The sequence below is a fragment of the Nelumbo lutea genome, chromosome 2 (genome assembly GCF_056320005.1).
Source record: "Nelumbo lutea isolate HS-2025 chromosome 2, American lotus-T2T, whole genome shotgun sequence".
Lineage (NCBI taxonomy): Eukaryota > Viridiplantae > Streptophyta > Magnoliopsida > Proteales > Nelumbonaceae > Nelumbo > Nelumbo lutea.
The window spans coordinates 101,549,495-101,613,864 of record NC_142685.1 but is presented as its reverse complement, the minus strand read 5'-3'; the positions used below and the strand labels follow the sequence as shown (position 1 = coordinate 101,613,864).

The 64,370-nt window shown below is 37.9% G+C and overlaps 2 protein-coding genes across 3 annotated transcripts; one reads left to right on the top strand and one right to left on the bottom strand.

Moving 5' to 3' along the window:
* Positions 1–13,513: 13,513 nt before the first annotated feature.
* LOC148872359 (protein TRAUCO-like) lies at positions 13,514–35,214 on the top strand. 2 transcript variants are annotated; one of them, XM_088971824.1, is made up of 3 exons: positions 13,554–15,142; positions 34,507–34,537; positions 34,687–35,214. In XM_088971824.1, exons 1-2 carry the CDS (start codon positions 14,092–14,094, stop codon positions 34,521–34,523), a joined length of 1,068 nt encoding a protein of 355 aa, XP_088827950.1. In that variant the 5' UTR covers positions 13,554–14,091; the 3' UTR covers positions 34,524–34,537; positions 34,687–35,214. The 2 variants fall into 2 exon arrangements, with proteins under 2 accessions (XP_088827949.1, XP_088827950.1); XM_088971823.1 differs by lacking the exon at positions 34,507–34,537 and having other exon boundaries at positions 13,514–15,142.
* Positions 35,215–51,972: 16,758 nt separating this feature from the next.
* Positions 51,973–53,157, bottom strand: LOC148872358 (heat stress transcription factor B-3-like). The gene is made up of 2 exons (XM_088971883.1): positions 52,697–53,157; positions 51,973–52,597 (listed from the first exon to the last, which is right to left on the bottom strand). Exons 1-2 carry the CDS (start codon positions 52,949–52,951, stop codon positions 52,145–52,147), a joined length of 708 nt encoding a protein of 235 aa, XP_088828009.1. The 5' UTR covers positions 52,952–53,157; the 3' UTR covers positions 51,973–52,144.
* Positions 53,158–64,370: the final 11,213 nt, after the last annotated feature.

Below are 64,370 nucleotides of genomic sequence, written 5' to 3'. Positions count from 1 at the left end.
GAAATCAACTAAAATAACAAAAATCATTTCATTTGCATGAAAAGAAAAAAAAATTAAATTCTTGATTAATAAATCTTTCAAATAAATAAGAAAATATTAGTTTGAGAATTAACAAAAAATTAAATAATTGAATGAGAATCTATTTCAAAGTTAACTGACGGAACTCTAATAATAGGAGTATTTATATCACTAACCCCTTTGTACAGGGGAAGTTTGTAATTTACCCAAAAAAACGTGAACCAATGAACTGACGATAAACCAAAACATCCTACTTCCATTATTTTGGTATGGATCGTGAAGCAAAAACATGAATCAATGATAAAAATGGCATGCCATAGTTAACATCTTGAATGTTTTTAAAGTGTATATGAACCAATGAAAAGAAATTACATTGTGTTAGTCTTTACAGTGATTGGTTGGAAAATCTTGATTAAACACTTTACAAGAATTCTGATTTTTTTTTTTTTTTGTTAAACATAGAGGGTAGAAAAGAAATTCCAAATGATATTTTACCCATTAACTTGTATATTCAAATATTCAATAATAAAAAATGAATATAATGCCTAATATGCCCTTAACAATATTAGAACCTAAAACGAATACTAAATTAATGGGCCTTAGCCCAATAACAGCAACTAATAACAAATAAATAAAAACACAACAAATCCTTAACACTCCCCATGAAGTTGGTGAATACATTGGTTAGTTTAAAATCATATGAAACATAAAGTAGGCAATATGCCTTGTGATAGCACCCCCCCCCCCTTTTATAAAGTGCCTTTCTACCTCTATATGCTTTGTCCCATCATGTTAAACTAGATTATGGGCAATGTTGTATGCGACTTGATTAATGCAATACAACATCATAAACTCCTATGCAACAACCACAAGCTCACCCAAGAGAGACCAAATCCAAAGTAGTGGAGACATTATAAGCCATGGACTTGCATTGTACATCTTTACTCGATCTATCCATTACAAAATGCTTCTTACTCTCTTTTTTCCTCTTTTGATGAAGACCAAAGGGAGCTACACAAGACAAGGAGTAGCACATCCCCAAAGTTCACATGAACAAATGAAAGCTAAAGGAAAATAAAGCTTACATAGATCAATAAAAACTACACCATTGAAAGACAATTGAGCTTCATGAACCAATTGGCAGCTTGATTTACTTCAGGAGAATGCTTCTTACTCTTCGATGAAACCGTGTTACCTCTCTAGCAAAGATGTAAAAACCTATTGTAAATCTCCTATCATCTAAACATCCCACCTAATCTATATTTATATAAGCCTCCAATTTCATATGTCAATGATTTATAAACAATATATCTTTACCTAAATGTATTTTTAGGTTGGCAAGAATCCTACCAATTGTTGGCCAATGTTGAGCATGTGGTGCATGCATGTACTAACTACATAGGATATATATGGACATTTCATATGCAAGTATAATAGGTGTTCCACTAACCTCTTATACCTTCCGACATCGTTCACTACCTCACCATCTAAAGTATTAAGCAAAAAGGGAAGTCACAAACCATAAAGAAACACGAAAACTCAAGGAACTTGCATACATGCACATGCATGGGACTTACACATGCATACAGGTGTTGGACAACATAATAAACAACCAATTTTGGAAACATAAATAACTAAAAGACAAATGATCTAAGCGATTATACCATAGCATGTGCTGATACACAGACTTTAACACATTATTCTTATTACTAGCATTATGACTCTAATAACTCGAAAGCACATCCAAAAGGTATACTCCATTCACCTCATGGCCATTTTCAATTGTCCTCCTTAACCTCAAATTCTGAAACACAATGACCAAGAAGAAAGGTTATTGAACAATTCAAACTCTTTGTCAATCTACTAATAGATAAGAGATTAGTATATAATCTAGGAACATGCAAAACAAAATGTAATAGACCCCTTCCTTGCTATGGGAACATGGGAACCATTTATAGTAAAAACTTTGTTTCTACTAGAGCACAACTAATAAAAAGAAAATAAAGTAAAAACATTGGCCATATGCTCAAAGGCTCCTAAGTCTATAACCTAGGGGGGTCCCTCCTTACTTGAAGTAGAAAATTAGTTGGCAATGGCATATGAACCACTAATATGAGCAAAAGAAGTGGTATGTCTAGTCCCAAAATTGCCTATACTCATGTTGTCCTCTTTGAGATGAACTAGAATTATCAATGTCTTGCTAATTCATATACTGTTCATACTCCAATTTAGCCTTAATTGCTATTGCTATAATAAACTCAAAGGTTGCTAAAGAAGGGGAATCTAAGGAGTCACCTATCACTACCATATTGGCATTTCCCTTCTTGTTCATAAGCCAAGTTGATATAAGGTGAGGGCAAAGCTTTTCAACAAGTGTCTCTGATATGTTTGGGCTTATTATAATGATCACAAACCAAATCCTTTTTATCCTTATTACCGCCCTTATCTCCACTAGGTCTACATCTAATAGTGCTAAAATGGTCGACCAGTCAATGCTAGGATGTTGCATCATAATATTTACTATTTTCTTATCCAAACACAAAGGCATATGTCTAAGAGAAATTTACATTTTCAAGGGAAAGAATATGTTGTTGTGCAATATCATACTTAGGATTAAGTCCTACCAAGAACACAAACACTTTATTCTTCTTTATCAACTATTAATAGGTAGCAACATCCTTAGCACCCTCCCATACCATAACCTTCAAATGACCTATCTCATAACACAAAGTTTTTTGAGTAAAAAAAAACATTGTAAGAGGTAGGAGTGATCATAAAAAATCAGAAAAACTAAAAAACCAAATCGAACTGGTTAAACCAAATCAAAAGTTCTAGTTAACTAAACTAGTTGGTTTGGTTTTAATTCGATATTTTTTAAAAACTTAAGGACCGGTTCGATTTTTAGTTAACCTAGAAAAAATTGATGGTTAACCAAACTAATGTGTTATATGATATTGTTAGTATATAACAATAGATATTATTAATCATATATAAGATTATTTTGTTTTAAATATTCTCTCCCTTGATTCCCACCCTTTTTCAAAAAAGGCATAACATTGATGATTGTATATTCTATACACTGTCATACCTAACCTAAGTTGACATATTTATTATCTATTGAATAGATAGTCATGCCTAAACAATTAAAATCATAAAAAGGAAGACATCTGCTAGTCCCTTGGACCAAAATATACTAGTCCTCACCAATAAAAAACCTATACATAGTCCAATCCCCTTTAATTGAAATAAGAGTTTAGACTAACGGTAGTCTTAGACTCCAAATAATATTTCAATTTAATTTAACATGTCGTTAAGTTCCAAAATCAGCAATAAGGGATCGTAAACCCTCTCCCAACTTGTAACCTATGAGCTTCAACAACCATAAACAACGGTGATAACTCAAACCGGCAATAAGGCCATCATCGAAAACCAAGAAAGCATCCACCATTATTTTCTCTAGCATAATCAAGTAATCAACTATATCTCCTGCTCTCTTTTTCTTATTCTTACATAGTAAACCCTCCCTCAAATTTTCTCTACCATAATCAGCTTCTATTCTTCTACTAGATATCGGAGTTGTATAAAAGAAGTTAAGTTATTAAAAGAAGAAACTAAATCTACATTTCTTTCTCTCCAAATTTTCTTTGGATGACAAGATTGTTGCTTTGGGTAGAGAAAAATAAAGTTTATTCAACAATCCAATGTGAGTTTATTAGGTTCATGCCATAGAAAGAATATTAAAAAAAGTCATAAAGAAATCCACATCAATCACATGGAAGTTTTCATTTGTTGTAGGTGTATGGTAGAGTTAAAATTTCTAAGGTGGGCTTTAGTGAGGTTTCCCTATTTTTTTATTCTAATTTTTTTACTAAGTTTTTCCCTTCTTATATCTTTCTACATTTTTTTTTTCCTTTTGTTTGAAGTCTGCATTTTTATTTTTAATATATTCCCTTTTCGCTGATAATGTAAGAAATGATTAGTAGAATGACCAATCTAGCTTACCTATAAATTATTGACTACAATGGTTTTAGGCTTCAATAGACTAGTTACATTCAAACCTAGATCATCTTGACACGCTATTGTTAATTACCAAGTAATCTTACTTACTAAATTTGAAAGAGAGCTCTAAAAACACTAATCCCCTCTTAAGATGGATTTTCTAACCCTTTGTACAAATCTTGTATTTTATTGAAGATTATCCCTATTTAGTATTAACTTTCTTCCATCAAAAACTATTCTTTTTTACTTTGTTTTCTATTTAGTAGAAGGATGTCCTTTGTGCTTGTGTGGCCTTCTCAAGTTTAAATAAGGACAAGATCATTTTCTATCTATATTATACTAGGAAAACCATAAATAAACTTAATTTGGATTTGGAACCTTAATTTTTCTTTTTTTATTTATTATGTGTGAATTTGAATTTAAAATAAAAACCTTGGATTTGGAATTAACAACCTTGCAATTTATTTATTTTCTGATAGACATTTGATTTTGAAGGTTCTTTTGATTTAGGATTTCGTACTCAATGCATTTCCTTCTGACTTGTTGTTAGATATATGATATTAGAAATTTATTTGAAGCCTCATCGTGCAAATTTATGTGTTGGGAATTAATTAATTTCCAAATTTCCTTCTCTATATCCAATTTTAGGTTTAAATTATTTTAGAGGTAAATGTGAAAGCCTAGCCCACTTCCTTGCAAGACCTTCTTGAACATCCTTGCAATCCCCACTCTTAGCTTTCAACAAGATGAAATGATCATTGAATCCTCATTTTTACAACATTTCTATATTAAAGTCTAATATGTCTTTTATTTGACCTCTTTCATTTTCTATGATCAAAACATCTATCGTGTTTTGAAAAACTTGTTTTCAAGCCAAATGGTTTTGATTTGTTTTCAAAACTAACAATAAGGAAAATAATTCACATTGAAGAATGCTCCATTTATTGGAGATCAATTTCATCCTTGCTCTCCCCATCAAGATCCAAGTCCACTAGTTGAATTTGGCTTTCTGCATGGTTCCTACTATAAGTTGGGCATTAGTTTTGCTGCCCTCATTGTTTTTCCAATCCCAAGCTTGAAACTCTACAAAACTGTTTTATATAGGTTTTTCTCACTATAACTTTTTATTACTATCATGGCTATTCTAGGGCTTAAGATACAATTTTTTTCACAGACATGTCTACAATCTATTCCGAGTGCTTCTTTGTCTATCTCTCTATTGAAAAATCTATTAGTTTTTTTTTACACTTTGGGTTTTAATTGAACTTGTTGCTTATAATCATGAATCTCGGGTTGAGTCTTATGATTAGTTGATTGGATCTTTTAATTTTCGTAAGACCAAACAAAATTCTATTATACTTTGGGATTCCATTCATTTTCTTAGACATGCAAAACATAAGATCATTAAAAGTCAAAAACTAGAGCCTATTTAGTACCATTTACTTATATTGTCACTCCAAAAGAATACATCCCATGGAATCGCAAGTTCCCACAATATTAGTTTAAAAAGGCAAACACATGTGGGTGTTTCTCAAGTGTAAAAAGGGGCATTTATCTAATTTCTCCAAAATAAAGAAAATGTTGGGTATACAAAGCCCTATATCTCTTTTTTTCCTCTCAGAGATTCCAACATTTTTTACTTTTGCCATCTCTAGAGGAAAACTATCACCCTCCAATGACTCTTCAAAAGTAAACATCATTTTACTTGCCATTTATCTATTTTTCACTACAAGAAAACCATGTTTATTCTGGAAACGGACAAAAAAACCGTGGCTAAGCACTATATATAACAATGGAATTCTTTGCTTGTGGTTGTAAATTGATTTCCTTGCAACGGGTTCAATATGTCCATAATCCATGGTTTAAACTACCTTGTGCAATAGTATCTTAACTAAATCGAGGCTGCTATTTCATACTTGGGGGCCGATACACGCTCCCCAAAATTTTGGCATGTGTTTTCATCCATTATCTCTTTTAACCCAATGATCTATTGCTAATCCTTGCTCTCTCTCTTATCGATGTTCCTTCCCCACTATTGTTTTCTATCTTCCTTTCCCTCTCTCTCTCTCTACTGGAAAAAAGGCTTAATCATGCTTTGCTATCCCAAATCCATTTCCCATTATCTTATTGTTCCTCTAATAACTTGATCATTTAAAATTTGAAGAATCACCACCACATATTGTACCTCCCAATCAAGAAAATAAACCTTTTGAATCTTAGATACAACACCACATATTGCCTTGTCTTTGCTATGATTCCACAACTAGCACATTTTTATTCTCAACAAGCTCAAATAGCAATGGAAACAATTGCTTAAAAGGGCTCTCTATGTACCAACTATCATACCAAAAGCATAGCCTATTCTCAACCCCTACTTTAAATGATACCCCTTATCAAAAAACTATTCTAGACTTTTATAGTACCCTTCCTAACAAAGGTTCCATAATTTGGAAAAGGGACAATAGACAACCAATCTCATTTCTCCCTCCCTCTCTCTCTCTCTCTCTCTCTCTCTCTCTCTCTCTCTTTTTCTCTCTCATTAAAACAACCAATGTACAAAAATCTCCCAAATCTATTTTGTGAGTTTAGCTTCACCTACTTTTCATCACAATTGAGACTATTTAAGAAGGGAGTATAACTATCGTATTAAGATATATCATTTTCATTCTTAGTTAATCATTTTGTTTACATGTAATTTCATTGGAATCTTATTATGATATTTGGGTGTAGAACCATAGCTGAGAAATGAATACTCATTCAAGTTAACTATTCTTCTTAGTATTCTTTGCTTGTATTCATTTATGTGAATTTTATGTCTTGCTTCCCTTAATATTATTTACTCTTCTTAGTAACAACAGTGCTCTAGCAAGGGTAGCAACTAAATCATTAATTTGTGATAAACATGATAAATTGTATCCTCTAATGGATTATCATCAAGAATCTAATATCTCTTCGGAAATAGAATTCAATCTTGACTAATTATGTAGTTGTAGACTCATGAAGGCTTGGATGCTACAAGCTTTAAGGTAAAATTTCATTATGGCGCCAAAATCTTTTTATTAAGCAAAGATGCACATATGAGCAGGGGTGCCACTTGGTCATGTTAAGTTGGGTTTATGACCAACCCAATCCCAATGCTAAGACTTAGGCCTTGGCTTTGAGCCTAGCCCAACCTAAGGTCAAAGCCTAACTTGGATAGTCCAATCTCAATGCTTACTCTAAAAGTACAAGCCTAATTGGGTATGCTATATTTAATACTTATTTTTTTATTGAGTTTTTATTTTATTTATCAAAAAGAAAATTTCTACTATGGAAAATCTAAAAATCCGTGAAAATACCTACCTAGAAAATCACAACTTAAAATTCCTTAGTTTACCCTCTCATTAAGTAAAGATTCCATTTCGATAAATCTCATCAACTTGAAACACCTACAATCCAGATCCCCTTGATTCAAACACATCTAAGCCAATCAAACCATACGATTAAGCCCTAGACATGCTCATAAACCAATCAGACATTACCACTAAATCTCAAATACCCTAAAATACCCACCAATAAAATTTCAGCTCAAAATACCCTTGTTTGCCCCTCAATTGCGCAAAGATTCAATTTCAAGGCTTTAGATCGATCAAATCATGCCCTTTTTCTATATCTACCTGATCTAGGTTCAATTATCCCAATCTAACATCACCAATCAACTCAAAATGCTTAAAAACCCTACGTTGTCAAATTTCAACAAAAAATACCCTTGTTTACCCATCCATATAAAAAGATTTTTTTTTTCAATCTCACTAGCCTACACATACAAAACCCCTCTTTGCAGCTAGACACATCTCAACCCTCTAATCTTTGACCCAAAAATCCTAGCCATCCACCAAAGAACCTTGATTAAACGCCATAGACCCGGTTTGACCTGAATATCTCAAAATCACAAAAATGCATCATTGGAAGCCCCAAAATTATGAAAACGCCATTATGCCCTATTATAAATACAAAGATATGTTTATGATTTAGAGGAATCAACTATTTGTCATCTTCCAACTCTCGACGAGAACAAAGGCAATGGCAACCCTCCTTCGAGCTCCTTTATCTCCCTTTCTTCCTCTATTTCTCTCTTTCCTCTATCTCATTCTCTCCTTGTTCACTATCGTTGTTTGCCTTGAACAAAAATGGCAACCCCTCTCCTCTCAGCAATGCCTCTCTCCTCACCTTTCCTTCATTCTCCCTTCCTTTCCCATTCCCTTTATTCTTTTTTCTTATCAGTTGCCTCTCTATATCCATTGTTCGTTGTCACTCTTCTCAACTGAAAATAAGCACTTACACAGTAGCAAAGCTTCCATTTCCACTCAGTCTTCATTCATTAGAAGTCACCCCTACCTTGTCAACTTTACCAATCAGATCTAGCAAGCCGCTAGAACCTCTACCAGAGGATTTTAGCACGTAGAATAGACAATTCTTATGCCTAGAAGTTTTTTGGATGATTTGTTTATTTCACCTTCGCTCACCACTGTTGCTAGGTCACACATCGAGCAAATCAGACCTGGCTAGATCTTCCATTTGCAATAATCACTCCCAATATCAAGCCACATTCCAATCAGATTTGTGTTCTCAATCTCTACTGCCTTAGATGAAACTACACTTCAAGTTACCACTACCGATCAAGGAGGAAGGTTAGACACCAAATTTCTCAGTATCCCTTGTTGTAATGAAACTAGTTCAAGCCAAATTTTCAACCAAGTAGGCCCTTAACCATTCCTCTATCTTTTCATTTTCTTTCTCTCTTTTTTTATTTAATTTAATTTTTTTATTTATTACTTATTTTTTTCTTTCTATACATTACCATGTGATAGTTGGGACTTGAAAGAGGGTAGAGGAGCTAGTGATGAGGTTCTACCAACCCAGCTCCCGTAAGCCTCAGATACAAATCTAATATTGCCACCATCTTTTATCTCCCATTTGGCATCTAAATATATCATATTTTAGAAGTAATCAAAGGTTTCTTTTTTCTTTGAAATAATCAATTAGTTAATTCTTGTTTTATGTTTCTTTTGATAATGCCACTATTAATGCTCGTGAAGACGTAAACAACATACTCTGTTTGATCTAATTCGAGTAAAAAGAATATTGATAAGCATTGAATTTTGATTCATTTCTTGTTAAATGTCTACATGCTTAGGACTATATGTAACATGATTATGTGTTCTTAGTTCTTGTACTATTTGCTTAGTCTAGTTGTTTAGTTTTGTGATTTGGATTGCATGACCATTTGATTTGGTCTCTTGGAACGAGAATAAAAATGTTGAATCTATTCTGGTAGTTGGGCAACAATGATCTATAGTTGGGGTTGAGTCGTAAAGGAATCAAGGTTATCCCTTTATTTTTTAGATTAAAAAATGAGGAAGATAATCAACCTGGGAAGACAAATTAATCCAACCTTTAAAAAATGAAAAAACAAAAAACAAGAGTAAATTAACTTGGGCAAAGGGGTGAAAGAGAGAGTTTAGTTCATTATATTTAGTTGTAATTAGGTAATAGGGGAAAGAACATGTTTCCAAAAGGGGAAAGGGGAACAGTAATAAAAAAATGAAGTGAAAAAGATAGTAAATATAAAAATCATAAAATCAATAAAAAATTAATAGAAATATGGTTCTATAAGAAAACAAAAAAATGATAATTGATGAAAACTAAGAAAATAAAAACATAATAAAAAGGTAAATAAAATATAAAAAAATCTCTCAAATTTTGAAATGAAAAAAAATAAAACAATAAAAATAAATAAAAGGATGATAATAATAAATAATGAAAATAAAATTTGGTCAAATTTACTTTTGTATTGGTTTGATTTACTTTCCACATTATTATGTTGGTTGATTAATTGTGTAACTTTTTATTGTACTAGTTTGGGATGCCATATGGGCCCCACTAATTGGACTCAAGAAAGGGGTGCTTAACCCCTACCCTATCCCATTCAAGTCTTATCCAAATTGGTTACCCAATGCCTCGGGCTTTGGAGTCACTATTTGATAAAAATGATTTTGATGCAATTCTCGGAGGTCCCATCACCTCCATTATCTTATTTCGAACATATTACCCTTGAGTGAGATGGCTAATACAAACTTTCTCCTATGTAGGCAAGAATTGACATGCATAGTTAGCTAAGAAACAAACACGATAATCCTCAATCATATTGTGTGGCATTATGTGAATTTGGAGCCATACTCTTTGGCCCCATTCACTTTTTTGTAAGTTACTTGAGTAAATGCACTATGTTCTTTTATTTCACAGGTAAATAAAATAATGGCCATTTTAGCCATAAAAATTTCATTATCAAAAGGGGCATTTTTGTCTCATCCAAGTGTTGGCAACTTCCCCCAGGTGGGAAACTTATTTACCCACCTCGGAGATGGGTATCCCAAGAAAATAAACTTTCCTTGGTCCCTACATAAGTCTAAGAAAAGAACATGGGTTTCTTGGTCAATGGGATTCACAATCCCATTGACCAATTTTCTTCCTCTTAAAATCCAAAAATCGATTTCCCCCTTTGTGTCCAAACTTTATCGAATACTCCAGTAGATAAATTTGACCAATCCTCCAAAAGTATCCAATTGGACCAATAGAACCACAGACCTCCTTCCAATGCGATATCTTTGTTTGGTCATTTTTCGAAAACAAATTCAATGTTAATGTTGTCAATGAATTAAAGTGAGACAAATGAGTTAAAGCTCCATAACTCCTTTACATAGGATTCAAGGACTTTTTCAATGACTTGTTGCTAAACGAAATATTTTCCCTTTGAATATGAGGTCTTTGCATGTATCGTGTATTCATAAGAAATCGCTTCTTTGCCCTTGAGCAGTGACTTTTTGCTAAGTCCATCTTTGCATACAAGGTGTTACAGAAGGAATCACTTCTTTGCATTTCAAGTATTGGCTTTTTAGAGACTTCCCCATTCATGTGTAGGAAAATAAATGTGTCAAAAGTGAAGACCTAGGAATATTTGTAAAAAGAAAAAAAAACAAAAAAAAAGGGAAGGGTGGTTGACTGTGATTGCAAGAGGCAAAGTGGTGGACCTCACATAGCTTGCCTTATGGCTATATGGTTATGGGAGCATCATGGTTAAGGTGGACTGGTGCAATGAAAGCGATTTGGAGCAAGATAAGGAACATGTACAAAAATGCTAGAGAGAGAGATCAATCCCTTAGTAGACATTGAGGTCGAATGAGGAATGTGGAACATAGGTTGGTTGGATTATTAATTTGTGCATTGATGATAAATTGAGCAAACAAAGTGTTGGGTGGTTAATAAATCATATGTCAAAAAAATGAGTGTGATAGAAATGCATATGATTAGATAGATAGATGAATGGAAAAATTAGAAAGGATTGAGTTATAGCAAAGTCATTTGGAGGAACTTGGGAATAGCTCCGGTCCATGATAAAATGAGAAAAAACAAACTATAAAATGGTTTGGTCATGTATGTAAAAAACCTTTGGCATTTCCCATAGAAAGAAGTAGAATTGTGAAGTGGGCTAGGCCATTCATTGGTTGGCAGAGCCCAACGTGACTCAACTATGTTAAGCTTCCTTTTCGAGGGATTTTGGGCCAAGTAGGCTTGCCTCGTCAAGGCCTATATGCCAACATGGCATAGCCCGCCATGGTATAGATGGTCCACAAAATAAATCAACTCTAGAAAATGTTATTTATTACAAGTTGAAGGGGTCAAAAGTAGGTGGGATTGAGATGTTCTCAATACATGGTGGGATTTGGTTGTAAGGTTAGTGTGAGGAGCGCTCTACAAGGAGCAAATCCTTCCAATTCAGAAGGTGGTGTAATAAACAAAAAAAAACTAAAAAAGACAAAGATTGTTAAAGGGCATATGGAGTTATTTGTATGTAGCCATCTATATCTATATATCATATGGAGTTATTTCTACTCTATGGTTTATTCTCAAAGCCACTTATCTCTTTTATGGTTTCTTCTCAACTCAAAGGCACCTATCCTTTTTTCTAGGTTTTTTTTTGAAATTTCTAATTTTAAATTGGACAAAATAACTCAAATGACCAATCACCTTTAAGAGATTTAGCACTCCTCAATAAAACACCACACATACTCTCTCTCTATCTCTCTCTCTCCTCTTTCCCATTAACTCTTTTAATAATCTCCCCTCATTAATTATGCCATTAACTATTTTCTTCAATAACTCATGGCACTAATTTTCTCTCGTCTCCATTAAACTTTAATTATCAGTAAAGATTAACTATATTGAAATTGAAATATTCAAGGATATATTATTGCACTAAATAATCTACCTCCATTTAAAATTATAATCCATTTATATTCCATTTGAAAACAATAAAAATTATTTAGTAAGTTACTTAAATAAAATAAAAATAAAAATAATTATTAATTATTGTTATTGATAAAAATATTTTTATTAATATAAAAAAGAGATTAATTAATAAAAGAAATAAGATAAATTAAAAATGAATATCAATTTAAAGTTAATATAAAACTATTACAAAATTATCTAACAATTATTAGTTTTATAATTAATTTTTATTAATTTAAAACCAACTTAATGATGCTGCGCAATCTGGGCACTCCTAGTTGGCTGCTGACTGGCTCCTACTTGGCAACGGACAACACTTGAGAAGAAGACGGTGAAGAATTCCCGGGGGACTTGCCCGATGGGAATACTCTGATGCTTAAGTTAGAACACTGGGAAAAATAGTAAAGAGTGTAAAGAGGCTAAGAGTGTAGGTCGCGCTAGATCACTAAATGCTCCAGATCAGCTCGAAAGCAAGCTTGAGTAAGGTAAGATGATTCAAGATCCAAAATCAAATCCCTCCCCTTCGACTAAGGGGCTCTTATATAGGCGTCCTTGTCAAATCGGGCATAACCGCCACTGGGCTTCTGTCGCAGCCGTTATTTTCCAGGGCTGCGCAGGTAATCGTTGCAGGGTACTACCCAATCAGATGAGTGACACATCTCAAGATGACAGGCACACTACCATTTGTCGAGAGACGTGGGTGTAGTTTGTGGAATTATTAGGGACTGCACCGTCAGCCAGAAGACATGACGCAGTTTGACGGGTACTGTCTTGTCAGATAGAAGCTTCCAGAAAGTATTGCGTCGCTTAGTTGTGAGTTACCTTGTAGCGAGCTACTTTATAGCGAGTTTCCAGGGATATTTCGAGGTGACCCCTTTCAAGGTTGCCTTTAGGGCAGTTTTTCTGCCTAAGTATTAGATCTAACTAGTTACCCTAACTCACGAGTTGGGATAGATTTAGAGTATTCCCTTTCAGTAGATCGGGGGTCATCAAACTCGCATTGTAACAAGCTCCCCCTATAGCCAGTTATGACGTAGTAAGCTATCTCGCGGACTAGTTACTTAGCCGACATCGCATATCTCACGTTCCAACGCTCTACCAACATGATCCGACACCGCATATCTCATTCGTAGCGGGTCTCATTTCTATGGTGGATCCCACTTTGATGTGCGATGTTAGATTAGGTTGATAAGGGGTTAGAACGTTTTTTGTTGGTAGGACATCCCAACTTTTATTGACCACAGCACATTGAATTTCTCTCCTGGTTCTAGACTAATCTCCAGCCCACTGTACGCATTGAATTCTCTCTCTCTGCGATGTTAGATGAGATTGATAAGGGGTTAGAACGTTTTTTGTTGGCAGGAGATCCCAACTCTTATCGACCACAGCACATTGAATTTCTCTCCTGGTTCTAGACTAATCTCCAGCCCACTGTACGCATTGAATTCTCTCTCTCTGCGATGTTAGATGAGATTGATAAGGGGTTAGAACGTTTTTTGTTGGCAGGAGATCCCAACTCTTATCGACCACAGCACATTGAATTTCTCTCCTGGTTCTAGACTAATCTCCAGCCCACTGTACGCATTGAGTTCTCTCTCTCTCTTTTTGGTATCGTCTCTGTCATTTCTCCTATGCTCTGGGGCTACGAGTAAAAGAGGCAGGAGCCATAACCTAAAAGAAAAGTTGGATAACAAACCCTAACAAAACCCTCGCCAATCTTTCAGTGTTTCTCCATTTCTCTCCATTATGGAAAGCTTAAGAGCCACTTACAGAGACGAAGATGACGAAGACGATGATTGGAGCAACAACGGCCTCATCAATCAAGACCAAATGACCCCCGCCACCGCTGACCCCACTGTCTCTGCCACCACTATACCTCCTGAAAACAACCAGGAAAACCACATAAAAGAAGACCAAGATAACTCAGACGAGCTCTCTGAAGACGAAATCTCCGATGATGACAACGACGAAGAAGAACCCCAGCCACCACAACCCCAAGAAGAAGAAGAACGAGAATCACTAAAACCCACTACAGCTTCCGACGAAGATGAGGATCCTCCAACGAAGAAACAAAAGTCTCTCTCTTCCTTAAATTTTCAATCTTCTGAAACAATGCCGCCGGAACAGGTGGCGCCGGAAGCAACGCCAGAAGCTCAGCCAACGGCAGCTGCAACAACGGCAGCGGTGAAGAAGCCAAAGAAGAAAAACAACAACGTTTGGACGAAATCAACATCTCGAAAGTGGAAAAAGAAGAGCAAATCCAATGCCAATGTTACTGCCGAAGACACTGTTCTAATAGCACCGATTCCCCGGTTCCCCGACAAGACCGATGACACTCCTGAGATGAAAATTTGTCTTTCCAAGGTCTACAAGGCAGAGAAAGTTGAGCTGAGCGACGATAGGTTGTCAGCAGGGAGTTCAAAAGGATACCGGATGGTTAGGACAACTAGAGGGGTTGTGGAGGGAGCTTGGTATTTCGAAATTAAGGTGGCAAAGCTTGGTGAAACAGGGCACACCAGGCTTGGATGGTCGACAGAGAAGGGGGATTTGCAGGCACCTGTGGGTTATGATGGGAATAGTTTTGGTTATAGGGATATTGATGGAAGTAAGATACATAAGGCCTTGAGGGAGAAGTATGGAGAAGAAGGGTATGCTGAAGGTGATGTTATTGGATGCTACATTAATCTGCCAGAGGGTAGTCTTTATGCACCAAAACCTCCACAATTGGTTTGGTATAAGGGGCAAAGGTATCAGTATTCTCTTGATGGGAAGGAAGATCCCCCCAAAGTAGTACCAGGTGTGTATAAGATAATATATGCCTTCTTCTATAATGTTATTGCTCTTAGGTTTCTTTTAAATTGTTATCTACTATTTTTGTTCTATGATGTGGCCTGTTATGTACTTTAGAAAATTCCATTTCAGTGATGAGCTTAGTGGATCATTTATGTTCTTCTAAGTATAGACTTAGAATTCTCTTGTTTGGAGAGAATAAATGTTTCGGTCCATTTGTATGTGTCAAAGTATTCTTGGACAGCAATAAATGATTGTTCTCATCAAAGTAGTACCGGGTGTGTATAAGATAATATATGCCTTCTTCTATAATGTTATTGCTCTTAGGTTTCTTTTAAACTGTTATCTACTATTTTTGTTCTATGACGTGGCCTGTTATGTCCTTTAGAAAATTCTATTTCAGTGATGAGCTTAGTGGATCATTTATGTTCATCTAAGTATAGACTTAGAATTCTGTTGTGTGGAGAGATAAATGTTTTGGTCCATTTGTGTGCGTCAAAGTATTCTTGGACAGCAATAAATGATTGTTCTCGTCAATCCAGGTTTTAAATTTCAGTTTTCGGGTGGGTTTCAATCTCCTCCAATATGAAAATTTTCTTGAAATTTCACTGGCATTTCAGGATTCTAGATGACTGGATGAAACACAATAAGACATTCTATTGCATCAGGAAAAATTTGTCTGTATACTCTTTCTTTTGCTTCATATTTTTTATTTTCTTTCTTCTAAGTCTGGTCAGTTCCTATATTGTCTCCTTTACTGTCTCTCTTTAGACCCTGTTTGGTTCGTGGGAATAGAGGTCTGGAATCGGAATCGGAATGGGAATGGGCTATTCCAATTCCAACTGTTTGGTTGGATGGAATTGGAATCCCATTCCCATTTCTGCTGGAATGGCATTCCCCCATTTGAGTGAATGGCCATTCCCTGCCCCTCCCTTGGGAATAAAATCCCATTCCTACTGATTTCATTTTCCATTCCCATTCCTGTCTGAACCAAACGGACTATCGGTATGGGCCATTCCAATTCTGACTACGAACCAAACGGACCCTTAAATATTTCCCATTACATTTAGAATTCTAAAACCTTATATATGTTTCATTTTGGTGGTATACAAAACTGAAAGGTCCAAACCAAGATGTCAAAATTTCAATGAAATTTAAAACCTTGTATTGCCATTTTTCCTTCTTTGCTCCTATTTTCATATTTTGGATGACCTCATGATAGGAAAAATTGTTGCCTTTTAAACCATGTCAGAAGCATAGTTATCAAGGCATTTAGGTGATTCTAGGCGACATTAGTGCGCCTAATCACCTAGGCAATAAGAATTTTATAATATACAGAACTAACATTTGGTTAGTTTCCTAATTTTATGTACTATTCAGCATGTATACTAATTTAAAAAAAATAGCACTCTTTTTTATTAAGGACATTAAATTTCCTCTAAAAATGTGACAAATGATCACATCTAAAAGATAAAAATCTTTTACATATATTAATTTCATTATTTTCGAAAATAATACTACTATATTAAGTACTTAATGGAGCAGTTTCATATCAACTAGCAGCTAGAGAAGGTTATTAACTTGGTTATTAACTTTATATGATGAATATTCAAGATGTAAACTAAAACAGAAAAACAGGGACGGAATTTCTGTTTTTTTTTTTTAATTATAGAGAGAGAGTAGGAAAAAAGAACCTCTTTATACTTCTATTCTTTCTTTCCTCTTTCTTTCCGTAACGGAAAAACTTGCTTCACCAAGGTCGTGTAAGTTGACTGACCACTAGTTGGTGAAGTGAAAGGATATGATGAAGAGGCTATTAGGACAGTTTCTAGTTCAAAAGAAAACCCTGAAGAATGTAGTATTAGTTCTTCCTTCACAAAGTCTTTGTGAATAAAAAATATGAAAGAATAAACTATAGTAATATAGAAAAATCCTTACAAAATTGGACTATCCCCAAGATTGCACCCTCGGAAATCTAGAAGAGAGGTATGTTTAGTCTAAAAACATATCTTAATGTTAGAACTGTTGAAAGGACTATCGTGTTAGGAAACGAATCAGAAAGCTTTCCTCTTATAGATAGAAGAGTAATAGAAACCTATAAAAAGAAAGTTGATTGTCATTTTATACACTTTGGCTTAATACAGGTAGCTATAAAACCATTAACCAGATTAGGAGTTCAAATGGTTGCTCTAGCTTGTTTGACAGATTCTAGACATAATAAATTTAGTGATTCCTTATTAGGTGTCATAGAAGGAAGCTTTCATCAAGGACCCATCTATTTTAATGCCTTCTCTAATTTTTCGATGTCACTAACGGACCCAGGGATATATGAAGCCTTAACCCTTAGGTTGCAGACCCAAGGTTTCGATATGAAACCAGGGTCAAAAAACGTAGCATTAGTCTATAGGGTGTACTTTAAGACTATGAATGCTATTTGTCCTAATACAAGGATAACCGAAACAAGAGGAGTGACTACCTTGTTCTAGACCAACGCTAGGAATAATGTTACCATTCCTAAACAAATCACCTGGAAAGATGTAAAGTTGTTGGATAGTTGGTCAATAGCTAAAGCTGAACCTCCCAGACCCATGGAGTTCACTGAATTAGCTTCAATATTCAGTAAACAAGATGGATCTGTAGGGCTAAAGTTTAGAAGAGCCTCGATTTCTTCGAGGCCCTCGTATTTTGAACCTATGGAGGTGAGATCTTCTTATTCGAGAAGGTCTATTGATCATTTAGAACCAACATGTATTCCTCCGAGCATCATTTATGCCACGTAAGAAACACCAACAGTAGACACCCCACCTTTGGATTATCATACAACTCCAAAAGGGAATCAGTTAGTAAAATCTTATGAGCCTACAGAGGCAGATTTCGAAATTATTTTCTTGGAACTAGAAGAATAAATCCAGATGGACAAAGACCTTATTAGGTTAGATTTTAACTCACAACCAATAAAGAAAAGATGGTTCTTTGAAAATTTCTCTAAAAATGAGAGATCACAATAAAGAATTATGGTACGATGACATGATATACTCAAAAGAAAATGTTCTGTAAAACCCCCTATAGAAGAGTTATATCTCTGTGTTATGGAAAAACTTTCTAGAGCATGTTACGAATCTGAAACAGTTATTCCAAGATATTGTTCTCAAATTATAGAGCAAAATAATTATACAAATATATGTCTTAACGTGTTAGTCAAACAAACTAATAGAATAGAAACCCTCTTAAGTTTCTTAGAGGTTTCTAAACCTAGAACAATAAGCAAAAGGGAAAAGCCCATGGCAGTAATGTCAAGTTTCCCAGAAGACATGAAGATATAGAAAACTCTTCTAGATTTATGAAATGTTAGTTATAAGGAGCTACCTACGAGATTAATTTCCTCCTCAAAATGGGAGAAGGAGAAACATCTAAACCTTCTAAAAGTGAAAAGGCAGAAGAGGCCTCAGGTTCAAAATCCCGAGGAAAGCTCTGATACCAAAAGTGAACTGTAAAAGTGAACAAAAAAGAAATCCTTGAATAGAATGCACTAGGGGTTTCAATGCCTATGGAAGATTAACCATGTGCTTTTTCCTTCTTCATATGGAAGATTAACCATGTGCCTTTTCCTGTGCCAGAATGCGCTAGGGGTTTCAATGCATATCTCCTTTTCTATTTTTGTCTGGAAATTTTCAATTTCCAGCTAGGTCTTTGGCTCATTTGGCAACTTAATGAGTTGCTTTTCTTTTATCTCTGTTTGTAGTTCGGAGATAAATTTGACTTTACCCTTTAGACTTTCTTTTAGGGTGTTTCTTGTGGATAATTTTGGTTTTTGACAAAATTTATAAGTGACTGATATTTCACCTATAGTGGTGGTAATCCCCGTCGAGTCTATTTGATAGGGTAAGATTGATAGTAGGAAGGGTGTACCCAAGATTACTTCTTGCTTTAAATCCTTTACCATAAGGAAAGTAGATTTCAAGCAAGTTCCTTGGTTGCAAATATGGGCAATGGGGATTTTGTATTTTATCCCTAATTTCCTTCCGTTAGCAGTGTTTATCTACTGAGAGGTTTTCCCAAAGTATTTAGAAGGTACAATTCCTTCTCTGATACAATTTATATAAACTCCTTAGTCAATTAAGGCGATAACTGAGAAATTGAAATCTTTTATTCTGATGGTGATTTTTGAATACCATTTTTGGTACTTGACTTACTCAATAGAGTATATGAACTCTTCGTCATCTCCAATAAATTTGGTGGTTTTTAATTCTGGGGATTATTCAGACCGCCCCGTCTAGAAACTTTTAGCTTCCAACTGGTTAACCCTGGCTTTTAGGGTTTTGATTTCTTTTTTGAGCTCATTAACCTCTTGTCTAAGGTCATTAAGAGAAGGGGGCTTAGAGGTTCCTGCTTGAGCTCTTCTCATAATCTCACTATATGAGATTGTATTTTTCACTTTGAATGGCCTTTTAGATTTTTCTTTATTTTCTTTTTCTTTGTTTTGGAGGGCCATAAGCAGATGCTTTTTCTTTGATTCCTCCTAAGGAATTTCATCCAGAATCTCTAAGAGGTGTTCTTCATCCAGGGTTAATACATTGATTTCCCCTGATTCTTCTTCATCTGTACTTGTCTCATTTTTACAAGTACATATTCCATTGGCACAACATTCTCCTGAAGAGGTTGAAGATTCTCTTTCAGATATATCTTCTTCTAGATTCTCCTAATTCATTAATCTTTTTTGTATTTTTAAAACACTTATTAGCGTAATGTTCCTTTTTACCACACTTGAAACAAGTGGGACTTTTGATTTCTTTTCTTTTAGAGAAGTTTGGTTTCTTGTTTTTCTTTTCTTCTTTCCTTTTATAAAATTTTGATTTTTTCTTTTTGTATACCGGTTTAGAACGGGATGGCTCAGGGGCCATTCCAAACTGGTAACAAAAATCTCCTAACTCTCTTTTAGAGTTAGTTCTCTCTTTCTTAATTTGCCTTTTTAGGCATAACTCATTACATAAATCTAGTCTAACTTGCTTAATTACTTGGACCATATATCCATAGGTATAATGAGGATATAACATTCTACCGCCTCCTATGTTCGGAAGATGATTTCTAACCCTTTTTAGCAAATACTGGAGGAAGGCCAGAGATAAAGTGTTCCTTCCAGTAATTTTGTCTGGAGTCGGTGAGTCTATGAACTTTAGACAAGAAAACGTCTTTATACCATCTAAAATCAGATAGTGTTTTACATCTAAGGTTTATTAATTGTTCACTTAATCTTTTGGCCATATTATTTGACTCTCCTATAAAATGACTAAGGATATTCAAAATTAGAGTCATGACTGCATCCTATATGGGTTGGCCTGGACTTAGACCACTTCTCTGTCTTCGTCTCTCTTGACTGCATTCAAAATAAAATCTTTTTCTGCTTCAGTCAAGTAGTGAGTCCATCATCCCTTTAATTGTCCTGTGAAGGATTCGGTAATAATTGTGGCAATTACCTTTTCTTCATTCCTAGCCAATTTGCTAGCACTAGCATACATTGTCATGTGATGTATCATTTCATGAATCTGGTATTCAGATTTTCCATTCAAATTCCACTCATAAAAAGTATTCCAGTTATAGCCAACCTGAGGATTAGTTGATTCTTCAAATAATAGGTCTACGAGGGTCTGCCTAGGATACCAAGGCTTTTTACTTTGATAAGAGAGCTTATTTAGCTCTAATGAGTTTTCTAATTCTTTTATTGATTCTTTTTCTTCATCAGATCCTTCACTCAGTTGTTTTATTGAGTATGAATTTGAGGCCTTTTCTGCCTTCTCACTTTTAGAAGGTTTAGATGTTTCTCCTTTCTCCCATTTTGAGGAGGAAATTAGTCTCGTAGGTAGCTCCTTATAACTTACCTTTGATAAACCTAGAGGAGTTTTCTGTATTTTCATGTCTTCTGTGAAACTTGACATTACTGCCATGGGCTTTTCCTTTTTGCTTATTGTTCTAGGTTTAGAAACATCTAAGGAACTTAAGAGGTTTTCTATTCTATTAGTTTGTTTTCCTAACACGTTAAGACATATATTTGTATAATTACTTTTCTCTATAATTTGAGAGCAATGTTCTGTAATAACTGTTTTAGATTCTTTTATTATTGTTGAATTTTTTATTGGGCTTGCAATTAGCTCATCTTTCCCTATCTTTATTGCTTCTAAAGGTGGATGGACTGATTCCACTATCTTTCCAACAGAGACCGTTTTCCATGCTCTAGAAAGTTTTTCCGTAACACAGAGATCCAATTCTTCTATAGGGGTTTTATGTTTTTAAATTGCTTTTGTTTTGAGAACCAATCCCAAAACGGAATATTTTCTTTTGATTCTATCATGTCATCGTACCATAATTCTCTGTTGCGATCTCTCTTGTTTTTAGAGAAATTTTCAAAGAACCATATTTTCTTTATGGGTTGTGAGTTAAAATCTAACCTAATAAGGTCTTTGTCTATCTGGAATTCTTCTTTTAGTTCCAAGATATTAATTTCGAAATCTGCCTCTGTAGGCTCATAAGATTTCACTGCCTGATTCCCTTTTGGAGCTGTATGATAATCCGAAGGTGGGGTGTCTACTGTTGGTGTTTCATACGTGGCATAGATGATGCTGGGAGGAGGACGTGCTGGTTCTGACAGATCAATAGACCTTCTCGAATAAGAAGATCTCACCTCCATAGGTTCAGAATACGAGGGCTTCGAAGAAATCGAGGCTCTTCTAAAACTTAGATCTATAGATCCATCTTGTTCACTGAATATTGAAGCTAATTCAATGGACTTCATGGGTTTGGGAGGTTTAGCTTTAGCTATTGACCAGCTATCTGGCAACTTCACATCTTTCGAGGTGATTTGCCTAGGAATGGTAACATTATTCCTAGCGTTGGTCTAGAACAAGGTAGTCATTCCTCTTGTTTCGGTTATCCTTGTATTAGGAGAAATAGTATTCATAGTCTTAAAGTACACTCTGTAGACTAACGCTACGCTTTCTGACCCTGGTTTCATATCGAAACCTTGGGTCTGCAGCCTAAGGGTTAAGGCTTCATATATCCCTGGGTCCGTTAGTGACACCAAAAAATTAGGGAAGGCATTAAAATAGATGGGTCCTTGATGAAGGCTTCCTTCTATGACTCCTAATAAGGAATCACTAAATTTATTATGTCTAGAATCTGTCAAACAAGCTAGAGCAGCTATTTGAAGTCCTAATCTGGTTAATGGTTTTATAGCTACCTGTATTAAGCCAAAGTGTAAAAAATCACAATCAACTTTCTTTTTATCGGTTTCTATTACTCTTCTATCTATAAGAGGAAAGCTTTCTGATCCGTTTCCTAACGCAATAGCCCTTTCAAGAGTTCTAACATTAAGATTTGTTTTTAGACTAAACATTCTTCTCTTATAGATTTCCGAGGGTGCAATCTTGAGGATAGTCCAATTTTATTAGGATTTTTCTATATTACTATAGTTTATTTCTTCCCTATTTTTTATTGACAAAGACTTTGTGAAGGAAGAACTAGTACTACATTCTTCAGGGTTTTCTTGTGAACTAGAAACTGTCCTAAATAGCCTCTTCATAGTATCCTTTCACTTCACCAACTAGTGGTCGGTGAAAATAAGAACCTCTTTATACTTCTTTTCTTTCTTTCCTCTTTCTTTCTTTCTTTTTCTTTCTTTCTTTTTCTTTCTTTTTCTTTCTGTGTTTCTTTCTTTTCCTCTCCTCAAAACCCTTTTATTTAATTAGAGAGAGAGAATATAAAAAAAAGAACCTCTTTATACTTCTATTCTTTCTTTCTTTTCCTCTCCTCGAAACCCTTTGATATTTTAAATTTCAATAGTAAAACATTAAAGCAAAGTATAAATGATATATATGGTATATAATAAAATGTATTATCACACATATTAATAAGATACAACAATATGAATGATGTTATATAAGGCATCTGACTTCTTATTTTTGTCACCTAGCAAGGCGCTTAGTTGCCTAAAAGGGGTGCCTAGTTGCTATAAGTCAAGGCATTTGGGCAGGGCGCCTAGTCGCCTAGGTGACACCTTGACAACTATGGTCAGAAGACACCTTTCTGGAGAAGTTCATTGACAGATGTTGTCATGATAGTGGATGCAACAAACCTTATAAGACACTGATACGGGAAACACCTCATCTTACTAAAGTTGTGTTACGCTAGTCAGTTTGTTATTATCTTGGTTCAAAATTTCAGTATCTATGATTCACCATGCAGAGGTGGGGAAATTTTAGGGATATTTTGCTAAGATATTTGAAGGATCTAAAGAATCAGGGAAGTTTTCTAAAAACATGGAATTAGTTAATAAATGTTCAAGGAATTGTTAGAATAAGTGTAGTTGCACATTTAAGGCTCAAAAAACCATAGCAAGCAATTGTATAAATCAAATAAGAGATGATTAAGAGACTTAAATAGGTATCTTTCTCTTTGTCTCCCTTTTAGTCTTCTAGCTAATCTTGTCTTCATTACATATATCATTTACTTGCCATTTTGAATTATAGTAGCTTTGTAAGTTAATCCTATCAAAATAGTAAGCCAACCATCCAAGCATGGGTTGATTTGGGTTGTAGAAGGAACAGTGTTGAAGGGTTTGTTTTAAGCTTGATAGTTTCAGTTTTTAGGATTCGTTTCTTGAAGGCTCATGTGAAAGGACAAAAATTTGGGAGACAACCAAAGGGCAGAAGAATCAGAGATTTGTTAATATTATAAAGCTTTTATTTTATTTTATTTTATTTTCCCTTTTTTTAAGAGGAGGGCTTTGTGGGCTGGTCCTTGTAAGAAATTTGGGGGGAAGGAATTATAAGAACAAGGTTTGAAGGATAATACTCTATTTGGTAGTTGAGCAGTTGAACAAAGATTAGGATGACTCTTTTTCTGTTACCCCTTTTAATGACAGTGCTGGAGGGGAGTTTGGCTTTTTGAAGTACGTTATAGAGTGGGGATGATAGTGGTTAGGAACTAGATACCATGAAAAGTAAAATTATTTGTTAATTAATCAAACCATAAAAATATATAATAAGTCTTCCCAAGGGGAGGCACAGGATGCAGCCTCGATTACAAATCAGATTACAATCGAATAGGGTCCAAGTTGGAACAGGGTTTTCTGATTTTGCTGGAGTGGAGGAAGAAGAAAGGAGGGGATGTGAACTCAAGACATTTGAGAAAAATGTGGTTTTTAGAGCTGTAGGTCTTTTTCATTCAAAACAGGATGTCCAGTTGGCAAGAAAAAAGATGCAACTGTTGCGCCATTTATTGAAAAATTAATCTCTTGTCCTTCATAGGTCATTTTGGTTACATGAGAAGATCAGGATATTTGAGTATAATCTTTGGAAAGTAAAGTTTGTCATGGTGATCAGATGGAGGAAGATAGGCTCTTCATTTGTGCCAACAGATGGAGGAAGAAGTTCGGAGTTGAAGCTAAGTCTTTTTCTCTGGGGGAGATGAGAACCAGCAGGGGCTCAGTCCTGAAGATTAATGAATTTTCAAAGGTGACAATCCTGTTAAGAGGTAAAGCAACCTTGTAGTTTAAAGGCTTCCTAGTGGGAGTCTTACACTCGCAAAGACAGGCAAACTGGAAGGTTTCAACCGAAGAAGATAGCACTATTTACTGGGCAGAATTATTGGAAAATTGAAAAGGTGCTTTTGTGACACTTGGTAAATTTTTTGGGCCTGGATAAAAGAGGTTGATCTGCTTTCTGGAATGAAAAAACGGAAGGGGTTGGAAGATGGCAGCAGAAGCTTTGCAACAGTACTTGGCTTTAACAGTGGAGCTGTAACTTATCAGTTAAAACACAAAGGCAAAAGAAGAATCTTTGGAGAAGAAGCGGAAAATGAAGGAAATAGAGGAAAGGTCTTCAGAGCCCATAGCTGCAAAAGGAAAAATCTCGGTGGAGGAAGAAGGTTGTCTGGGGGTACCAAATAGAATCAATCTGGTCCTCCTCTGTGGAACCAAATCTGTCTTTGGAGGAGGACAAAGGATTGTGGGAGAGGAAATATGTAACCACAACAGAAAAATTGAATCCTGATCGGAAAGAATCTTAGAAAAAGCCTAGGAGGTTCTGAAAATAAACTCATCGGCAGTGATAAAGGCCTTTTGATGATAGTAGGACTTTACTGGATGTAGAGGGAGAGGAATTGGAAAGCTCAACGTTGAGATTGGTGAAGGTTTGGTGATGATTCAACGCTGGTGTCCCCTAGCAAACGAACTGTTGCCAAGTGAAGGAGCTTTCACTGTCAGGCTGTGTGGGCTGCCTTTTCACCATTGGAAGGAAACAATGTTCCACAAAGTTGCTTTGACTATGGGAGGGATTTTGGAGGTGTATGACTTAAGAAACCTGAGACTCTACAGGTGCTTATAGATGGGCTGTGGTACAAAATTTCAGAAGCATCAGGAGCCGAAGTGAAACTCTTGTTTAGAAGGGGTAAGGAGGACGGCGATGATGATGTGGATGGTTGGATGTGTTGTGTGGCAAAGGGAAGGCTAGAGAGTGGAGCCATGTGGTGAAGGGGCAGCAAAGGATTTTGAAAATTGGCTTCCTAAGAAGGAAACCCAAATTTTTCTTCAGGAAAAGGAAGTCGGAAGACTCCTTTTGTCGAGAAGCTGAGAATCTCAAAATTTCAGAATCAAATGGCTGTAAAGTCGTATGCAGAGGTGCTGTTACCTGTTGGACAATACAGCCGTGTCCAACAAGTTAGGTGGAAAGGTGGCAAATTTAATAGTGGCGGGTGATGGGGATCAACTTAAGGCATATCAAAAGAGAACCAAAGCTGCTCCTATGCTCATTTGGCATCATTATGAAGACGTGGGGCCCACATGGGAGCTGTGTTAGCAGTGGATCAACTTGGGAAGACCCTAGAGTCTTGAATCCATCTTAAGATGCTCTTTGTGTGGATGAGTTAGCTGCTGGACAGGACTTATTTGGTATTCTTACATTTCTGGACAGCAAGGTGCTTTTGTAATTTTCCATGTTTAGGGGGGTTATGTTTGGGAACAGGTCTGTCTAGTAATTTCCCTTTGTTTGGATTTATGTTTGTAATTGTTTGGGGCAGGTTTAGTCTAGTTTAGCTCCTTTTTGTAAGTGGCTTGTTGGGAAAGCTAACTTGGGGGGCAAGTTTCTTCCTTTGATCTTTTTATTAAGCTTGTATGGTTCATTTTGAAGACAGTTTTTGCTAATGAACAAAGAAAGTTCTCTACAGATTTATGTTTGTAATTGTTTGGGGCAGGTTTAGTCTAGTTTAGCTCCTTTTTGTAAGTGGCTTGTTGGGAAAGCTAACTTGGGGGGCAAGTTTCTTCCTTTGATCTTTTTATTAAGCTTGTATGGTTCATTTTGAAGACAGTTTTTGCTAATGAACAAAGAAAGTTCTCTACAGATTTTGGTGTGATTGCCAAGTTGGGGGTGTGATTGTCCTCACCCTTAGGTGTGATTGCCTAGGGTTTTCATCTCATTTCCATCTCTTCTCTGTTAGTTCTTTGTTTGTGCTACACATCTAGACCTAAGTTGGTTGCAGGTATAGTGCTGAATCACAAAGATCCTGCATTAGTGGGTGCTGTAGGTCGTTCAACAGTGCGAGTCAGGTCAGGTTGAACCTAGTCTTTGCATTAATTTTATGGACCATGGGGTTGGTTCATTACGGTTTAGTGAAATCCTCCCCCAGCAGCGGTGCAAAATAGGTTTGCTCCCGTCATGGAAGCTACTCCAGAGGGTGAGTCCAGGGTTTCAGAAATCCAACAAGCTGACTTGGAGAACTTTATCTAAAGGAAACTCCACCATTCCTAACAGACCAAACCTGAAATACAACTGAGAACTTAGGGAGGACTCTAACAAAGACAGTGACTGGGAGAATTTGTAGTTTGAAGGTGATGAAGAAGTCAACCAACCTTCCAGTATTGGAAGTCTTGATTTGACCAAGCAAACAAAAGATTGAGCAATGATGAGCATGAGCTGGGTACGGAGATTTTGTTTGATGATCATTCTATGTCAGGTACTATGCCGCTAAAGGACTGCAAATCTGGTGAGGTCTCTATGGACTGTGAAGTGTTCATGAATGTGATCAAGGGTGATAAAACTGACGACCATATTAGTAGCCAAAGGATGAATGATAACATTGGGGTCTTCAGATGCAACCTAATGCATAGCAAAGAAGTGCAAAGGCAATGCCAACCTGAAGCAGAGCAGGGTTCAACTCCGAGAGATCCGAAAAAGCTAGTGCTTGATGAGGGTTTAGCTTACGATAGAGTTGAACAGGGAGTTTCCCACTAATCTCTTTGTACTTTCTCTGATTTTTGTTCCTCTACTACAATAATTGCTGATTCTATTGCCATTTGTGTGCCTTCCCCTGTTCTTGCAGATCCGGCTGTTCACAATCCTATGAATCCTGAAAACTAGATTGCCACTACACCTGGGGGTGAAAGGGATATTGGAGATTTGGGGGTTAGTGGACATGATAGTAAGGCTAACTTGTTGGTAGAAGCTGAGAGGGAGGCAAATGATAGAGGAAGTAAAGCGAGTGTCAAGTCCTTCTCTGGAATTGAATTGAAAAATCAGGAAATCAGAGAGACACAATCAGAACCCAAGGGGAACTCAAAAAGAAAGAAGAAGAAATCCACTCTAGAAAAGCCTTTAAGCCTGAAGTGTATTCAAGGAAGGAAAAGGGCAAAGGAAAAGGAAGAAAGAAGAAGAGCGAGGTGGAAAATCTGTTTAGCAATATAGTTTATGATGGGGAGGAGAGCAAGAGGAAAGAAAGAAGAGTGGGAGGTTCCTAATAGGGTTGGGCAGTTTGGGTTTAAAGATTGGTTTCAGCATGAAGATCTTAAGTTGGAATGTGAGAGGATTAGGGAGTGCAAAGAAAAGAAGATTAATAAGGTAAACCCTTAGGAAGGAGAGGCCGGATGCGGTTTTACTACAAGAGGCAAAACTTCAAGGAATTGATAGGAGGTGGATCAGGAGTATTTGGAGTGTTAAGGGCCTGAGTTGGGCTTTTTCCCCAGCTTGGGGAGCTTCAGGAGGCATCATGACTATTTGAAAGAACGAGGAGATTGAGAGCGTGGAGTTAATTGGACAATTCTTTGTTTCAATCAAAATCAGAAGAGAAATTGATGGCAAGGAATGGACATTGACGAATGTTTATGGTCCAAATTCCTATAGAGGCAGATTTCAATTTTGCGAATAGCTGGCTGTAGTTAGGGGAGTGTGGGAAGGATCTTGGTGTTTAGGTGGAGATTTTATTGTGTTACGTTTGATGACACAAGTAAATAATCCAAACCAGAGAATCACCACAAGTGTGAGAAAGTTTAATGAGTTTGTGGATACATTTGAGCTGAAAGAATTCCTTTATTACAAGCTGATTTCACTTGAATGAATTTTCAAGAAGTCACTGTGTGTTCCAAACTGGACAGGTTTTTCTCGGTGGATTGGGACTTGGGAGGAATTGTGGGAGAATCTAGTTTCTAGAGCTTTACCTAGAGCCACTTAAATCACTGTTCAATTTGCCTAGCATGAGAATCCAATTTTGGAAGTCCCTCACCTTTTAGATTTGAAAATATGTAGTTGAAGGACTCTACCTTTGTAGAGATGATAGAGCTTGGTGGCAAGAGGTGGGTTGTAGGGGCTTGAAGGGAGGTGTTGGTTTCTCAAGAAGGTTAAAGAGATTGGGCTTTTAGTGGGCCGATTGGGATAGCCTCCTCAACAAAGGCCGAAGTCATGGCAGCTTTAACCGGCACCAGGATTTGCAAAAGACCTGGGTTTATTAAATCTTACCATTAAAGGAGATTCAGCCAATACCATTAATTGGCTTACTAATCCTAACAGTGGGCCTTGGGCCTTAGCTCACTACCTGACTGAAGTGAGAGACATCCTCTCCTCCTTGAATGCTCACGTAGTTTGGATTCTGAGGGAGCTAAACTCTGAAGCTGACAGTCTAGCTAAATCTGGCGCTTACAGGGATTACTTATTTAGTGATAGTTTTCTGCCTATGTAACTTTCTGAGTGTCTAATTGTTGTGTACATCTCCTCATGTACCTCTTTTTTTGAATAAAGTTAACCTTTTTTCGAAAAAAAAACAGATTAAAGGAGAAAATAAAAGTTTGGAATAATGCCAATTTGGTAAAGTGGAGGAGTCAAAGAGAGAGTTTACTCAAGGATTGTAAAGTTGGACAAGAAAGAAGAGCTAAGAGAAATTAGTAGAGATGATAGAGTTGAAGGTCGGAGGCTCAAGTGTGAGTTGGAAGATGTGTTAAGGAAGGAACAGATCTCACTGAGACAAAAGTCCAGGTGCATTTGGATTATGGAGGGGGATGGAAACACAAAATTCTTTTACTCGTTGGAAAGCGGAAGAATCTAATTACAAGGGTTGAGGTGAACGGTCAAGGGGTAACCAGGGAGAATAAATCATTAAATTGTTTGTGGATTATTGTAAAGGCATTTTTATGAATTCAGGAGTGAGAAGCATGACTCTTCCAAACCTTGATTGGGATAGAGTACCAGAAACTGTTGCAGCGGATTTAGAAAGAGTGTTTATCCTTAAGGAGATTAGAGAGGAGGTTTTCTCAATGGAAAAATCGAAAGCTCTAGGGTCAGGTGGCTTCTTTATGGCCTTATTTTAAGAATGGTGGCAAAATCAGCTCCTCATGCTGCTTTTATAAGGTGGTTTTGGCCCCCATTGGCTGATGGTTTCATTAAGCTGAATTTTGATGGTAGTAGTGAAGGAAATCCCGGTTCTTCAAGCATTGGAGGGGTTTTCAGGAATGATGAAAGAAGAATTCTTGCCTTTTATTCTGGTCCAACTGGTGTTTGTGACTCGTATAGGGGCCCAGGAGTTGAATGTTCGAAATTTATTATTGAAGGTGACTCAAAGTTAGTGATAAGCTGATTGCAAAAGGAAGATGTGGGCTGGTGGAAGTATGTTAATGAAAAAGGATATTCAAGTGGGTGACACTTGGAATGGAAGTTAGATTTCAATGGGTTAAAAGAGATGCCAACTCTTTTGTTGATGCATTGGCTAAACAAGGGGTGGGAAGAGATCATTTATTTTGGTCTTTGTTGTAATTTGATTTTTTTCTTTGGGAGAGCCAAGAGAGTTTATCTCTCCCTTTTCTGATTGTGCCATATCTTCTCTCTTCTTTTAATTTTAATGAAGTTATTCAATTATTTATTGATAGAAAAACATCATAGATGAATTGATTAAACATACCAGAGGTTCTTGTTGTTTGCTGATGACATAGTATTAATTGATCAAACTAATGATGGATTAAATGCAAAATAAGGTTCATGTACAAATACCTTGGAAACAAGAGGTTTCAAAATAAGTAGGACTAAAACAGAATATATGCAATGTAAATTTAACAATAATAGGAGCAATGTGCAAATCAAGGTACGCCTAGGATTGGAGACGAGGTTACTTGATGTGACATCTTCCATTGCCTTAGTTGAACAATTCATTACATGGGAGAATTTAGGAGGATGTCAACCATAGAATTAGATCAGGATGGGCAAAATGGAGGCGCGCATCTAGATTTTTATGTGATAGACAAATGCCATAAAAGGAAAATTCTATGTGGGGAGTCATTTGAGTCTGCTAATCATTTGTTGATAATTCATTGCCCTTTCACTTCTCTAGTCTGGAGTCATTTCCTTAAACTTTTTTGTAGGCAATGGGTCTGTCCTCGATTAGTGTCAGATTTACTATCTTGGAGAGCAGGGGACTTATCTATTAAGGCCGCATTTGTTTAAGGTGTAAATGCGAATCAGGGTAAACTTTACACCCGGTCCAATTTTGCATGCATTTGTTTGAGGTGTTAATATACCTCGTAAATCGATGTAAAATTTCATTCTTATCAATATTTCCATCGAAAATTAGTGGAAAGTTTACTTCGATAAAATCAATGTAAACTTTCCCTTCTCTGTCCAACGGTCTCCTCTTTGCAAGAACAAGCTTTTCTCCTCTTTGTCCTACAACATCCCCTGTCCAACAGCAAGAAGAAGAAGCTTTGTTCGCCTCTGTCCTGCAACGTTTTCTTCGTCCAACAACCAAAAGAACAAGCTTCGCTCCTCTGGCCTGCAATGTCTCCTCTGTCCAAGATCTCCTCTTTGCTGTCTTGCAGTGCTCCTCTCTGTTCCGTGATGATTGTTGGCAAGGTAGCAATTATCTGCGGGTATGGAGATGTCGACAAGAGTTGTGCTGCTTCCGTTAAGCAAGCCGGTGCCTGTGTAATCGTTACTGAGATGGACTCCATTTGCGCTCTTCAGGATCTCACGGAAGGCATCCCATTGCTGACCCTCGAGGACGTCGTAGCTGAGGCCGAACTAGACATTCTGTTAGCTTGGTTGATGATCAGCCTCGAACTATTTAGGTGCTATTTAGGTGCCAAACCAAGGATTCATGACCTGCATGAACCTCTCGCACCCTTCAGGCACCACCCTTACTACCCCTTCGATGTAGACCAGTTGTAGATTTCCCATTTTCTAGACCGACCACTGCTGCACTCCTATCTCCTCTAGCCATGCTTCCCGATTTCATCTGCCTTCCACTGCCCATGCCGTGGTGGGTTCTGGTGTTGAAGCTTGAGAACTGGAGAAGCCTTCCACTGCCCACCCTTGTCTATGATGCTCTGAAAGGGCGCGAACTGGAGAAGCCTTCTATTTTCGTTTTCCGCCATTATTGCTTGCTTCTTGTTATGGTGTACGCAATCAAGCTCGAGCCTTAAGGTGCTTCAATGTCTCTCATCTACATTGATTCTACACATCTACCACCCTTTTTCATTTCTTTCTAAGAAAGTAAGGCCAAAATATTAATATTTAATTCGCCGAATTATTATGAGCATCGAAGAGAGAGTTTCAGAGCAGAATGAGCTGAAATTTTACACCGTAACAACCAAATGATATGAGAGAAAAATTCCAAAATACCTCGGTTCTATTTTCCATCTATCATTGAACTGGGGTCACATTTTTCATTGGTGTAAAACTGAGTTTACACCAAAACAAACACAGCCTAAAGGAAAAATTTTGTGGAATCTTTTGCCTTTCACAGTAATCTGGCAGGTGTGAAGGGAGAGGAATAATAGGGTGTTTGAAGGAAAGATTTCCTCTTTGGAGGTTCTGGTTACCAAGATTGGATGGTCCTTAATTTGCCATTTATTGGGGATTCAAGTTGACTCTTTTAGGGAAGATTGTTTTTTTTTTTAATCATTTTTGATGTTTTTTGGGGATATATTGTATATGCTACAGTGTTTCATTTATAGAATTTTGTAAATTTTGAGGGTGCTCGATGCCTCACCCTCCCTATAGTAATATAATACAATACTTTATGCTGCCTTTCAAAAAGAAGAAAAAAAGAAAATCTATAAAACAGTTGGTGACTGGGGGGGTAGTAGAAATTGGAATCTTGGTGAATGCTTCATTCAATTGGGTTCCTAGTTCTGCAAATGTGTTGGCAGATTCTCTAGCAAGAGCAGGGTAAGGAAAGAATTTTTCGTCTGGGGCTTCTCAGGTCCAGGCTGTAATCTGTAACTTCATTGTTGTAGGGTGTTTCTCTCATTTGTCTCTGTTTTGTGCTCTGCTGGTTTGTTTTTGAGTAGGTGGAGTTTCTTTTAGGCTGTGTTTGGTTTGAAGGAAAAAGTAGGGAAACCTATACAAGGTTTGTACTGGTTTCCCTACCTTTCCCTACTTTTTCCTTCAAACCAAACATAGCATTAGGGATTTTTGGACTGTAATCCCCCTCAGAAATCTGAATTGCAGCCCCCTCCTAGTCTACTAGTAGCCCCCCTATAAACCGCATCCTGCCTGTGGATTTGGCATCAATCCACGGTCAGGATTCAGTCCCACCCCTAGAGTGGAGCTCTATATTTCTAGGGGTGGACTAACCTATAAAAACCCTTCTTTTAATACATATTCAGTTATTTCTCTAAAAAAAATCTATAAAACAGTTGTAGGGTCAGTAACATTGTATGGATCGGAGTGTTGGGCAGTCAATAAACATGTTCATAAAATGAGTGTGTTAGAAATGCAAATACTGAGATGGATGAGCCTAGGAGTAGCCCAGTAGGTGATAAAATGAGAGAAAGTAGACTCTGATGGTTTAATTACGGGCATAGAATTTCATCTACAGACTACAGCACCCGTAGGAAGAAGATGCCTGTTACAAGATGAATGGGCTAGAAAAGCTAGTGGCAGACCGAAAAGGACATGGGTTGGAGTAGTAAGAAATTAATTAAGCAGTCATAATTCAACAATGGATATGGCACTGAACAGACGAGAATGGTGAAATGGGAATCATGTAGCCAATCCCATGTACTTGGGACAATGCTTAGCTGACGATGATGACTGCCATACAAACTAAATATAACCTGATTGTACTCATTGGATGGTTTTGAATGAATCAATGGCTTTGTAGTTGTGTATTTCTGACTTCATTTTATCTTAGTACAATTCGTTTGCAGTTACTGGTCATGAAAGAAAACACTTCCCAAAGAAGACAATTCAAATATAGGATTAAGACATCTAAGCAATCCTAAAGGAGCAAACATCAGGCTTACTCCTCATTTATACACCTTCAATAGCATTCCATCTTACCACAGTCCCATTTATATTAAAAGGCTAACTAGTCTATTTGCATTCTCCACCTCCTCCTGTCCCTCAACATCCTTTTGTCCCTCTTTCTTCAGCATTGTCATTGCCAACGACTTGAATCAATATTTTTTTTTCTTCTCCATAGCAGATATTATTTTTCCTCAACCACTTCATCTTCTTCAGTCTTCTGATCTCTCATCTTAACTGCCTTTTACTCTACTGTAGAATTATCTGGATGTTGCTCCCAGGAGAACCCAAGCTTTATTTACATTAACTTCTCAATAGCCTCTTCTGTCTCTCTCTATTGTGTGGTCCTTTCAGTGATATCATCAAATCTTTCCATTGTCATGGCTTGGGATAATACATTGGCCTAGAATTTTGATTTCACTTCTCTGTTTAACCGAAGGGATGGAGTAACTGATGTATTGAGGACCCACACATGACACTTGGATGCCACATTGTGCATGGACTTCGCATTTTGCTTTTTTTTTTTTTCTCACTGTTCATTGCAATATTCTATGGTTGAGGACTTCTTACATATTAAAAGTGCTGCTTGTTTACCAGTGGGTGGCGCAGGTGAACTACCTTGTACATGCTGCTTTAGTGTAGCCTTGTTTAGGAAAATGCTATTGTTAATGGTTGAAGTTGGTTTAGGACAGTTCACATTCATCCCATTTTATGTTGTGTGGGCAATTTGGTTAGGATGACTAAAAAACTGTAGATAATACCATTATTATATTATTGTGGTCGAATCTGCAGTTGTATGAAATGAACTTCTCAATATATGCAGAGGAAGGCTGTTACTGATCTATATTGCTGAGGTACTGACTGAGAAAGTTGCTTCCTTTACACTTCCACCAAGGGAAAGTCTTTGCAGAATGTCTCCCATTAGTGGGGAATGCGTTTAGCTTATATCCTACTTTCAGTGGCTTATCTTGGATGTGTTTTACACTACTTTTATGCCGTGCAGGAAGTGAGATATCTTTCTTTAAGAATGGAGTATGCCAAGGCGTTGCTTTCAAGGATCTGCAGGGGGGGCTCTACTATCCTGCAGCTTCCATGTATACACTCCCCAACCAACCCAATTGTGTGGTAAAGTTCAATTTCGGCCCTGACTTCGAATTCTTTCCTCAGGACTTTGAAGGCCGTCCAATACCTAAACCCATGATTGAAGTTCCTTATCATGGGTTTGACAGTAAAGTGGAAAACGGTGGGTTCAGTGAGAGAAAAAATTAACAAAACCAATGTATCTTGGCCTTGTCACATGCAAATAATGCAGGTGGTGTTGAATCCATGCAATTAATCTCTTGTATCATGGTTGATTAATGATTAATGAACGAATGAGACTGTTGTAAAATGATGAAATTTTCTTCGGAAATTGGAAGCATGAGCTCATTGCATCTGAAGCATAGGATTTGCTTGCACAGGCTAACAATGTAATGATATACTTTGAAGATTTTGCAGGAATAAAATTTCTGTTGTGGTCTATTCGACATCATATCGTTTTTAGATGCTTGGATGCAGGTGTAAATGCGCTGCTTTAAACCCTTTTTTAATATTTTACTAGGGCCAAGGGTCCACCATTGAGTGGAGATGAAGCCCTTAGGCTCCATTTGGGAAGAGAGTAAATACGATCATGTTCAATGCAAATCCATGATCTGCATTTGTATATACACTCTTCCCGAGCTGGCCTAAACCTTTTCATTTTGAGGTCATGTGGTGTTTGGAACCTAGCCTTTCTGAAGTTGTTAAAAATGCTTGGAACTTTAATGTGAATGGGTCCACGGCGGCAGGGCCTTGAAAAGAAAAGCTGAAATTTTGAGGAATTTAGAGGATATCCAATATAAATTGAGTGAAAATCGCAATAGTCTCACCCTCATTTAACTTGAGGCTGCCCTCCTTAGACAACATTCTAACTGGGGACGAGGTTAATTGGGCTAAAAAATCAAGAGTAGATTGACTAAAACTTGAGATGAAAACAATCATGTCTTTCACACAATTCTATTCGGAGAAACACGAATAAAGTTTGTAAAATAAAGGATGACGAGGGTGAATAAGGATATCAAAGATCATTTTAGTAGAAAGTTTGAAGAAAGGTTTAAATCGGAAAGTGTTAGTGGCGTTGAGAGTTTCATTACTGAAATTCATCGCTGTGTGACTGATGAAATTAATCATAAAATGACTTGATAAATTACTAACGAAGAAATCTATGGAACTCTCTTTATAATAAAGGACATGAAAGCCCTTGGCCTGGATGGCCTCAATGCCCTACTTTTCAAAAAAAATTGGAATGTGATATTGTGATTGAGGATTCGGTTGGCAATGTCATCAAAGCCTTTTTTTTTTTTTTCACTTTGGGAAGATGAATAGTGCTTGATAGAACTTTCATTACCTTCATCCCCAAAACTAAAAATCTTAATACAATACAGTGAATAATTTTAGACCAATTAGTTTCTATAATGTGATCTACATGATCATTTCCAAAATTCCGATCAATAGAATCGAACTATTTCTTGATGAGATTATATCCTCATACCTAAGTACTTTTGTTCCGAATAAACAAATCACTGATAATATTCTTAATACTCACAAGATGATGCACTCTATGAAAAGGAAAAGAGGTAATTCGTGGATAATGGCTTGTAAAATTGACGTAAAAAAGCCTACAATTGATTGGATTGGGATTTCATTTAGAAAGTAGTTCTTAATGAAAATTGGTTTCCATAGGCAGTGGGTTCTTAGTCTAGAGTTATTGAAGCTATTAGTTAGAGGCACTAGACAAGGGGATTTCCTATCTCTAGATATATTTGTTCTATGTGCGGAGGCTTTATCTCGTAGCCTTGAGAAAGAAGCAAATTGTGGATAAAAACTAATTGGGTGTAAGATCTCGAGGGAAGGCCCCTCAATCCCTATTCTGCAATTTGCCGATGATTGAATGAATTATCTTTGCAAAAACTTCATAAATGCATGCTTAAAAACTAAGGAAATTATGGACAATTATGCCTTAGCCTCATGTCAATCTCAAAATTTTGCTAAATCAGCTATTAGCTTTTCAAAAAACATCCCAATTAGGTTGCGAAAAATCATGTCTAGGATTTTGAAAATTCTCCTAGACATTAGAAGTAAGAAATACCTGGAAGCTCCAATTATTGATGGAAGGGTCTCCAAAGTCCTATTTAAATCATTAAACGATAGAGTTATTAAAAAACTTGCAGAGTGGAGGAAAAATTCTCCTTCTCTGGTTGGAATTTGACTCTTGCCAACTTGGCATCAAGTGTGATCCCTCAATATGTTATGATGAGATCTTTCAGAATTCCTAATAATGTTATAGAAAATATTGAGAACGTTCAGAGAGATTTTATATGGTCCGATTCTAATGGGAGGAAACTATTCACCTTATAAACTGAAATAGAGTTTGTAGTTTTAAGGCTTGGGTTGGATTAGGTTTAAAAAATCTCAAATGGATTAATAAAGCTTTTTAGCTAAGCTTGGATGGAAAATTCTCACAAATAAGAATAATTTATGGGTTAAAGTGGTTATGAGCAAATATCTAATAGGAAAAATCTTTGGGAAGCCTCCCCAAAAAAGGGCATTTCATGGGCCTAGAGAGGCATTTCATTGGCCCAAGACTTTATTAAGAGAGTTGGTTGTAATGCAAATTTATTGGAACCGGTGCAAAATTAAGATAGTATAAGTGATTTGAGTGCAAATTTTGATTTATTTTTGTTTAAATTTTTACCTTATTTTGTTTCATTGCAGTACAAATGAAGTAATATAAATAGGGATGCAAACGAATCAAATTGGATTTGAATTAAGGTATATCTGAATCCAATCCGATTTGAAGATCTGATCGGATTTCACAAATGCTGATTTGAATCCGTTAAGGATGTTAGATATCTGAATAAGATCCAATTTGATTCAAAATTTGAAAGTTTTAATAAATTATTAAAAGAAAAAACATAATTTATATAAAAAACAAAAATATAAGTATTTTTTGAACTATTTTCATCATATATTGATGAAGGATGATTTGACCCAACCTATGAAACGGTGACACGTAGACACTGACTCAACGTAAGCGACAACTCAGAATTGTGGCCCAGTACAACCAAGTAACGGGCCCATAAAACATCTCGCTACATAGTAGCGTGCAAAAGGAGGAGCTCACCACAATGCGAGCTCCGGGTTCCCCGGGCTACCTCTAAAGGGATATTCCGAGGCAACTTTAGCTTGCGAGCTAAGAAAACCAGCTCGCCTGAGCTCCCAAGCAGACAAGTCATTCCGAGGACCAATTCTACTAAGGGTACTTTTGAAGTATTTCGAGCTTGCTGCAAAGTAGCTCGTGAATGGGCCATACGAGCATTCCTCATGAAGCTTCTATCTGACAGGCCGTACCGATCAGACTGCCCCACGTCCCTTACTAACGATGCAGTCCCTGTCCTTTCGACAGTCTGCACCACGTCTCTCAGCGTGCCTGTTACTTTGGAGACGTGTCACTCACCTGGGCGAGGAGTACGCCACAACAGCCACCTGCGCAGCTCTGGCAGGTAATGGCTGTGGCAGGGGCCCAGTGGCGGTTATGCTCGATCTCACAAGAGCGCCCCTATAAAAGCCCTCAGGTAGAAGAGAAACTTCTTCTGGAGACCTCTAATCTCTCGAGTATAGTGATAAAGCGCGACCTACACTCTTAGCTTTTGTTTTCCCTTTGCTTCCTGTACACAATACTAACTTAAGCATCGGAGTATTCCCACCGGGTAAAATCCCCGGGAATCCTTCCTTTCATCTTCTTAGGTGCTGTCCGTTGTCAATAAGGAGCCAGTTAGCAGCCAGCTAGGAGTACCCGGATCGTGCAACATCATTTGGTGCCGTTTGTGGGAAACGCTTCAAAAGGCCTTTCTCTCTAAACTTTCTCAGTTCTTATCTTCCTCCAAACAATCCAACGATCATGGCTTCCTCTAGCAATGTTGGACGAAGCACGAAAATGGACAACTCCAGGGAACAACCCCATCTTCCTACTGTCTGTATCGGACAGTTCACCGTCCCCCTCTCTGCGGATAGAATCCCTGGCTTGAATGTGCCTTTCACAGTGGCACCTGTCGTCGTCCCACTCCTTGCTACAGCCGGAGCGACATTCAACGAACCTTCGGTTGTGCCCCCAGCGGCCAGCTCAAACCAACTAGAGGACTTGATGCAGTGCATGCGGGCCATGCAGGCCCAAATGCAACAGTTCCAACAACTTTAGCTCTATCAACAACACATACTGCACCAGTTCTCCCAGTATTAGTATCAGCAGCAGTTCCCCCAGCTGCCTCAGCCCGAACCTCAATAGTCGCAGTTCCTGCCTCGGAACCCAGCCTCGCAGCAAGCTAAGTCTCACCGCCAAGATGAGTGCCCCTCAGGCCAAGGAGAGGCCCCCCAAAATCTCCCAAAAAATCAGGCCTCCCCCTGCAACAGACGGGAGAGACCGGCTACCTCGATATCACCACGAGCGGATAGGTCGGGAGGACCCCAGCTCGGTAGGTCTACATCACCACAACAATCGAAGTCCGGAACCCCGATCCTTGAAAACCGGTACGAGATCCTGGAAGCGGACTCCAAGCAGGACCCCTCTGTCAATAACCATCACCAGCAGACTGGGCTACTCCCTGCGCAAATCATTCTGGACAACGCAGAGGTGAGCAGCACGAACGCCGAGCCCACCAAGAAGCAGAGATGCCCTACCAAGCCCTCCGATCTATCACCCGTGATTTGCCCGATCTCATGGGCAAAGAAGAGGTAAGCTCAACCGAAGTCAAAGCTCCCCTCCTCTCGGTTCCGTCCCCTCTGTCTTCCAAACTCCTGGCAGTCCCAATGCCCAATGGCTTCAAGCTCCCCCCTCTTGACAAGTATGATGGGTTGCTCGACCCGAATGACCACGTAGATGCTTTTCAGTCACAGATGCACCTGGCGTGGGCTAGTGAGTTGTGCATGTGCATGGCCTTCTCCACCACTTTTAGAGGAGTAGCCTGCACGTGGTACCGGAACTCGACACCCAGGTCGATAAGAAGTTGGGCACAGTTTGCACAAGCCTTCACGTCCCACTTCGTCACCAGCAAACGGTGCCCGTGAACTGAAGAAAGCCTCCTCAACATAGCGCAAAGAGAGGGAGAGCCCATCCGGGGCTATATCAAGTGGTTCAACGATGCTTGTATGCAGATACCATGCCTAGACCCCACCGTACGCCTTGCTACAGCCAAGAAGGGCGTGACGCACAAGGAGTTCAAGTGGCACATGGTCGTCAACCAACCCGCGACCATAACCGAATTTCTGAAGCTTGCGGACAAGTTCATAGCAACCGAAGAGGAGATCAACCAGAAGGGCGAGGGCGCACCCAAAAAAAGAAAGAGAGAAGGAGAGTCTTCTAGTCAAGGGGACAGCCGAAGAAAAAAGGAAACAATTCGGGGGGCAAAGCTGGGTCAATTGTTTTGGGCTCCTGTAGCGGACCGAGCTGATTACACCCCACTGAACGCGAAGCGAGCCAAGATCCTGATGGCGATCAAGGACGCCCCATACGTGAAGTGGCCACCACATCTGAGGGGGAATCCTAATGAAATAAATAAGAACATGTATTGCAGTTTCCACAAAGATCACAGTCACAGTACCGAGAGTTGTAAAAACCTTCGCGACGAGATAGAAGAGCTCATCCGACGCGGATATTTGAGAAACTTTGTACAAAACAATAATAACAATAGTAATAAAATAGGTCGACAAGGGAAGCACGATAAGGATGCTCCCGAGTCCAGCAGCAGGCTGGCTGAACAACTGCAGAGGCAGCCTCCGGAGGAGAGGCCAGTTCGGGGAACCATCCACATGATAGTGGGAGGTTCGATTGTTGCAGGTTGCACTTCAGCGGTAGCTCGGATGTTGGTTCGTGAGGCCACTCGGGAGGAGCAGAACCCCCCAAAGCGGCCGAGAACAGAAGAACCGATTTTCTTCATAGAAGATGATGCGCGAGGAGTCCAATACCCCCACGATGACGCGCTCGTGATAAAGCTAAGAATCAATGACTTCGAGGTCAGGCACGTACTCGTTGACTCAGGCAGCTCAGCTGACATCCTCTTCAAAGCTGCGTTTGACCAGCTTCAGTTGTAGCGAGGCAACCTAAAGCCTACAGACACTCCTTTGGTGGGCTTTAGCGAAGAAGAAGTCCGGCCCCTTGGGAAAGTAACAGTACCTGTGGAAGTCGACACATGGCCTTGTGTGGTCAGATTCAAACACGACTTCCTGGTGGTCGCGACCCCCTCCCCCTACAATGCCATAATAGGTCGACCGATCACCCATGTCCTACGGGCGGTGGTCTCCACCTACCATCTGGCCATGAAGTTCCCTACAGATTTTGTTGTGGGGGTAGTGCGGGGTGACCGGCTCGAGTCCTGCAAGTGCTATGTCGCCGCCCTGAAGGGAAAGACCAAGGTAGCCGATGACCTCGAACTGGAGCGACCTACGGAGCAAGGCGAAGAATGAGCCGCACCCACAGAAGAAAATGTCGCAGTCCCTACCTCAGCGGCAGACCCAACTCGGACGCTTCAAATCGTTGCTTCCGTCCAGGAACCTCTACGGTCATAATTGATAAGTTTCTTACTTCAAAGTTTAGATATTTTTGCATGATCTGCGGCAGAGATGCCCGGTATAGACCTCAAACTCATAACTCACAAGTATGAGTTAGACAAAAGAAATGCAACCAAGCCCGGAGCGATGGAAAGCGGTTGACGAGGAGGTCGAAAAGCTCCTCGCAGCTGACTTCATAAGAGAAGTCCGCTAACCGAGTTGGGTAGCCAATCCCGTTCTGGTAAAGAAGGCCAATGGCAAGTGGCGCATGTGCGTCGACTACACCGACCTGAACCGGGCTTGCCCAAAAGACTACTTCCCACTCCCCAAAATTGACCGATTGGTGGATGCAACCTCAGGGCACGAGTTGCTAAGTTTCTTGGACGCCTATTTGGGCTATAACTAGATCAAGATGGACCTGGCGGACGAAGAAAAGACTGGCTTCATCACGGAGTTCGGCCTATACTGTTACAAGGTTATGCCCTTTGGGTTGAAAAACACAGGGGCAACCTTTCAAAGGCTTGTAAATAAGTTGTTTGCATTGTTAATTAGCAGAAAAGTAGAATGCTATGTAGACGACATGGTCGTCAAAATTCAATTCTCACATGAATTAATACAAGATTTGCATTCTGTTTTTGAAATTTTGCGTAAGTTTAATATGAGACTAAACCTAAACAAGTGTGTGTTTAGTGTGACCTCGGGCAAGTTCCTAGGATACATCGTTAATCGGCGCGAAATCAAGGCCAACCCGGATAAAGTTAAGGCCATTTTAGATATGAGGCCACCCCGGAAGCTGAAGGAGGTTCAGAGGTTGAATGGCCGCATAGCCGCCCTGAGCCTCTTCATGTCTAAATCGGCGGATCGCTGTTTGCCGTTCTTTAAGGCAATCAAGAGCAAAGGGTTCGAGTGGACCCAAGACCGTCAGCTCGTGTTTGACGAGCTCAAGAAATACCTTGCTAGTGTGCCAATCTTAACCCGGCCCGAGGAGGGTGATATTTTAGAACTGTACCTCTCGGTGAGTGATGAAGTGGTCAGTTCGGTACTAATAAAGGAAGTAGATTGGGTCCAACGACCCATCTATTATGTTAGTAAAGTATTGAAGGTAGTAGAAACGAGATACCTGGAGATGGAAAAGCTAGCATATGCACTGATAATCGCAGCTCAGAAACTCCGCCCATACTGCCAAGCTCATACTGTTATCGTCCTCACTGACAGGCCCCTGAGGCAAGTATTGCTTAAGCCCGAGGTCTCTAGTTAGTTGACAAAGTGGGCCGTTGAGCTCAGCGAGTACGACCTCCAATACAAGGTGTGAACCGCCATTAAGGCCCAAGCCTTAGCAGATTTCATTGCCGAGTGCACGTTCAGCTTCGAAGCCCCTAGGCCGGTCGAGGGCGAGGTCCCCAGTTCGGGTGAGCTCGAAGCTCCCAGGCCAGTTCAGTCTGAGCCCAATGAGGTAGCAGCTAGTGTGGCATCTCTCCTAGTTAGGCCAAGCGCGAGCTGGGATGAAGAGCCCTGGATCCTTGTAGATGGCTCCTTGAACCAACGGGTAGTGGGGTCGGAATAGTCCTGCATGGCCCAAGTGACACGAAACTGGAGTATGCACTACGCTTCGAGTTCGCAGTGTCTAACAATGAAATAGAGTACGAGGCGTTGATAGCTGGACTGGTCATAGCCAGAGAAGTAAAAGCAAAGCACATTGTTATCTACAACGACTCCCAGCTCGTGGTTAACCAGATCACCGACGAGTATGAAGCTCACGAGCCAACCATGATTGCCTACTTGACCAAAGTTAGAGAGGCCCTGCTCGACTTCCAGTCACACTTCATCAGACAGATCCCTAGTTTGGAGAATGCTGAGGCTGACGCCCTGTCCAAGTTAGACAGCACTAGCGACATCACCATGAGAACCATGTACATAGAGGACCTGTCTCGGCTTAGCATTATCAGGGGGGTAGAGGAGGTCTCTCTCGTTGTTAAAGCAGAGCCGAGTTGGATTGACCTGCTCGCGAGCTTCTTGCTACACGGGACCCTCCCTGCAGATCGCAATGCAGCCAGAAGGGTGCAGCGCTAGGCAGCCAAATCCATCATGATAGACGAGTGGCTGTACAGAAGATCGTACATGCTCCCTTATCTGGGTTGCTTGTGGCCTACCGAAGCTGAAATCGTACTCCGCAACACTCATGAGAGGTTGTGCTGCGGGCACTTGGGGGGCAGAGCTCTTGCCTAGAAAGCACTTCGATAAGGGTATTATTGGCCAACAATGAAGGCGGATGCCATTGAACTCGTTAGAAAATGTGATAGATGCTAGAGACATGCCAACATTCATCACTAACCCGTTGTCGACCTCAAGTATCTCACCAGTCCGTGGCCATTTGCACAGTGGGGCATCGATCTACTCGGGCCATTCCCGCCAGCAACGGGTGGAAGGAAATTCTTAGTGGTAGCGGTGGACTATTTTACCAAGTGGGTAGAAGCCGAACCCCTCGTAACGATAACAACCCGAAATGTCCAAAACTTCTTTTGGAAAAACATTGTATGCCACTTCGGATTACCTCGGGTATTTGTTAGACAGTTTTGTATGCCCTTAGCTTCAATCAAAATTGATGTACTTTATGAGTTTATTGTAAATGAATTAAAGTACATATTTGTTTCATGTTCCCTTCATATGTTTCTGTGTATTACCCTTAAACTGGACACTTATTGAGACTTGTGTTAGTTTTGAATGTTCACAGCTAGTGGGTCGGTCTGGGGAGACCTATCCTGACAAGGCTGACATTGTGGTGCCACCAAGTCGGTTGGGGTGGCTTGTCTCAGCTACCGGGGTGAGACCCTAGGCACATACAGTGTGGGATTAATTGAATCTTTGAACTGGACCAGATTTCTAGTATTGCCTTGGACCTTGGAGATTGATGGGCAAAACTGGAAAGTTACATCCGACCCCTAGACTCGATTATGATACTGCACTAGATGTCGGATCGGGCTGTCTTTGATGTACCAATCAGTGAGATCCTTAGCGGGGGTCAAAACCTGGGTATGTTTCATCTGAGTGGGTGATCATAGTGACAGGATCAGCCCCTTTGTCGGACAAAGGTAATGATCGGGGATGCACTCTCACTGTTGGAAACCAAGACTGCTGGCAGCCGATTTCAACCATTGAAATTTGTTTTGCAAAATATATTTTATATGAGATATAAAAGTATATATATTATGGTTTCTAAAATGTTTGCAAAAAGGGTTTTAATTCCCGGGATCCATATAAGTGGAGAGTGCAACACTGTTCCTTGCAGCCGAGGGAGAGGTCCTCTCTTGTCGGGCAGTGTATGATCATTATGGGCTGAGAGGTTAAGTGTAAGACCATTGAGGATAATACCTGATGGGCTAATCTTGCATCTGCCCACAGTCCCTGGGTGTTACAAGGTGGCTTGGCCTAGGGACTACTTAGGGTAAGTGTTGGGCTCATAGAGCCCATTTGATGGGTTTCAGGGGGTGCACTGTCTTTAACAGTGTATTCGACCAGGCCTTGTAACAAAGACTGGGCCGAACCAATGTGGCTGATGTGTAGATCAATGCTTGGGTCCCACGCCATAAAAGGAAGCCCAACTGGGCAGCAGTTAGGAAGGTTGAGTGAGTACATAAGCTTTATGGGCCTAAATCCCACTTTGAACTGGGCTATTTATTTAGTTAATTAAAGGGGCGAATTCTGAGATGGATTAGCAGATAGGATAGGGTCTTAATCCTATCCACTCAGAGAGTCCAGATCTGAATGTGATTCAGATCTAGAAACCTCCTAATGGGATTAGGATAAAGCTAATCTAATCTGCAGATAAGATAAGGGTTTATCCTTATCATTAGAATAGAAGGCTGATCCAAATATGATTTGGATAAGCACCTCCTAATGGGATTAGGAGCTGATCTTTTCAAGTTAACAAAAGGAAGGAGGGGGCGGCAGCCTTGAGATAGAGCAAGAAACACATCAGATCCTCTTTACTGCTGAAATCAAGAAGAGAGAATTCTGCACCCTGCGAATACTCTCTTGCCGCCCTGTTTGCCAGTTCGATCTCCAGCTGTGGGAGAAGTCAAGATTGGATCTTGACATCAATTTTTTGAGAAAGGATTGAAAAGGGAGCTGTGCTCACGTTCCATCCTGCTGTTTCTTGCGAAGGACAGAGTTCTTGGGGAAGAACACTGCTGATTCTGCTCCATCCTGCACTGCACCATCTTCAGTGGGAGCAGTCTTTGGATCCTTCCTTGGGCGTGAACACCTTCGTTGGGAGATATTGCTTCTCCGTATCAGGTATCATTCTCTCCCATTCCTTTTGGTTCAGATCTGGTTCAGTTTAAGGTTCAAGATTTATCTTTGAAAATATGATTTTCTAAATAGGGAATGTGATTCCCAGTTGAAGGGAGAGAAAAAATTTTGAAATTCGTCCCTTATTCCGCAATCTTTGGGTGTCCATCTGATGGATCTCTCAAACCTTCAGTATTGATTTTCGACAATGGCAAACAGTTCGAAGACATCAAATTCCAAGATTGGTGCCAAGACATGGGAATCCGACAGAACTTTACTTCAGTCGCACACCCTCAGGCAAACAGTCAGGCAGAAGTAATGATTAGAGCCATCCTCCCCGGATTAAAGGCACGGTTGGACCGAGCTAAAGGATTGTGGGCAGATGAACTACCCAATGTTCTATGGGCATACCGGACCATGGAGAAGACCGCTATGGGAGAAACACCATTCAATCTCACCTACGGCACCGAAGCAGTGATCCCCGCAGAGATCGAAGTACCTACGTTGCACTTAGAAACATATAGTGATCAAACAAACGAAGATGAGCTACGTACCAACCTCGATCTATTTGACGAAGTAAGGGACCTCGCATACATTAGGACCGCAGCCTACCAGCAGAGAATAGCTCGGTACTATAACGCCAGGGTTAAGAAGCGAAACCTCCACATTGGCGACCTGACCCTTTGTAAAGTTATGGTGCCTGAGCCCGGCGTTGGCAAGCTCGGGTCCAACTGGGAAGGTCCTTACCGAGTGAAACGAGTGGTCGGGGAAGGAGCTCGAGACCCTCGAAGGGAAACAAGTACCTCGAGCATGGAATATTGTCAACTGAAGGCAATATTATCTATAAAAATCGAGTAGGTCACGAGCCACTCCCAAAGCCTAAGGGCCAGAATACCAAGCTAACATGACCTTGGCACAACAGGATCCTGTCGTCTCTATGGCATGGGTAGACTCCGAGAGTTGGCCACGAGCCACTCCTTAAGCCCAAGGGCCAAAACACCGAGCTAACAAAGACCTTGGCGTGAAGAAAGATAGCCACTTTAGTGGCGAAGGTAAGGTATGAAATATCGAAGGCGTAAGCAGCTCGGGTCTAAACCCTACAAAGCATATTTCATCTCAATATGTTGAACCGAGGAATAACCAACCAATGCATAGTTCGGGCGTACATAGTAGTCACTTTGTGGCATACCATGGAGGCCTTAAACGTTAAAGGACAAATCGGGATAACGACTACCGAAGAGTCCTACTTCGGGCATGTAGCTTTAATAGTTCAAATGATGAGATCGCTTTAGCAAAAAAAAAAGGGAGTTCATCATACTCAAAAGAAGGAAAAAACTTTCATTGTCAAAAAAGAAAAGAAAAGAAAAGAAAAATAACAAGTGCAATAACCGAGCTAAACAACTTGGGAAAGGTTTGATTATCACAGGGCACAACCGCACAACCGAAAACTTGTGAAAGACTGGGTTTACGGCACCCGGAAGCCACCAGAAACCCAGAGAAACGCTGCCTCAAGGATCCGCCTCTTCATCCTCTGGAGAGTTAGGCTCCTCTTCATCCGCTTGGTCTGCTGTCTTAGGAGATAGACCTTTCATAGTAATGCCGTTGAGGTTGAGCCTGGAGAACTTCTTCTGAACCAGCCACCGGCAGAGCTTAAACCGTGAGCGGTATGAACCCGAACCATACTTCACATGGAGGTCCTGAAATTCCTGGGAGTCTTTAAAATCTCAGACCGCTTTCTCTCACTTAGCCTCCACCATCTGATCAAAGTTTCGAGTCCGATTCAGAAGAGTGGACTCCAAGTCCCGCACCTACTGCCTGAGGAGCTCCCTCTTCGTCACCATCCTCGATGATTCCTCCCTATAACGTGCACTCTCTTCAGTAAGCCGGGCGATTTGAGCCTCCTGGTCGTGGACGAACAACTCCTGAGACTCGCTCCCCTTGCGGGTGTGATGGAGCTCTCCCTGGAGCTTCTAGTTGGCGGCCCGCTGGTCGAGGGCATCGATGTGATGGATGCACGTCTAGAGAGCCATGGCATGGATGGCGGAATTCACTTGCGGATGGAAAAGAAGATTAGAAGATAGCAAAAATAGGCAAAACAAGAGAGAAAAAAAGGAAAAAAGTCACTTACCACCATGCAATGAGCAGAGGCGAACGCGGAGAGGTCCCCGGGCTCCATGTTTCCCCATTGAGCGATCTCGTCATTAGTGATCGTCTTCCGGCTCCTCCGGCGAGACACCAGATAATCATTTACCCCTTCTCAGTTTCCCACTGGGAGCCGGGGGTAAGGACGAGGCTGAAGGGGATTATAGAGAGCCTCCCTTGGCTGAGGGAGCTCATTTCCCCCAAAGTTAATCCTGCTATCCCCCTCAGGTGGGGGCATCAGAACCTCGGGTGGAGGAGAGGGTAGAACCGCCTCAGCAGACCTGAACTCAGTACTTTCAAAGGAGGGGTCCGGTCGGGGCGTGTCCTCTTTGCATGGCGTCTCTGGCTGCTCGAAAGAAGGTGGTGCGAATCGACACTGGACATGATGACTGCCAAAAGACCACAATATATTCATCCGACAAGAAACAAAATACAAGTGTACACAATATTGTCACAAGGCACTACACGACCTAAAAGGCCGACCTACCCGGGCTCAAGCCTGCCTGCACGAGCTTTTCCTCAATCAAGTAGTCCGAGCAAAGGAAGCCTACCGACACCCAAGACAACATCGTTTTCCGAGTTTCTGGGTCCAGCTCGGCCCTAAGGTCCTGGATGGCGCCCCTCCAAGTTGTGGGGAAGGGCCACCCCTCGGGGTTACGGACCACAAAGTAATCCCGCTTCCAGGCGAGAATCTTATTCGGCAGCTTGTACAAGAGCTTATAGTCACGATGGGGAGAGAGGTAATAAAAGCGCCTCTCCAGAGGAACCCAACAGCAACGTTCTTTATACAAAGGATAGAGACAAAAATATCAAGGTCCAAAGGAAGGCAGTACTCATAACACAGGGATATAGTTCCAACCATGTTTCAAATGGCGTTGGGATGAAGCTGGTCGATAGTGACATTGAAGTGATTTAACACCTCCACTATCAAGGGGTGCAGGGGGAGATGCAAGCCACCTCGAGTTGTTCCTGAAAGATTACTATGTCATTGGGACCATGCTCCCAAGGGAAGTTGCTAGTAGAGAGGTTGTAAACTAGGTGCACAAGGAGGTGAAAGTAGCAGATCAGAGACCTGAGTCTCTCCGCTGTCATTAAGGAAGGGCCAAAGGTATCAGGCTCCCTCCTCCTAGAAGTAGATGCCGTGTCGCCAGAGGCCTCCCAAGCCTCCGGGATTTGCTCCTAGGCTCCCCCCGAGCTCGAGGGAGCATCATCATCCTGGCTATCGCCCCTGTGATAGGTATGGTATGGGTACCCAGACATGGCTGACATCGATTGGGACTCACTAGAGTAGACGGAATATAGCAGACTGAGGAACTCGGGTAGACTAGATGAAGTGCACGATCTTAGAATCCAAAGACAGCAAGATGGTATGGGAGAAAATAGGGCCCAAGGGGCCCCCTTATTTTTAGTCTCCATCCTTTCAAATTGATGGCCCGTATCAAAGCAGATCCAACGGTTCGCAGGCACCCTAACCGCACGCCTTCTGAAAATCGAAGGCGATTGGCAGCACGTCTTCCATAATTAAGGTAGTCGTAGCTCACGACGTTTGGAGTTAAAGGCTAGCTCAGCACGTGGCCCAGTACAACCAAGTAATGGGCCCATAAAACATCTCGCTACATCGTAGCGTGCAAAAGGAGGAGCTCGCCACAACGCGAGCTCTGGGTTCCCCGAGCTGCCTCTAAAGGGATATTCCGAGACAACTTTAGCTTGCGAGCTAAGAAAACCAGCTCGCCCGAGCTCCCAAGCAGACAAGTCATTTCGAGGACCAATTTTACTAAGGGTACTGTTGAAGTATTCCGAGATCGCTGCAAAGTAGCTCGCGAATGGGCCGCACGAGCATTCCTCAAGAAGCATTTATCTGACATGCCGTACCGATTAGACTGTGCCATGTCCCTTACTAACGGCGCAGTCCTGTCCTTTCGACAGTTTGCACCCACGTCTCTCAGTAGGTGGAAGCGTGCCTGTCACTTTGGAGACGTGTCACTCACTTGGGCGAGGAGTACGCCACAACAGCCACCTGAGCAGCCTTGGCAGACAACGGCTGTGGCAGGGGCCTAGTGGCGGTTATGCCCGATCTCACAAGAGCGCCCCTATAAAAGCCCTCAGGGCAGAAGAGAAGCTTCTTCTGGAGACCTCTAATCTCTCGAGTATAGTGATAAAGCGTGACCTACACTCTTAGCTTTCGTTTTCCCTTTGCTTCCTGTACACAATACTAACTTAAGCATCAGAGTATTCCCATCGGGTAAAATCCCCGGGAATCCTTCCTTTCATCTTCTCAGGTGTAGTCCGTTGTCAATAAGGAGCTAGTCAGCAACTAGTTAGGAGTGCCCGGATCGTGCAGCATCATATATATTAATATATACATATATTTTTATAAAAATTTACAAAAATGAACATATTTATAAATAAATATGAAAAATAAATATATACATATATGTATTTTCATAAGTAAATATATTTATAAGTATATACATATATAGGTTGGATCAAATTGGAAGGAGGATCCAAATCCGATTCGAAAATCTGACAAAGGGTGATCCCAATATGACAAAATAGGATCAATTTTGAATTGGATGCACCCCTAAATATAAGACCTGAAGCACAACAAAGTAAACCCCAAAACAAAAATAAACCAAAATTTGCATTCTTTTTTCATTTGCACTCCTATACATTTGTACTAATGCAAATAGAATTGCAGTGCAACCAAACACGTTAGTAATTAAATTTTGATGAGATCCCTATCCAATTGAAAAACAAAACAACTACTAATTCGGTTTTTACAACTTGTTAGTGGATTATGAAAGAGGTTTCTTGTGTACAAGCACTCCCAATAAAGAGTTGGAGTTACGAGATTCAATGGTGCAGGAATTCATCACCTACCTAAATCAAAGACCATCTTAATGATGTATTTACTGATGTGTCAATTCGCATACGACCTTTGGAAAATAGCCAAAACAAGAAGAATTACTGAAATTGGTATATATGCTAAAACCTTGGGTCATGTCATCTTCAATTTTCATACACATGAACACGTAAAAACTATTGGCAAGAAGAACGAGGCAATATAACTCCAAATTTCCAACAACTTCGACAAAAATAACATTGACTACCAGACCCATATCTACCGGCACCTTGTTTCTTTCTTGGACTTTGCATCATTTTTGCCCATTCTATCTCGATTAGAGAGAAACAACCACAGGTTGTCTTTGATGTTCAACAGTTACAGAAACATGGTCATTGCCTTATTTATCCAAGAAATAAAAGAACATGGCCATTGCCTTATCTACTGAGTAAGTGTTTCTTAAGAAAAACTTACCCAGATAAATTGCATTTACCCAAATAAATAACTTACTGTGAGGCATAAAATTGAACACGATCATTTCTCATGCTGATAATGATAGAACTTTAATTCATCTCAATCCTATGTATAAAGTCTTTCTTGATTAATGAAAATGAAAGCATCTTGAACCACAAATTTCCAATATGAATTGGTCTATGCTAAAGAAAGATTTTCCACTTATGTCCAATTCTGTGGTCCATCTCACTAACATTTATCTAGCTCATATGGACAAAAGCTACATTATACAAGATGGGGACCCTCTTTGATATCTTTGACTACATCAGTTAATCATGTTAACATTCTTCGACGTGTTTAGACTATAAATTGTTTTAATATGTCGGCCACATTTGAATATTAATTAATTTCCCGTTCACAATGTATGTACTGTTGGACTTCTACAAGGTGGCATACGTGCAAGAGCTGTAGTCCACAAATAGAATATCTCTTAAAATAGAATGGAAAAGTACGAATAAGCCCAATGCAGATTGTCAAAAACTCCCACTCTCCCCCAGCATGTGACAATAATACAATTTTGACTTTAGTGCAGCAAAAATTTCTTTATGCATGCATAATGGAACACAAAGAAGGAATACTATGGTTAGAAAGAAAAAAAATATGATTAATCAAAATTATAATACTCAAATTGTTTTAAACTTATTTGCCTATTAATACAAAACAATTTTGAAAGAAAATCTGAAATTAATTGCTCACTTTATTAATATCTATATTATTTTTCAATTTTATTCGAGCAAATAATTGGACCATTCGATCAGTGACCAAAATGGTTTTAATACATCTGGGCCAAGAAAGGAGCAATAATATTGGATGGTTGCAATAAATTATCAGTCAATATATATATATATAATTACTGAATACTCATAATCACTTGTTCATGTAATATAAAGAAAACACAATCCTTGTGATTGTTTAAGCATATAATATATTTACATGTAGACTTTTGAAGGTGATAACTTAGTTGACATATCAGAGATTCAACAGCATATGCCTGAGATATGGGCTTGCGCCACTTTGATCCTAAGCGGCTTATTTCTTTACATATCGATCGCTTGTTTCATTTACAGGATTGAGATAACAAGACATGGATTCTTTCACTAATCTCTGCTCTCTCTATCTTCCTCTCCACTGGAACCCCCAACCTCACTCCAAACAGCTTGGGCCTTTCGTCCTCTTCTGTATTCTCTGGACTACTCGTTACACGGGCAACCATGTCCAGAAGCTCCTTACACCTCTTCTTCACACTCACCAGTTCGCTGTTTAACATATCGTTCTCCCTCTTCAGCCGCTTGTTTTCGTCGAAGAGGCTGCCGTGACCGGAGGACGAAGACGTAGACGTCGAGCCTTTCTCTTCGTCGGACTCCTGTACTGCAGCTTGGACCGGCGCAACTGGGTGAACCTTACTTCTCCATGCTTTTCTTCGACGTATCTCGCTCAGTAACTCCCTCTGTCCTCTCCGGAACAAATCGTTGTAGAACTCCCACCGGCTTGTCACCACTTTCCGGAACCCCTGAACACAATTACAAACATGAATGAGCTCGATAACTGGTGGTGATTTTGAATCTCCATGAAAGAAAACTGGTTAAGGAAGATGAAGAAGCTTAATTACATAAGTGTTGAGTTGTCGAACAAAGCTTGAGAAGTTGCTGTGCTTGAAGAGGGTCGGGAGGACATCTCTTGCGAACTCAGCCGGCTGCCAAACAACGAAGGCTGTTCCCTCGGCGTTCCATGAAATTATGTCGTCGGTGGCCGGATTTTCGACGAGCATGTAAGTTTTTAACAAGAAGGGTGGTGGAGAGGATTTCCTAACATATTCTAACAGACCCTTATCAAACCCATGTTCCACAGTTTTTGCCTGAGACATGGCGTGCTTTCTCCACTTTTCCTTTATTCAAGAAGAATAACTCTAACAAATTGATCAAAAAGAAAGAAAGGAAAAAACTAAGAAGAAGAAATAGTTTCAGTTGAAGGGGAGAAGAGAAGAAGGGCGGTTAAGAACTCCCAACCCCAACAATAGAAACCCAGCACGATTCCACAGTTCATGAGAAGAATTAATGGTTCAAAACGTATGTACTAAGCTCATATCATCTTTATATATATACAGTAAGGAGAAGTTAAACATGTTCTAGAGTCTAGACCCAGTCATTAGTATATTATGTCACAGTGCTGTATTTCTATTATAGACGCCATCAAACCCGCTTGGTGATTCAAACTGAAGGCGTTTGATTGCATATCTGTAACCATCTGGTCACACATGATACTGAAAACAACTGAAAATTTTAAAATATACATACCCATCAAGAGAAAATCACTGCTGAGACCTTGTTATGACTTGCAAGGCTCGCTCTATCTTCATCATGAACATGTGAGGTGTCTCTTATGATTTATGACTATTAGGAGGTGGCTGATGGATCCGGGTCGGTTAGAGAGTTTCACATACAATTCTAACTCGACCCATCTACCTCTATAATTAAAGAAGGGAGCGTCTTTCTGGTATGGGACTACAAGACCTCTACTTAGTTAATCATCCTCTGGGGCCCTCTTAACTTGCAAATTTACATGTTCAAAACTCAGAAGATTCAGTTAAAACTACTACTTTACACAGAATAGGGCCCATTTGAGAAAGTGTGTGTGAATTAATGAAGAATCAGAACAATTAGATATGACTTCTAACCATTTGTATCATGCAGTCATTGGAGTTTTGCAAGACTTGTATAATTTTCTCCACCGTCCAAATGTGGAAACATCAAACCCAAATTGGCCAAATGTAGGTCATGCCTCATGTTGATACATATGACCCGGTTAATATTATGGTGGGACCCATTTTTTGCTGGATCCGGGTCCTCTAAGAAAATGGAAATTTGGAAAGCTATAGCTATAGCTACAGGAGTCACTATTTTACGGGTCCTGTGACCCAATACCAAGCTTTTACCGAATGGAAAAGAAATTAAAACTGCTTGCTGAGTCGGGTTAGTGAGTCAATGGGTTAGGTCCGGAAATAGAAAACAAGGCTGGAATTGCCAGCACCCACATGTAATATAAATATTATTATTCGACCCCTATATTATTTATTATTATAATTCATTAAGTACGTTGATCCTTTCTTACATTCTTTATTGTTTTATATAACGTGCTCTTACCTCTCACTGCTTTTGTCTGATTTCTTCTAAAATGATCTAAGGCTGGTTGGTTCATTTTCTTCTAGAGGAATGACTTTTTGACTTTGTGAGCTTTTGGGTCCATGTATATGTATATAAATATTTCAAAGAACTAAGAACGAAAGGGGGATTGTTATTTGTTGTTCTCAAGATTGGGCCAACAGTAAGAAAAGAGTGGATTGAGTTGGAGGCGACAAATGTAGAGAAGGGAGAAGTTTGCAAGGTTATGATTTTAATTTCCTTTTCGGTTGGGCAGCTGATCTTTCTTGAATCTTGACCGCTAAAGACCTTTTTTCATTCTGGAGTTGTTTCTATACGCCTTCAGCAGCTCTTTGCTTTCCCATTTGAGCAATGAATTGATGGGCACCGTATTTTAGGGTTGTATGTGAAGAGTGTTTGGAAATGTATGCTCATGACCTCATGCTCAGTCATGCTTCTTTTTGGGGTTTATCTTTGTATTCATGATCAGAGGTCTGATCTGAGTTAGATTTTAGAGGTTGTATACTGTCTAGATTAGGGGTGAGTAAAAGGGTATAGGTTCTACCTAGAACTCAATGGAATCAACCTTGAACCGGTCTTGAATCAGCCCTACTCGATCTGTTATAGGATATGGTTTGGTTTCAAATTCTTAGAGCCGAAACCACTGAGGTCGGTTCTAGGGTCTAAAGATTTCCCTTTCCGAACCGACCTGATGAACCCACCTTGGAAATAAACTTGCTTTGAAATAAACTCCAAAAATATTTTTAAAGATGTGAAGATTTGAACCAAAGGACTCGTGGTTATAAAAGCATGGTCTCACTTGATCATCGAGTTATTTAGGCTGCGTTTGGTTGCAATGCAAATGCAAATATGTACACTAAATATTTACCCATTTTTTGGTTCATGAATGTAAACATGGTTCACATTTTAAACGGCTTTTGCATTCATCTTGTTTATTTGAAATTGGTGCAAAAGTGTGGGCCCATCATTAAATGCTCCAACTATCTTATGCTCCAATGCATTAAGTTTGGTAAAAAAGTTAATTATCAAAAGAATACAAAATTGTATCCAAAAAACAGGTACAGTAGTGCTCTATTTTCAAAGTAAAAAACTGTTAAAAAATATATTTTTGCTCTGATAATCATTACTTTTTTTACGTTTCAAACAAATGCTTGCAAATACGAACCGGGGTATATAAATACCCCGATTTGGTGTTTGAATCACAAACAAACAGAGCCTTAAGTGATTTGACTATTTGTTTTCATTTTAATATTTGTATATGTATAATAAATAATGTATAAGTTATTATTTACAAAACTTAAATTACAGGTTCTGCCATAAAACCAAAATGAATCAACCAATGTTCGCCCTTAGTCCAGACCATTGTAAAAAGTGGGGCAAATTTGGGCCTCTAATGGGCCTATGTCTTATTCTGGTCCTTGAAACGTTAAAGCAGGTCCTTTTCATGTGTACTTGGCAGGACTTGGAAAAAATAGACCTTTGTCCAAGACTAGAAGAACATTTGTTTAATTAGCAGCCCCCTCCCCCCCTCCCAACATGTATAGCCATTCGATTTTTTTTTTTTTTTTTTTGATTTAAATACTTGGTAGAAAGGGCCTCCTTTGCCTTATAACAGGAATATTATGCTGAAAGTTCACTCGTATAAAGAGGATGATGCATAAAGGGGAGTCAGAACATTTCTCTTACGAAGGCAAAGTAAATTCCCTAAAGCGTAAAGTCATGTTTGGATTTATTTATTCTTTTAGGGTGGGGTTGGAATGTAATTGAACGATGGGCATCCTTCATTAATCTGCAAATTTTTAAAATACAAGCCCGCTAAACCCATGCTTTTACCGGCACAAAAGTCCTAGGTAGAGGGTAGTCACCTAGATTCCACAGCATGGTTTTAAAAAACGATTCAGAAATGGAATTGTTCTGACCATCGGTTTTTGGATCGATGATTCATTTTGACAAAAAAAGTAAAAAAAAATAAAAAACGTCCAAAAATGTTAAATGGGTTACAATTCAACCACCCGAATCAACAAATCATTGGCTGATTCAATGATTTTTAACCAAAAATCGAATTTGGGATAAAATGGAACAAATTTTCTGAATGATTCCTTGACCAAATGGTCCGACCATCTGAATCAACGGCGATTCAAAAACTATGTCCCACAGAATTGAGCAGAAATGGAATTCAGTTCTTCCCGGATCCAAAGTTGATTCCACCCAGAATCTATTTCCAATGAAAAGCTAGGGTGTTTGGTTTGGATTATATACAAAGATTTACATTAATTCTAGTATCTGGATCGATTCTAAAATTCACCTGCAACCTGCTTTTTGGAATTTGAATGGTGATTTTTGGAAGAATAATCATAATTTCAATAATCCAAATTGTACGGGGTCTTTCAGGGTTGGGTTTTAGAATTCTGGAGATTTCAAAATCCAGCAAAAATTTATAATTCTATCCCATGGGGCCTTGGAGAGAAATGCATATACTCTCATGGGATATACTCTATGCAAGAATTTTCATCTAATTTAACTTGTGCAATACGGGTCAGGACTCCCATCTTTCAATGTCACCCTCTATTAATTTCTGTGTGCAGGTTCACATCCTCTCCTCCATTTGGTCAATGGAAGTAATTTCTTTGGCCTATTTATTTCGAAACATTTTGGAAAGATAAGGGCTACCAATCAAAGAGGAAAAATTCTAATAAATGGTAGGTTTTGAGTTTATATGGTCAAGACTCAAAACCATTATACATTTGTTATCATATATGTAAATTGACCCTCCTAGAATTTCGGTGGGGCTCAACTCACATTTACTTGTACCATTCTTTATCCTTACTCCAAAATATTCAGAAAGTTCTTAGGGGTTGCTTTTACAATTTAAAATATATTTACAACTAATACAGAGATTTGGATAACTGTTAAGCAATTACATAATGCATCCATGTTCAATAGTGCATGTACCACACTATGGTATATCAATATATGTTTATGTGTATAAACATATATTGATAAAATATATATGTCATGTGTATACCGGTTCAGACTGTATCATATCACCACTATATATATGTCATATGTGTATAAACATATATTTTATCAATAAAATAATATATAATTATATTCTATATGTAATATATGCATTATTTTATATTTTCTAACTCAGTTTTTAATTTTTTATTTATAAAAAATATTAAAGAAATATGACTTGAGACAAAAAAAGGTTTATTATTTATTATTTATTTATTTTTGTTTTTAACAAAAATAGCGGGGTACGATGCCTTGGAGTGCATAGATCTTAAAAAGCTACCCAGGATGTAAAGTTATGGCCTTCAGAAGTTTGCATAAACTTTTAGTGTGCAACCAATGATTTGGTCATTGGGTTGAATAGATCAATGGTTTGGTTTAGTGCAAAAGAAAGGGAGAAAAAAACAAATAATTTTCTTCTAAAATGACATGCAATAGGAATTCTCCACATTTGAACCAGGAGAACCAACCCTCCTTACAGAAAACGACTTGTTGAAAATCATAAAGCATTTAGCTTTCCAACAACTCTCATATCTTGGAAAATGTTTGCTTTCCAAACACACGGACAAGCAAACACCGGAAAATAATATTTTCTAAAATTCATTTATTTATTTTTCAATATTTTACGTGAACCAAAGGGAGCGTAACTAGTTATCTATTTCTGAGATAATCATCATTTCTTATTTCCTAATAAAGGTTAGAGAGATATATGTCACGATAACAAGCCACATGTTCAATGCTTAATTATCAGCAAAAAGAAAATAATGCAATACCCCATGTCCATGGAATCAACTAGTGAAATCGCTGAGCAGAAAAAAAGAATAAAAATCTAGTGAAATTGAAGCACATAGAACCATGAAAACAAAGTTGAAGTTGTGATATGAAATCCATATATAGAGTCTTCAATTAAAGCCATATATAGAGTCTCCTGATAGGTTGATTTCATAAATGTGAGTCTTCTGTGCAACTGCTGCCCTATAATTCTCGTCCCTTTTGACCACTCCAAAACCATAGCCTTTGGAAGTTTCAACTTTTGGATCCAAAAAGCAAGTAAGCAACCCTGAATGAAACCTATGAAGAGAATGACACCCAGTGGACCCTTTTTGAGATGCCAAGTATAGATTAATTGACCATGTAGATCAAATTAAATTTGCTTAGGTGAATGGACTACTAAAACCTCCATTCTCTCTCTCTCTCCTTCCACATAAAATTAAGATAATTAAGCTGATACAATAAATTAATATTAAGCTAACTTAATTAAGGGGTATCTTTGCATGTTGATATAATTTATTTAATTAATTAAGTTATTTGTTTAAGTTAGCTAGGTGAATTTAATTAAATAAAATAGTTATTTAATTTAGAAAAATTAAAATAAACCATTAGCTAATAAATTAAAATTTTTTGATGCCATTAATAAATTAAATTAATCCAAGTTAATTATAACTTAAGCTATGCTAAATTAGAGGTTTATTTTAATAAAGCAAAATTTATTAATGAATTAAGGTAATTAAGTAAAGTTAATTAATTAAAGTAATTAAAATGAGTTACTTTAGTTAAATTAAATTACACCTATCTATATCTATACTATATATAAAAGTGGGAATGCAATGTGAAACTTTTTGGACTAGAATTAACTTCTATTTCTTTGTTTGGGAAAGACTATAAAAGTCATTTTATTATAATTTTAATGGCAGCTTTAATGACTACTATAATGTCCATATTTGTGTATTTAATCCATCTCTAATTATTGTAAGGGTTGAAAGTGTAACTTCAATTATTACTTTCCACATCCTTTAATCCCCCTCATTAAGTCTTATACTTAAGGTATTAAATCCAATTTTCTCTTATTAATCATATATTTTTAAGTTCTTTTTCACTAATAAATGTTACTAATTAGATTTATGTCGATATTTTTAACAATATAAACCCATATATTTTAAAACTGACTCAAAAACAAAATGATTTTTTATCTAAATGGTGGCTAATCAATTTAACCATCCGAATCAAATTGATCAACCTATGAAGTCAAAGTTAGGTAATAAAATTTTTAAAATAATAAATAAACATAAAAATTTACAAAAAAAATTAGTCATATTTATGATATTTTTATTAATCAAATTAAAAATTAAGTGTAATAAACACAAATTATGTTTATTGATAATGAAAATGAAATGCATAATTAGAACTAACAAAAATGAAATATAAAAATTAATAATAAATAGTTCAACTTTTGGGTTAAATGTGTTAACCTTTAATGTCATAAATAAATAATAAAATTTAATAAATATAAAAATACAAAAATGAAAAAACACATAAATTTTGCAAAAAAAAAAAAACCATTCAGTCACATGTATTTAACATATTAAACAAAAAGTAAGTGGAACGTATCAGAATTATTTTTACACAAAAAAATATAAAAAAATTATAGAAAAAATTGAACACATCTATAATTTCATATTTACACTACTATTAAAAATATGAATAATATTGTGGAACTTTCCTTTAACTAAGATCAAGGTTTTAACAACCGATCCAGAAATGGAACCACTTTGACTTCCGATTTCCAGGTCAACGGTTCAACTGTCCAGTTTGAGCAACTCAAACCAATAAAATGTAAAATATAATGCAAATTTTTATTTTGACTGTTAGATTAAGATTAGGTTAAAAGTCCATCGTACATATACATTATTATGAAAGGGTAGTGTGAGAGTTTGAGAAAGAGGTGACTAGTTAAAGTTGAGAAGTGAGAAGAAGAAGAAGAAGAAGAAGAAGAAGAAAATGGAGTGTTGCCAGAGGTGGTTGTCACCATGTTCACCAATCGTTATTGTAGAACCGTTTTGCGTTGAGAAGAAGAAGAAAGAACTGCAACTAGTGGCTATCTCCATGTTCATCATCACCACATTACAATACCATTTGCCCTTTTCTTACATCTTTCTCATCTTTCTAAATTTATCTCAACTCCTAAATCATTTGCTTCCTTGGTGTATCTTAGATTTTAATATAAGATTGGTGTTTAATCTCCCATCTCTTGCATCATTTTTTTTTTGATTTTTTATTAGAGTTGCAATTTTTTTTGCTGTTACAACTTAAAAAGAATCACATAAATGAGAAAACTCAAAATCAAAATGGAAAAAAATAAAAAACCTAACTAATTTTGGCTATCGAGAATAACCAAACAAGTTTATGAGATATGAAAGTTTCTTTTTTTAATTTTTTAATTTTATTTTAAAATAAATAAAAATTTTGGAAATAGTTTGGAAGCAACCAAAGAATGTTAGTTAGGTCAAAGCGGTTTAGGGCCAAAATGGAATTGGTGACTTGACCGGTTCCTAGTCTAAATGGTTTGATCACCCAGTCTGATCCGGTTTTTAAAAATGTGACTAAAATACTCATTTTTTAATTTAGTCCCTATTTAATTGTAAGGTTTAAATTGCAAATTGAACTACCACTTTTCACCTCATTCAATTCCCTCTATTTAAATTATACATTTTTTTGATAAATGAACAAAAGAAAAAAGATACACCAAAAAGATAAAACACTATAAAAAAGAAGAGTTTAGCTAAGTAGGTAGGCTTGTCAATGATACTTGAAACTTCACAATTTGATCCGATTATCACATATTTAGATGAGGTGTTTATGTAATCAGATTTAAAATTTGCAATCTACATCTGATTAATAATAAAAAAACAAAAAAAAAGTAACAACAAAAAAATAAAAATACATAAAGTTTATAGAAAATTTTGGATATATTATTACTATAATTATCATCATCTAGAATTTCTACGTGCTAACCCTTTACTTCTTTGTTTGAGAAAGGGTATAAAAGTTATTTTATTATAGCTTTAATATCTTGAAAAATGCCTATAATTTTGTGTTTAATCTATTTTCTCTCAATAAATCCTATATTTTTAAGTTATTTTTCATTAATAAATGTTGCTAATCAGATCTATGCCAACATTTTTAACAATATAAACCCATATATTTTAAAATTGACTAAAAAACAAAACCATTTTTTGTCCAAGTGGTGGCTAAGCAATTCAACAATTTGAATCAAATAGATCAATTTACAAGGTCATAGTTAGGTAATAATTTTTTTTTTAAATATAAATAAATACAGAAATCTACAAAAAAATTAGATACATTTATTATATTTTATTAATTAAATTAAAAAATAAGTATAATAAACAAGAATTATTTTTATTGATAATGAAAATGAAATGCGTAATTTAGAACTAACCAAAAGTGAAATAAAAAATTAATAATAAATAGTTCAACTTTTGGGTTAAATGTGTTAACCTTTAATGTCACAAATAAATAATAAAAGTTAATAAAATATAAAAATATAAAAATACATAAATTTTGAAAAAAAACATTCAAGCACATTTATAATATGATATACTTATCATATTAAATAAAAAGTAAGTGTGATACATTAGAGTTATTTTTACAGAGAAAAATAAAAAAAATTGTAGAAAAAATTGAACACACCTATAATTCTATATTTACACTACTATTAAAAATATGAATAAAATTGTGGAACTTTCTTTTGACTAAAGTACACATTTTTCAATTTATCCCTATTTAATTGTAAGGTTTAAATTGTAAATAGAACTAGTACTTTTCACATCATTCAATTCTCTCTATTTATATCTTATGGTTTTTTGATAAATAATCAAAAGAAGAAAAGATATACCAAAAAGAGAAAACACTACAAAAAGAAAAGTCTAGCTAAGTAGATAGGCATGTCAATGATACTTGAAACTTCACAACTCAATTTGATTATCACATATTTGGATGATGTGTTTATGTAATTAGATTTGGATTTTGCAATTTACATTTGATTAATAATAAAAAATAAAAAAATACATAAAATTTGTAGAAAATTTTGAATATATTATTACTATCGTTATCATCATCTAGAATTGGCACATGCAAAGAATGTGCATGCTTACTAGTAGGTATGAAACGTATGCAAATGGTCTGTTTTTTATTCACCTGACTCCTACCTCTGCACTCTTCTTTACTAGTGTTGGGATCTCCTACCTGCAAGAATCCCACCCACACCTACCCACATATCATTGCAGGCACACATTGTGAACATCTCCCATATTTGCATGTTACCATTCATGGGGAGATGTTCTGAATGTACAACTATATCGTCATGTGGGTAGGAGATCCGAATTGTCTTACTATAGCTTCAATTACACTTATCCCCTATAGGTGGGGCTGTCAATGGACCAAATATTGGTTCAATTTGAACAAGTCCAATATGAGTCCATTACAGATGGACCAGGTTCAATCTAGTTCGATGAATACTTTGGACCATCTTGTACCAGTCCAATTCAATGTCTAGACCGTCCAATCTGTTCAAATTGGTTTTAATTTAGATTGGTCCCAACCCAAACCTGGTCCATTGAAATATGTATTCTTATTTTCTACCAATGGATTAGATATTGGTTCAATTCGACCAATCCAATATAATTCCAATATGGATGGACCAGGTTCAATTCAATATCTTATTGGTTTGTCCAATCTGTCCAAATTGATTTTGATTTGGACGGGGTCTAACCTAAAACCAGTTCGTTCACACCCTTGCTTATAAGCAATTGTTGACCAATGGCAATTAAAGGTGCAATTAGATTTGTTGTATTCTACAATTGCATGCCTTTAAAAAAACTAAAAAAAATAAAATATTGAGAAATAAGATACTAGTGAGTGTGCATGTTCTTTGCATGTGATAATTTTTTTTTATGATGATAGAAAATAATATATTTCCAACATTTTTCTGCATTTTTTATATTCATCTCTATAAAAATTATTCTTAATTTTCACACTTATTTTTGTTTAATATGATGAATAGAACAATATTAGAGATGTACCTACATGTTTTCTACAATTCTTTTTGTATTTTTTTAAATACTTTTATGTGTTTTCATATTTTTTAATTATTATTATTGTTTAATAAAAATGTCGAATTGTTGATTTGCCAACGAAAAAAACTCCATTTTTTGGTTGGTTTTAAATTTGTATTTTATTTTTATCACCAATAAAGAAATAGTTATTCTTTGTTACACTTTTTTAAATATGATTAATTAATATATGATTAAATGAAATAATGAGAGTTGTTAATACCCTAAATATAAGACTTAATGAGAGGTAATTGAATGAGGAAAAATGCTTTTATACTCTTTCAGGGATCAGCACTATAGGAAAAATCAGTTTTAGCAACGGACAAAACCGTTGCAAAAAAAAAAAAAAAAAAAAAAAAAAAAAAAAAAAAAAACAAAATCCATTGGTAAAGGCTATAGCAATGGTTTAGTCATGGTTCTTTGTTGAAGACGGATATTAGCATGGCTTAAAGTGATTTTTAATATGGGTATCCTAGGCAAGAATAGGACTCAATAAATGTTAATAAGAATTAATACTATAAATTTAAGATTTGAGAGAGAGAAAAGTGATTATTCAAATTATATATATTTCTAATTTTACAATTAGAGATGGAGAAAATTCAAGAAATAAGGCATTTTAATCAAATTTAAGACTACTTTTTACCATATGCAAGAGAATATCAAATTTTCTTTACTTATTTTGGGTGAGAAATAAAAAGCCAGCTTCCTGCCCTTGGTTATACTGATGTTCTCACGAGCATGTGGGACCTTTTCGGACGACTGGTGTTTAGATCATTTACATCTCTTAAGCATTTTTTTCTGAAGAACACGTCCTATATGTGTGTAAGTAGGTGGGTGAGGAATTGAAGGAACATTAAATTAAATAGGCCACTTGCAATTTTTTATTTTCAGATAATTTCTATTTCACCATGACAAGATGATGGACCAATTCAACTCCTCCTTCAGATATAGATTCACCTCGATCGATCGCAATCTCCGTCCATAACCATAATGATGTGAGAATGCTTTGCTGCATTTGGTTGCATGTAAGACGACCGATGAAGTCGTCGGAAAAATGATATTTAATAGAAAATTAAATATTATTTCCTTTAATTTCCATGGTGTTTGACTTGAGAAACAAAGTTAGATGGTTAAAAATTAACATGTGCATGTGGGTGTCAAAAAGATTTCAATCAAGACGACCAACCCTCAACCCTAAGTT

Bases quoted from the DNA above. Each gene is read 5' to 3' on its own strand.
- LOC148872359 (XM_088971823.1), top strand. From the start codon at position 14,092: ATGGAAAGCTTAAGAGCCACTTACAGAGACGAAGATGACGAAGACGAT. The intron at 15,143-34,686 runs GTGTGTATAAGA...TATGCCGTGCAG, and splicing joins TCCCCCCAAAGTAGTACCAG to GAAGTGAGATATCTTTCTTT.
- LOC148872358 (XM_088971883.1), bottom strand. From the start codon at position 52,951: ATGTCTCAGGCAAAAACTGTGGAACATGGGTTTGATAAGGGTCTGTTA. The intron at 52,598-52,696 runs GTAATTAAGCTT...AATTGTGTTCAG, and splicing joins TTCGACAACTCAACACTTAT to GGGTTCCGGAAAGTGGTGAC.